This window comes from Coregonus clupeaformis, unplaced genomic scaffold (assembly GCF_020615455.1).
Source record: "Coregonus clupeaformis isolate EN_2021a unplaced genomic scaffold, ASM2061545v1 scaf1545, whole genome shotgun sequence".
In the NCBI taxonomy this organism is placed as follows: Eukaryota; Metazoa; Chordata; class Actinopteri; order Salmoniformes; family Salmonidae; genus Coregonus; species Coregonus clupeaformis.
In genome coordinates, this window is record NW_025534999.1 from 72217 (window position 1) to 129793 (window position 57577).

The 57577-nt window shown below is 41.4% G+C and overlaps 1 protein-coding gene across 1 annotated transcript; it reads left to right on the plus strand.

The window, feature by feature from the left end:
* The first annotated feature begins 9246 nt into the window (after window positions 1-9246).
* On the plus strand, window positions 9247-32193 carry LOC121548803 (chemokine-like protein TAFA-2). Its single transcript, XM_041860389.2, has 6 exons — window positions 9247-9305; window positions 13724-13827; window positions 17988-18140; window positions 27462-27586; window positions 28277-28333; window positions 30890-32193. The coding sequence occupies exons 1-5, from the start codon at window positions 9283-9285 to the stop codon at window positions 28304-28306; spliced, it is 435 nt and encodes a 144-aa protein (XP_041716323.1). The 5' UTR covers window positions 9247-9282; the 3' UTR covers window positions 28307-28333; window positions 30890-32193.
* Window positions 32194-57577: the final 25384 nt, after the last annotated feature.

Consider the following 57577-nt stretch of genomic DNA (forward strand, 5'->3'; position numbering starts at 1 on the left):
ATGTCGACTCAGACTACAGTATACTGCTTTTGCTTTCAACAAGCTCTGTGTTTTGAGTCGTACATACTGTGAACACAATAGAAGCTACAGCTGGCTGAGTAAAAAAAAATAAAAATGGTTAAAATATTTTATCATGTCGATAAATGTATTTAACGGTGCAAGGGAATTGTTTCATTTGCAGACGCTCGCTGTTACACGCCACACAAATGTCCATTATCATTCCCTCCCCTTGATAAATAATGCATTTAAATGACATGCATTTCCAGAATGCGGATATGGATTGTGTCTCTGGGTCACATGGCCTGAATTTTGAATAAGAGAAAATAAAATGTATTCCCCTTAAATGGCGGATTTAATATTTTAGCATTCTTTGTCACATATTACTTTTCTCTGCACAAAGAGAGCCCCGCCACCATGTTCCTAATCATTTAAATCCACATGCAATCTCGACTCAGCCATCTTAGCAACAGGCCTGGTCATCCATTAGCTACTTCTCATTTCAGGGAGAAGCTGCAGCCCCATTAGTTCTGCCATGCTCGGCTACATTTCCATATCGTTCCATTTCAGCGTTTTCAGCCCAGAAAATGGAAAAGTTGCGGATTAATTCCAACTAATCCTCAATTTTTCTATTGCCTTTAATTACTTGTTCTGGCCTCTGACACGCTGAATGGTCTCAGCAATAACTTGACTTGGACACGTCTCCCATTGTGACTTTAAGAAATGTTTGCTTATGTTTATACTTTATACTTTATCTCTCTCTCTCTCTCTCTCTCTCTCTCTCTCTCTCTCTCTCTCTCTCTCTCTCTCTCTCTCTCTCTCTCTCTCTCTCTCTCTCTCTCTCTCTCTCTCTCTCTCTCTCTCTCTCTCTCTCTCTCTCTCTCTCTCTCTCTCTCTCTCTCTCTCTCTCTATTCTCTCTCTCTCTCTCTCTCTCTTGCTCCCTTTCTCTCTCTCTCTTTCTCTGTGTGTGGTCTCCTATAGTTTGGTCATGAGTGACACCTTGTTCTGGTGGATCCTCATTTGAGATGACTAGTAAACTAGCTAGGCAGGTCATTTTTCATTTCTGGACCATTTTCATAAAGGTTTTAGACAGCTGATGTGGACCGTGAACGGATGCTTGTCCAAGTGGTCTACTTAATGATCCCTAAATGTAAGCTCTGTAAGAGTCTTCTGTCAATGTCTATGGTAACAGAACTGGTGGGAGCCACTTGCATTTTACTGGAATGCATTGTCAGACAACCGCTAAAAGGACACAATTATAATGTGCCACATCATCTGTGTAGAATCCATGTACACATTTTTTCATAGTGAGTCATCAGGGAGTTGGAACAAGGCGATTGGCAGGTGTGTGTGACTCCTCTGAGCCACCACGGTGTTATGATACCCCCCTTGACAGCCCTCCTGAACAGCACACTAGTTACCGTGGCCATCCAAGCAAAGCGGCCGTTTATGCCCCTTTGCATTCAAAGGAGGCCCCAACGAAACGCGCTGATGAAAGTAATCTAATACCACAAATTAGCCTGTCACTTAGGCCGGATTATAACCCCTGTGAGAGTACGAGCTCAAATAACTTCTGCTTCGTTGTTCCTGGATGTAAATGGGAGAAAGAGGGAGGAGGAGAGGGAGGGAGGAGGAGAGGGAGGGGGAGAGGGCGAGAGGGAGGGAGGAGGAGAGGGAGAGGAGAGGGAGGAGGAGGGAGGGGGAAAGAGGAGGGGGAAAGAGGGAGGGGGAGAGAGGGAGGGGGGAGAGAGAGAGGGGAGAGAGGAGGGGGAAAGAGGGAGGGGGAGAGAGGGAGGGGGGAAAGAGGGAGGGGGGAGAGAGGGAGGGGGAGAAAAGGAAGAAAAAGGGTACCTTTTCCTTTTAATCCGCTCAATCACTCTCTGTGTAATTAAATATATTTTCTTTGTCACCCCCCTCTCCTATCCATTTGAACACACCCCTTCTGGACTTCGAGGAGCCTCCCTCACTAATCTAACTCAATGCCTGCTTGGCCCCAAGCACCCACTCCACCCCTATGCCCATGTAGCTGTGCTGACATGTGAGAGAGGTTGGCAGAGTGAGAGAAAGAGAAAGAGATTGAGAGGTTTTGTTGATTCATGGTCTGCTCTGGCATAGCTTGTCAGATGCTGTGCATTCGTAATGGTCAGTGGCACTGACCTACAAATTATCACTGAAGAAAGGTGTTGAAACCTGGTTTTGGTAAACTGTCAGGGTCACACACACTCACATGCACACACACACACACACACACACACACACACACACACACACACACACACACACACACACTGAGGGAATGAACAGAAAAGCATTGAGGGTGACATTGGCTGAATTGGTCAGCCATTCTTAAGGTGGAGGGGCTTGCGTTTACACACATACACAGAGAAAACACACACACACACACATGGTTAAGTTCTATTCTTGGGATGGGCTGCTCACCTTGGCTCTCTCCCCTATCAGTCTTAGCTTGAACCTCTGAACAAATGGTGCCCCGCTTCAATGGAGGAAATAAGGAGCCTTTGAAATATTGCTCCACAAGGTCTCTCCACTTGCAGGCAGGCAAGGACAGTAGAACAGAAATCTACAGTCACTCTTTTGAATAGCATCTCCAACAGCTACAGTTACAATTACGCTACTGTATATAACATCAGATGAAGACAGCAACTCTTCCATAGAATCATGTCAGGCTAATCACCGGCTTGATCATACATATGATCTTGTTGAATGATAATGATATGATGACATTCGCTGCAAGGTGTTTCTATTTCAACTGACGTACTGTAAAATCACACCTCACGGTTCTTCGACGGCTTGACAATGTGGCAGGCAGGGTGCTTTACAACACCTTTTATAAGGTTAATCCCTCAACAAGGTAGTTGGTACAGATAGCATAATAAAGCCCTACCATTGTCTTAGTAATTCTTACATCTTGAATACATTAAATGAAAAACTTCAGAACCAACCAACATGCAGTACTACCAATTATTTGCTGTGCGTCAATTTCCCAACCCTAGCTACGGATTACTGCGCAATAAAGCAACAAATTCATTTCCAGGTTTTCTTGGAAGTGATATATTACAGCTTCAGTTACAAAGTTATTAAGAGTCGTTGCAGAGTGCTCAGACGATAATTGTCTAACAGGTAGAACAGTCAGTCTCTGTGGCTAATTAAAGGCATTAAATAATCACCTGTCACTTCTCGCCTGTCCTTGGTACAGAAATGAGAAGTTTCATCAGGCCTCCTAAAAATAGAGCGCTCCCTCGCTCTGAAGCCTCACTTTTCACCTTCTCTTTCTCATCAAAGAGGAGCTCAGCATGCCCAAGCACGGCTTAGACACTCTATTCATGTTTCCTCTCGCTTATTGGCTTCCATTAATCCGAGGTGGGAATTTTTTGGTTTCCGATCACATCAAGTTAGGCTAAGAAAATAAATTGAGCCTGTGACTTTGAATGCTGGATGCGACCCCCGGGGGGATAAATTGTGTCGTTATTTATGGTACAATATCTTAACTTTAAAGGTCCACACTATGAGGTTGAAATAATGTTGTGAAATTGTGAAAATTATGATAAAGGCCCTTTTAGTGTAATAGCTGTTTGAAAAGAGTTGCTGAAATTTCAGTCTGTTTTGGTGGGATGGAGTTTTGGCCTGCCTGGTGTCATCAAATTAGTTAATAGACCAATAAGAAAGAGTGTTCCAAACCATTCTGCCAATAACAGCTAGTTTCCAGTTTTCCCCTCCCCACTCAGACTACTCCCAGACAATCCTAGCAAAATTCTTGGCTTGAGAAACTGCTCTTGCTAAGCAATTTGTATTTCTTTTTGACCATTTTAATTGAAAACAATCACAGTAAGGTACTTAATTGTTACCCAGAAATGATTTGATATTGAGATAAAAACGTCTGCACTGGACCTTTAAAGGGAATGTCGTTTTAGTCACAACAGATGGAGTCTGAGGTAACAACGGTTTGGAGGGATGTTAAACAGCCAAGCCCATGAACACAACTCTACTTTGATATATAAACAAAGTCAGTGCATTAACACTGGTGAAACATGTCATCCCGAGGTGTCTGGAACTAAATTAGTTCTCAGCTCTCCTGTCCGATCGCATCAACAACTCCTTAAATGATGTGTAATATTAGGCTTGTTTAAACCAAATTACTGCTACAGGTGTGAATGTGCCTCAGCATCTGCATACCCGCCAGCTCTCCCAAGGGTCTCGATTGAAGGTCACTTCCCCTAGTGGGCAAAATTGGATGTGACGTTATCATGACAGTTCCTGGTTGCAATGATGTAATAACGACAGTTTTTAGTTGTAATGACGTCATGATCGAAAGACAGTCATTGCCCGCTGGGCCCTTGAACAAGAGGGGTGTTCAGGTCTCTAATTTGTCCCATATTACCGCCCTAGTTGCATCTACCACGTGGCTGCTACACAACGATGGTGGTGGATCAGGAACCGGTACCCTTTACTGTGTCCAGTATGAGCCCCATCTTGTAATAGCAGATAACAGGTCCCATTTTATTGTATTTTGTTCTAAGAAGAATCAATGAAACCCTTGTCTTGTGGTGATTCTGTTGGGCTGCGTTGATTCCCATTCAGTGGTTAAGTGTTTGTGAACAGCAGCCTACCTCAAAAGGTCAGACCACTTGGCACCCTCGGTTTGTTTTATATGTTGCTACTGCATCTCAAGCAAATACTGGGGGAAAACACCCCTAAACCTAGGTGGTTCTATACAAGGATAAATGACTGTGTTTTAGTGTCTAATGCTAGCACACAGCATGTGTACACATAGCCTACGTATACGCATGCACGCACAAACGCACACATATACACACCCACAGCCTCACACACCACAGGCATGCCCACACGTACACTCCCACACACACACCTTCCTTAACAATCTGCATCATTCACCATGATTTTGTTGTCAAGTGCCAGATCTTTGAAGTCATTTGTTCCCTGCTGAACAGCTAGGACCTATTCACCCTGCAGCACTAAGGCATAATGTGGTGCCACTTCTCTATGGCGCCACCCCAAATGGCACCCTAGTCCCTACATAGTGCACTACTTTTTACAAGAGCCCTATGTAATATATGCCTATAGGGGATAGGATGCCATTTGGGACTCATCCTATGTTGCCTACCCAATACACTGCTTTCTATGGTTCACTCAATTATAGTAGCATCATCTTGTGGGGTTAGGTTGTAAGGGGATGGAAATATTGATTTAAAAAATATTGCACATTAATATTTCAAAAGGCTGCCAAAGCATGTCAATAGCCATAATGAGTGTTGCACTTCTAAAGAGAGAATGGTAAAGAGTTAAGAGAGAGGAAATATGCTGTGTACAGTTAGGGAAGACATCACACATTATACCATCATCTATTGACATTCAAAGTAAATGTTATTGTAATAGCGTACTTCATACAGCTGTGCAGCCCAAAGGCCTTATCATAAATAAATGGCAAAAGCATAAATAAGCAAAAGATTAAACATAAAGGATGAAATAAATAAGAGAAAAATGCCAAATCAAACCAATACATTTTCTGACAGACACTGAACACCCTCATGTTCACAGTGGTGATATGTGGTTAGATAAAAGGACACAAATATTTCAAGGCTCTAAGTATTTGAGACTGGTGGAGACCAGTGTCTGAATAGCATAGGAAGTGACTATCTGGCGTGATAATCTATCTCCACAATTTGATTGTATTCTAACATGTCTGGGTGGTGGAGCGGATGCTGGATATAAATAACACAAACCTCATCAGGTCATTATTAGGACAGGCAGATGATGCACACTTCCTCTGCAGATGCGACAAAGGTCACCCACAACAATAATCATCACTTCATCATCAATATCGGCTGTGCACGTGAGAAATGCCCAGAGGAGGTAGGCCTAAGCTAAAACTGACGAGGACAATAAGCATCACTTCCAACTACACACACTGCTACACATACAAACATTTCTAAAAACATGTTTTCACTTTGTCATTATGGGGTATTGTGTGTAGATGGGTGAGAAAAAAAAACGATATTTCATCCATTTTGAATTCAGGCTGTAACACAACAAAATGTGGAATAAGTCAAGGGGTATGAATACTTTCTGAAAGTACTGTACCTCCAACTACACACAAGCTTCAAAAGTAATATTTCCATTGTTATCAAGTTAGACAAGAACAATATGCGTTAGAGAAAAATAGCTCTTGCTGGGTTCTTCACAGTTATTTCAGAGTTTAATCAATCAAGAAGACAAACTTAAAATAACCAAAACGTACAAAAGTGCATAACTACTGAATGTAAACGGCAAAACTCAAAGAGGTTATTTCATAGTTTTCCCCTATATTCATCTCTCTCTGATCAATCTTTTCATGTGCAAGTCATTATTGGGGCGGTTGCAGTAAAGGAGCCCATCCTGTATAACTACTTCCTGTACTACACTTTATTAAAGTAAACACTTACTACTAAAATGTTTGGACCACATTCATTCATAATTCATAAAGCCTTGGCTAAGAGAGCTCCAAAATAGACCATTGTACTATGACATCATAACTCATAAGAGGAGGAAGTGGGAAAAGAAGAGCAAGAGAGGCAGCCATCCAATCCACTGGTTTCTCCTGATTAGTAAAGGTGCCAGAGTGAACTTGATGGGAAATGGATTGAAATAACACACTGGCCCCCGTACGCCTGTCTGAGACGTACAGACTGAGAGCTTTGATAAAAGGGAGAAAAAACGGGGTTGAATGTTGCTACGTTTATGAGCTTGCCCTCTCAAATGGCTTCACATCTCCGAGTGTCATTACGGAAGGTCATTATGACGGTTACCACTCGGAAAGGGCACTCAGCATTGGTGTCGGGTAACGAATGAACACTTTGAAGTCAAAACTTTTTAAAGGGGTCAAACTCAAGTCAGGTCATGCATTTAGGGGTCCCTGCATTTTCATGTCAGTTACTTACAGTATATTGGGAGGCTTCTACATGTTGTTTGTGTTTTTCCTATCTGCCGGACATGCATAGCAATTTCCATTAGCCAGTGTGACCCGGTTAGCTCAAAATAGACATTGAACCAGATAATATTTTGTGACAAGGTTTGGTCATTTTGTTGTTAGTTTCGACCTAAAAATCACAGACTGTTATGACTGGGTGTCACGTCTCGTTTACGGTCACATTAAAGCAGGATCTGTGACGGAAGGGTCACGAAAAGTGTTTGGTGTGACAGAGGGAAAAAAGCGTTACTTTCGCTTCATACTGTCAGTGGAGAACATCTGTGTAGCAGAGATGCTTGTTCTGTGACCGTGCAATCGGCCCACTGCAGCTGTCCGAGGTGACAGTCCCTGTCATGGTTGAAGAAAAGAGAGAAAGAGAGGGGGGGGACTGAGACCAGAGAGAGATAATCCCTGTATCAAATCCAGCTCCAGAGACAGGGAGAGGAAGGTCCAGGTTTTTGCAGTTGAATGATTTAACTCGCTCGCCTGCCAATCTCTCCATCCACATCTTTGTCTTGTCTCCCCCGCCACCCTCTCCCTCACTTTATTACACTGAGGCTTTTTTCATATGTTGAGCCATGTCTATAGGAATAAAAGCCCATGTTTGTTCGCCGAATATGTCAGAGCTCTTTGAGATTTTGTTATGGCCTCACAAATCCCTCTGTGGGTTACTGTGTGTCGTCTCAAAGAGGTTTGCACAGTACAGTGGCGTAGGAACAGCTCTCATCATGCATGGCTTAACTGTGTAATAGCTTTGCAACTTCAGCAGCTCTTATTTACTATAATGGCTCCACCATTATAGTACCATCAGTCTCCTCTCCTGTATGGCCTCTGTCTTTGCTAATAGGGCCCTTACTTTTTCCCATTATGTAAATACAGATGTAGGATCTTAATTTGATCTCCCTGTTACAGGATAACTGTCCTGCAATACAGGAAATGTAAAACTTGTAGTGTATTTGAGGTATAGAAAGGCTTCTGAAGTTTGTAATTTCCACTTTGAAATGTATCAACCCCTACAAAAATGTCCATTAATTATAATCCACATAATAATTCACATTTCCTGTTGCTGCAGGATTATTTTCCTGCTGTAGCAAACTGGCTCAAATTAAGAGCCTACATCTGTAAGTCTTGATGAATACATGTCTTCCCTTCCTGAGTTCTTTCCACTTTTCAAGCAAGATTGAGGTCTGTATGGAACAAAATGTACATGACGATGTGTATGTAGGCCAAGGTCGAGTCTTTTGTCCACATAATGAAAACTATTATAGATTGGTCCTTCAAGGCTGGGATATGAGTGACATATGTGTTACGCGGCAAAATATTTTTAGGTTTAACAAATAGGACAGAATGATTTGACATGTATCCCGTTGATACAGTCTGTCTTCACAAGGGAATTCAGCTTTTTCCACTATCTGTTCCCCTTGGCCGACGTGGTCTTAGATTTCAGCCCCACTCTTAAATGATTGAAATCTCAAGTTTCTGACAAAGTAACCTAGTTATGCTATCCATCCCTGGCAAAAGTTTTAAAACTTGCAGCAGCTTGACCCGTTGGCTGTGAGAACACTTCACTGCTCGTCTTTGAATACATTTACTGATGCAAACACTCACTCTGGGTCGAAAGAGATCTTGGTATGTTGCCCTGTCTGTAGAGTGCCAGCATCTCGCTTTTACCTCAGGTCAGAATCCAGCACTGTCTATCCATGGGGAAGGCTGCCCTAAGACCTTCTCCTCACCACAACGGCACAGGGGGAACTTATCAAAGTATGTGAACACGATCTCGCTCTCCACAGATCAACCAAGGAGCTCGGCAGAATCTAGTAATGATTTTGGGGTATAGGCTAACATTCAGTGGAAGGCTGACCATAACCACATGCTGACCTAATGACCTGTTGGAACCACAGTGAGGACCAGCCTCATAAGCAGTCCATCATAGCTTGTGGATAGGAAGGAATCAAATGTTCTTCATACAATCCAAGTTGGCCTATTTAGTAATACTATTCAGTCTAACCAATAATAGCACATTATTTGGTGTTCAAGAACAGTTATGAGGCAAATTCTCAGTTCACTGCTAGCAGTGGCAATGTTCTCATACCTAAACCATGCATTATGACACAGTTTCAAATATTTATGTAGAATATAGTAATTAACATGAATATATGCAAAAACAACAGAAATACATAATGATGTAGTATTTGCATTAGTAATTGTTGGTGCTCAGTGAAGAGAAGTGTAATTGCTGGTCATTTAACAGTAACAGCATTTAACATTCAACACCTGACTTGATGAAAACCTGCTAAATATGGATATTATTACATTAAAAAGGTAATAACGCATATTTACATCTTATTAATGCAACATAATATAGCTTTTTATACCTTTATATTATAATTTAATTAAATCAAAATACTATAGTAAATTCCCTTATTTTTCATTGCACTCACTTCAGCAAATGTTACATATAGATCAGCTGTGGGTCTTTTGTGTGTGTGCATGTTTTTTGTGTGCGGGAAAACTCTTTGTGAAGTGGACCTTCCATAGCCAATGCAACCGACCCACTCTGCAAGGTCAAGTTGAGTCTTTTGAAAGCCTGTTCATTGGTCTGTAACTATTCAATTTGTTTCAGAGAGAGAAGAAGTCAATGGAATAGGAAGGGGCATATGGGACAACGATTAGAGTTCACAGGAACGTAAAAAGATGTATTGCTTCATTCAGCTTTAAACTAATGCACTTTGTACTCTTGAAAGAAAATCAAATCTACACTCCATAGGCCATATAGCGAACAACAGACCTTACTGCTACAGAGATATAAAGGGATAAAAGTCCAATTCCAGATGAATTTGAACACAGATTTCAATTAAGGGAAACCACTGAATAGACCCAGAGGAAATATGCATAATGTATGCCGTTGATTGCTGCAGGCACAAAACACGAATATCACACATAAAGGTTTAGAGGAGAGCAAAAACAAACGAATGAAAACAACAATACTATGTTCTTTAAATTAGCAATTTTAATAGAGGTATTGTATCATTAAGATCAGCACACATCCATAGATAAGAGGCAAAAGAAGAAGAAACTCATCCTCACAAACCATATTTTAATTATACAGTACATTTCTCTGTGGTTTATTACGGTTTGGTTTGTATTTGCTCTCCTATAAACTTTTATGTGTGATATTCGTGTTTTGTGCCTGCAGCAATCAACGGCATACATTATGCATATTTCCTCCGGGTCTATTTTTTTGACAAAAATTCATGCATTAAACATGAAGTTGTATTTGAATAAAACACACAAATTAGAACTTCATGCTTGCACTTTGACACTATCTTAACTAGAAAATAAGTGTGAGTCTCCTCCTTTCTGACTAAAACTTCATTACAATTAAAAATAGTAATTTCACACAATGGCGATGTGGAATATACAGGTAACTCAAATCCCACTGCTTGAAGCCCAGCGCAACAAAAAAAAAAACTATTATTATCTGCAACCTTACTTTGATAGTTTCCCTTGAAATCAAAAGGCTTTGCAAGAATACTAACAATGCACAAAATGGCTATTTACTCCACAGGCTTTCTCAGAGAAACCCCTCATGTGAGGTAGTGGTGAATGTGAGTGTTCAGGGAGGAGTGAAGACTTAGGAAGGGGATGAATAGTTTGCTAAATCAACACTTTCTCTGATCCCTCATGATTATCAGAACAAGGTGAAAAATGGGATTGTTGACTAGAAAGAGGCTGATAATGTGTTTGTTTGTACTATGCATGGCTGACTGTATGATATACTGGCACAGCTACAGTGGGGATAAAAAGTATTTAGTCAGCCACCAATTGTGCAAGTTCTCCCACTTAAAAAGATGAGAGAGGCCTGTAATTTTCATCATAGGTACACGTCAACTATGACAGACAAATTGAGAAAAAAAATTCCAGAAAATCACATTGTAGGATTTTTAATGAATTTATTTGCAAATTATGGTGGAAAATAAGTATTTGGTCACCTATAAACAAGCAAGATTTCTGGCTCTCACAGACCTGTAACTTCTTCTTTAAGAGGCTCCTCTGTCCTCCACTCGTTACCTGTATTAATGGCACCTGTTTGAACTTGTTATCAGTATAAAAGACACCTGTCCACAACCTCAAACAGTCACACTCCAAACTCCACTATGGCCAAGACCAAAGAGCTGTCAAAGGACACCAGAAACAAAATTGTAGACCTGCACCAGGCTGGGAAGACTGAATCTGCAATAGGTAAGCAGCTTGGTTTGAAGAAATCAACTGTGGTAGCAATTATTAGGAAATGGAAGACATACAAGACCACTGATAATCTCCCTCGATCTGGGGCTCCACGCAAGATCTCACCCCGTGGGGTCAAAATGATCACAAGAACGGTGAGCAAAAATTCCAGAACCACACGGGAGGACCTAGTGAATGACCTGCAGAGAGCTGGGACCAAAGTAACAAAGCCTACCATCAGTAACACACTACGCCGCCAGGGACTCAAATCCTGCAGTGCGAGACGTGTCCCCCTGCTTAAACCAGTACATGTCCAGGCCCGTCTGAAGTTTGCTAGAGTGCATTTGGATGATCCAGAAGAGGATTGGGAGAATGTCATATGGTCAGATGAAACCAAAATAGAACTTTTTGGTAAAAACTCAACTCGTCGTGTTTGAAGGACAAAGAATGCTGAGTTGCATCCAAAGAACACCATACCTACTGTGAAGCATGGGGGTGGAAACATCATGCTTTGGGGCTGTTTTTCTGCAAAGGGACCAGGACAACTGATCCGTGTAAAGGAAAGAATGAATGGGGCCATGTATCGTGAGATTTTGAGTGAAAACCTCCTTCCATCAGCAAGGGCATTGAAGATGAAACGTGGCTGGGTCTTTCAGCATGACAATGATCCCAAACACACCGCCCGGCAATGAAGGAGTGGCTTCGTAAGAAGCATTTCAAGGTCCTGGAGTGGCCTAGCCAGTCTCCAGATCTCAACCCCATAGAGAATCTTTGGAGGGAGTTGAAAGTCCGTGTTGCCCAGCGACAGCCCCAAAACATCACTGCTCTAGAGGAGATCTGCATGGAGGAATGGGCCAAAATACCAGCAACAGTGTGTGAAAAACTTGTGAAGACTTACAGAAAACGTTTGACCTGTGTCATTGCCAACAAAGGGTATATAACAAAGTATTGAGAAACTTTTGTTATTGACCAAATACTTATTTTCCACCATAATTTGCAAATAAATTCATAAAAAATCCTACAATGTGATTTTCTGGATTTTTTTCCCTCATTTTGTCTGTCATAGTTGACGTGTACCTATGATGAAAATTACAGGCCTCTCTCATCTTTTTAAGTGGGAGAACTTGCACAATTGGTGGCTGACTAAAAACTTTTTTTCCCCACTGTATGCAGCGTCATAGTAACATCCACTTATTATGGGAGATGTGGAATGAACAGTACATTTGATAAATCTTGTATTGAAAAATGTAATCCTGTGCAGGGCCACCATGGCAGCTCAGTGCCATATTAGAATGGTCAGTATTTTATCTGTTTTATCGATCAGCCATCTTTTAATCACTATTTCCGCACTCAAAGGCTGGCTCCCGTTTAATTAATGCAAGAATAATCGGATAATCCCTGTGAGAGATACACAATATATATGTCAATGATCGAGGCGGAGAAAGACAGGGGATGGTGAAATAAAAGGGGCAAACGAAACATGTAACTGTCTCTGCCTTATGGCATCTGATACCTCGCCTCTTCCAGTAATTACTGCACCACTTGTGTCTTGTGTTCGAATTGTGATCATTTCCTGTCAAGGATAGCAAGCAATACCAAATGGTTTATGTATTCTGTCCCCATCTCAACCACACTTCATTAGGGAGAAAAGAGTGCAGGGCCCAGGGTAAGGCAGAAGGAATGGATTAATTCTGAGTAGAAGAACCCAGGCTCCTCTCTCATCTCCTCCCTGTGTGGAGCCACAGCCCACGGGCCTGTCAAGGCCTCTGCCCTGCTGAAATGGTGAGGGCCTGTGTGTGGGTGGCAGAGGGCCTCACCTGCTTTGAGTGGCCCTTTGGCTCCTGTCAAAGAGAGAGAGAGAGAGAGAGAGAGAGAGAGAGAGAGAGGTAATTAGGAAATATGGTAGAGACGGAGGTAAAACAAGTGAATGAAACTGGAGATGAGGGGATGGGCAGAAAAAGATAGAGAGGGAGAGAGGGATAGAGAGGGGGATAATGACGGAGAAGGTGGAGATGAGTAGTTGGCTAGTGTGTAGGCTTCCGGTCAGCAGAGGTTGGCCTGATGCCTGATGCAATTTAAAGCAAATCTCCTACAACACTGGAGAAGACACTACTAGATGGATGCTTGTTGTACCTTTCTTGGAAGTGGATTTGAAAAGGCAGGAGCGGAATGAATGTGAACCACAGGACCTCGATAAACAAATGTCTTCCTCTTTTCGCACTGATCCAAATAGACAGGATTGGTGAAAGTAATATGGCAGAACCCAACTAGATGATTTGCTTTCACCTGTCCAGTTGTTACATGTCAACGTTGATGAATAATAGCTATGTGGATAGAGGAAGTCGCTTAACACCACTGAGATGCAACTGCCATGTTTTGGATGACTTAAATGCCTAATGTGCGAGATGCTGAAGTAGACAATGGGATGCTTGTGTATAAGTGTATAACCATTGTTAAAACAAACTAACTGTAGTCGTGTATCTCTCTTCCCCCTCTCTGTTTGTCTCTCCCAGGATGAGTGAGAGACACACACAGCAAGGAAGTAAAGGGGTTCTACTTCTGATGGTCTGCATGGTGACTCTGCTGGAGATGGCCAGACCAACAGAAGGTCACAGAGGTAAGGGCAGTACAGTACACCTGCCTAAGAGCAGCATGCTCATTGCCTTTCTTTACATTCATTTTGGTACTGAGTGTACAAAACATTATGAACACCTGCTTTTTCCATGACATAGACTGACCAGGTGAATCCAGCTATGATCCCTTATTTATGTCACTTGTTAAATCCACTTCAATCAGTGTAGATGAAGGGGAGAAGACAGGTTAAAGAATGATTTTTAAGCCTTGAGACAATTGAGACATGGATTGTGTATGTGTGCCATTCAGAGGGTGAATGGGCAAGACAGAATATGTGTCTTTGAACGGGGAATGGTAGCAGGTGCCAGGCGCACCGATGGAACGCTTTCGACACCTTGTAGAGTCCATGCCCCAACGAATTTAGGCTGTTCTGAGGGCAAAAGGTTGGGTGCAACTCAATAAGGAAGGTGCTCCTAATGTTTTGTACATTCATCCTGTTAGTTTAAATGATGTCTGATCTCTGAGCTCTCACATTATAAGAACATAATTTTTTATAGCCTATAGTATGTCTAGATGTTTTATCTACAATGTCATAGATGATTAAATGCACCTGATGTTCCAATGGTAAATAATTGTGTGACAGGGCTTAAATGTGTGAAAGAGGTGTAATTCAAAATACTTCCCTTGTCTTGTTAAGACTGTTGACAAGCTGGGACATCACTAGAACATGACTAGAACCCGGCGAGATCAATTATAGCATCTCAGTAACATTACAAGTGTGGGGCAACTCACATGTTTCAACCTCATTGGTTTGAACACTGGGAGCCTCACTGACAATCCACTGTCGCAGATAATTGGCAAGGTGATTCCATAGACATGCAGGATGGCCATTCGTGGACATGACAGAAAATGTTTAGCTTTCTTCTGTCTGTCGACCAATTAAAGTAGGGCATGGGCCTCCAGCATGTGGCTTTTGATTGGCAGCGATCCTTACTCAAGGCGCTCATCATTTCTGCAGGAATTGGATCAGAATAATCTCGCACACGTTCAATTTCTATCTGATAGCTTCAGCAGCCCCCTAATTTCCCTAGGGTGTTATTTCTGTTGCTGTAAACCTGTTATCATTCCAGGGATGAAATCAACCCAGAACACGTTCAAAGTCGAGAAAATAAATTATTCCCAGAGAACACAAGAAAAAAAGAAATTATACCATTGAAAAAAATAACCAACCTAAGTAAACATTGTTGGTTTCGGCAAGCAAAGAAATTGATTTTCTAATGCACTTTGTGTCCTATTTGAGTGCTCGCAATACTTTTTTATATTTGTGGCTTCTGTCAGCAAAAGGCTGCATAAATTTGTATATCTTCAAAACTCTTTTCGCTTTGACGTGTCGGCTTTAATTTGCTGAGATGTGCTGGAAGAGTGATCTGCCTCACCTTCTGAGTTGCTTTCTCTAGTTCACCTTGTATTTACCATTGTATTGAGTTGTTTACATGGCCAAGGTGCAATACTGGAGAGGCACAACAAGAGCACTTGACCCTATGGGCACTCCTACCGGATACACATCCTTGGAATAAGATGTCCAAAGACCTTTACAATCATTATCATTACAATGATCCACTGTCCTTGTAAACTCAGTGGAGGAATGTTCCTGATAATCAATCTTTTTCCTAGTATTCCAAGTATTGATCCAATGGGAAAACACTGGACACATACAATAAGCACTGAGACTTAACATATTGCTTTAGTTTGTCCGATGGTTTGTCCAATTACTGTCATAGACCATTAGCGCATTGCAATAAAATGTACAATGAAGCATGGTCTCACTCCAAAGGTTTACGACGTATTCAGCCTACTTAGAAACATTGTGAGAATGTCCTTATCCCCCCATTATATGGGAGCGAGTATCCTATTATGTCTGTAAGTGCATTTTATCTTCTTTGTCGATTTACAGTGTTTGTTGGGAAATCAGTTGGCTGGTAACAGTGCAAATGGATTGCCAAAAAATAAACATTGTTCTTTTCCTCAAGAGCACAGTTCCCAACCATTTGGGAGTCCTATCTTTTTCTTTTTTTTCTGAAATAGCACAATCAATACTTCTTGGTTGGGAATAGATCCGCAATTGCATTGCCCTCGGAAAATACATTTTATTTCACTTCTTAATCTGATTTGTAGTGTGCCTTGAGGATTTCACTACATAGACTGTCCGCTTCAGTGGAGCCCTGCAATATCAAGAGTTTGAGTAAAAGGTATCTTATGAAAGAGAGAGGATGTGTTCACAACCAATTTACATGATCAAAATGATAAGAAACTTGATGACAAAACAGTTTTCTATCTATGGACCAAGCTTTACGGACGTCAGGTGCAGAACAGCATAAGAACCATGAAAAGCTATTGTGCCGCTGGCTGTCTTCACTTGCATACTATTGCTAGAATTACATATTCAGAATTGATTGAAGGTAAAAAAAAATCTAGACATTCTGTACTGTACATCTGTGACTGGCTCGGCCAAAAGCCTCTCAAACAGAGAGAAATAATGGTTATATAAAAAATATAAAGTGAATATAATCATGAACTGTAGTGTTGGTACCACTTTCCTAACAGGGACCCAGAGAATAAATTTGTAGTCAGTGCATAGCAATTACATAGGTCACCAGTTCTTCATCACCTTGGAATATGCTTTTCACCAATGTATAAAGCCACTCACTCCTTTCCCTTGCACCAGCCCAGCAGGGAAAGGCGCTTCTCTGGGACTCTGGGACAAGAATCATTCCCAAGTACATAAAAAACCTCTGTTTCATAGCAGGACAGCACAGTGGTCATACGGCTAGAGCTCCAAATCTACTCAGAAAACCTCTTCCTCTCTGTGTGAAGCGTGGCGCTACTTTTACATAGATCTAAGCAACGCCGGCAGAAACATATTTGTCTTTCATATCTTTTTTTATATGAGTAGAGTGTGAGTCAGCCTCCCGCTACGTTCAAGCGATTGCTCCTCAGTTATTTTTATGTATGAGCAGGGACCGGGGGGACGGCGATAGCAGAAGCGCTATCAAAACTTGTGTATTATCAAAAAAGAACTCCGCCTCCCTCCTTTTCACTTCCTGCATGTCTTTTGGTCTATACCTAACACCTCTCTATAACATGGTACGACTACTCATCTGCTTGAACTCCTAACAGTTAGTGTGAGGAATCTCACCTGAGCAATGGTACTCAACCACTGCATTCAGTTTGATTTGAAACATTTGGGTACAAATGATAGATCGAAGCTATTGTAAACATTCAAATATTATTGATTGAGGTGTGATTCTTCCACGTTGTGTCCCAGTGATGGTGGCGTTCAGGATGTTAGTTTAGGTGTTGATGCAGCTGCAATACAGTCGACTCAATACCCTACCTCCTCCTACGACATTTCTGCCTAAGTGATAAAAAAAAAACATGCCTGAAGATTCCACAATAACAAGGCATGCAAATGCAATTTAATTAAATAAGCTTGGCTGGCTTCACTGGTATAGAGTACAGCAATCAGTGGGCAGGTTCCACAGCACTTTTCGTTTGTTGTTTACCAAATGAGCAATAACTGCCTCTGCAGAAGGACGGACTCCTCGTGAAAATGTCACATGTAATTAATAGAGCAGGGAGCAGCACAGTCCCTAAATAAATAATAGCGTGAGCTGGAAATTGGCTCAAAATACTGCAACAACTGCACCTTCTTTTCTGGGGAACTTGTAAGAAGCTCCTGAGATAGGGATTTTTCAATTGTTTTTTGAATGGCAAAATAGCCTACTAATTCCTTGGCTGATGCTTGAAGTTACAAACTGTTTTAAAGCTTAATCATAGTTATTCTGTACCTTCAGGGTTGTGGGTACCGCAGAAGTATTAGGTAGCCCCCCTTAACAGGAGCATGCCTCCAGTGTTCTGAATATGTGAACAGGCTGTTAGTTAACCTAATACAAAGTTAACTCAACAATGGCCATATAGTAGGCCTACATCATTGCCTGTTAAAAATGAACCCTTGATTCCAACTTTTTTTGCAGTCCCACAGCATAAGTAATACATTAGGTTTTGCGTTACGGCTCTTTTTTGTGCTGCACTATGATAATAAACTGAGCTATTAGGCTACTTAGAAGTAGTGTTGCATATTTTAGTTCTGACAAGTTTGTACTGAGTTATTAAGTGGCTAATTCTGTTCTGTGTTTTTTACAGTGCATCAAGTCAGAACCGGCACTTGTGAGGTTGTGGCTTTGCATCGATGCTGCAACAAGAACAAAATAGAAGAACGCTCCCAAACTGTTAAATGCTCCTGCTTCCCTGGACAAGTGGCCGGGACGACCAGAGCTGCTCCGTCCTGTGTAGATGGTACGTTCCAGCTGAATATTTAATGTACTATCGATGTGTCATTTTTTGCTGATGTTCTTTATATTGTGAGCTCGCACTGTCTTCCTTGAAGTGAAACTGCTCTTAAGAATAGTTGTTAATTTTGTAACGCTTCAGACCACAAGGTGCTTAGTCATTGCCATCCACAGAGGCCTCATTTATACTTCGTTTTATACTTAAACTTTACAATACACTTTACAAGTGTTAAACTGTAATTAAATGTGTTAAAACGTTTACCAGAAGTGCTCCTGTGCCATATAGTCGTATCCTCAGGGGAAATTTGTTTGGTCTCCTGTTTTTCAACCAACAATTCCTTACATTTAGTGGAGTCTGGTGCTTTATGACAACTCAGTACTGTCTCTGCCTTTTACAGTAATGGTCTTGCTGAATTGTACTCCTCCTCTAACTCCCTATAGTGCTGTAAAACTAAGTGAGCCAATTAGGATGAGCTGAACATGCACATGCCAACTACACTGCCTTCAGAAAGTATTCACACCCCTTGACTTTTTCCACATTTTGTTGTGTTACAGCCTGAATTTAAAATTGATTAAATTGAGATATTTTTTGGCACTGGCCTACACACAATACCCCATAATGTCAAAGTGGAATTATGTTTTTCATAATTTTTACAAATTAATAACACATTAAAAGCTGAAATGTCTTGAGTCAATAAGTATTCAACCCCTTTGTTATGGCACGCCTAAATACGTTCAGGAGTAAAAATGTGCTTAACAAGTCACACAATAAGTTGCAAGGACTGTGTGCAATAATAGTGTTTAACATGAACTTTGAATGACTACCTCATCTCTGTACCCCACACATACAATTATCTGTAAGGTCCCTCAGTCGAGCAGTGAATTTCAAACACAGATTTAACCACAAAGACCAGGGAGGTTTTCCAATGCGTCGCAAAGAAGGGCACCTATTGGTAGATGGGTAAAAATTAAAAAATGCAGACATTGAATATCCCTTTGAGCATGGTGAAGTTATTAAGTTATTAATTTCACTTTGTATGGTGTATCAATACACCCAGTCACTACAAAGATACAGGCATCCTTCCTAACTCAGTTGCCAGAGAGGAAGGAAACCACTCAGGGATTTCACCATGAGGCCAATGTTGACTTTAAAACAGTTAGAGTTTAATGGCTGTGATAGGAGAACTGAGGATGGATCAACAACATTGTAGTTACTCCACAATACTAACCTAATTGACAGAGTGAAAAGGAATCCTGTACAGAATAAAAATATTCCAAAACATGCAATAAGGCACTAAAGTAAAACTGCTAAAAATGTGGCAAAGAATGGAACTTTATGACCTGAATACAAAGCGTTTTGTTTGGGGAAATCCAACACAACACATCACTGAGTACCACACTTCAAGCATGGTGGTGGCTGCATCATGTTATGGGTATGCTTGTCATCAGCAAGGGAGTTTTTTATGATAAAAAGAAATGGAATAGAGCTAAGCACAAGCAAAATCCTAGAGGAAAACCTTGTTCAGTCTGCTTTCCTACAGACACTGGGAGACAAATTCAACTTTCAGCAGGATAATAACCTAAAACACAAGGCCAAATATACACTGGAGTATTGCACAGTGAACGTAGACGACATGGAATGTTCCTGAGTGGCCTAGTTACAGTTTTGACTTAAATTGGCTTGAAGATCTATGGCAAGACTTGAAAATGGCTGTCTAGCAATTATCAACAACCAACTTGACAGAACATGAAGAATTTTTAAAAGAATAATGTGCAAATATTGTACAATCCAGGTGTGCAAAGCTCTTAGAGACTTACCCAGAAAGAGTCACAGCTGTAATCGCTGCCTAAGGTGATTCTAACATGTATTGACTCAAGGGGTGTGAATCACAGGAGTTTGGTGGCAACTTAATTGGGGAGAACGGGCTTGTGGTAAGGACTGGAGCGGAATCAGTGGAATGGTATCAAATACATCAAACACATGGTTTCCAGGTGTTTGGTGCCATTCCATTTGCTCTGTTCCGGCCATTATTATGAGCTGTTCTCCCCTCGGCAGCCTCCACTGGTGTGAATACTTTCTGAAGGCACTGTACCTATAGGACGTGAAGGTAGATGTTGTGAATCTCAGCACCGTTTCAATGAGTGTTATCTTCAGGCACCCAGAAATGTGTTGTCTTTTCCCATCAGAACCCAATTTTACGCCTTCAATGCAACGTCGGGCCCAAGCCGGATTCACCTCACGTTGATACCGTACGACTTAATCCTCAAATTACTGACAGATCAGGGGTATAAGTGACTGCTCCTTGTTTTGGAGCAAATCTCATTTGCGGCAAGCAGGGAAGGTGTTACCATGAAATAAGTGTGAAATATACATTTGATTCATATGTGGTGAGCGAAGTATGTCAAGAGTACTGTCTTCCTTAAATCTCTTCTATTCTCTAAACTGTTTTCTGGATTCATAAGAGGTTTTCAATGTATAGGATAAGAATTTCAATACTGACCATCATTATATAGGCCTAATGCTGTATCAATTATGATATCAATGTATGTTTGCATGTGAACTGTAGATTTGAGTGCTTCAAAGTTGCCAGTAGAAAGAAATGTACTTGATATATATAATCTTTATACATGGTAAATGTGCTTCTTCTGAATCATAAAGCTGACTGCTGCATCATGTTTCCTTTAATTGCATTATATCATACATCCACTCTGACTTCCACACTCAAGGTTTAGCTACACTTCAACAGGCCTCACTGCAAAGTCAACTCAGCTTTACATATCCACAAAACCGCTTTATAATTCCACAAGGCTGAAGTTATGACCGCAGAACCGTGAATTCATAATCCTTCCAGTTTTGCTTAGCTCACATTATATTTGCTGCATTCCTTGTGCACCTAGTATCATATTCAGAAGCTCTCAGATTAATTTGCAAGGCTCCAAACCTGTTCCCTTGTATTGCACAGTGAACGTAGGTGATTAACAGTGCTGTGTATCAGAATGTTAAGACTGATGTATCATCATCCCATAAAGCTTTCTATCCATGTACAGTATTATGCTATTTAGGTCTACAGGAGGTGAGATAGGCGGCAGGTAGCTTAGTGGTTAAGAGCGTAGTGCCAGTAACCGAAAGGTTGCTGGTTCTAATCCCCGAGCCGACTAGGTGAAAAATCTGTCGATGTGCACTTGAGCAAGGCACTTAACCCTAATTGCTCCTGTAAGTCGCTCTGGATAAGAGCGTCTGATAAATGACTAAAATGTAATGTAATGTGAGAAGGAAATATGTTTCTGCTTTGAAATCAGTAGAAAGTGCACAGCAATCACTATGCTTTCTAAGGGAAGGGGACGATTTGAAACCCTCACATTTTCGAAAAATGCACTTGAAGTTGACTTACATCTATGCCATGTCAGTACCAGAACATCACTTACCCACACTAATGTGGCAGTCAGACCACCAACTGACATATCATATCATTTATAACTTCCATATCATTTTCTGTACATAATGCCCTGAATCTATTCTACAACGCCCGGAAGCCTGCCCCTTTTTTTCTCTGTACCCAACGCACTAGAAGACCAGTACTTAAAGCCTTTAGCCATATCCTTATTCTACTCCTCCTCTGTTCCTCTGGTGATGTAGAGGTTAACCCAGGCCCTGTAGCCCCCAGTATCACTCCTACTCCCCAGGCGTTATCATTTGTTGACTTCTGTAATCGTAAAAGCCTTGGTTTCTTGCACGTTAATATCCGAAGCCTCCTCCCTAAGTTTGAGTTATTCACTGCGTTAGCACACTCCGCCAACCCTGATGTTCTAGCAGTGTCTGAATCCTGGCATAGGAAGGCCACCAAAAATTCAGAAATGTCCATCCCCAACTACAACATTTTCAGTCTCGATAGAACTGCCAAAGGGGGTGGGGTTGCAATCTACTGTAGAGATAGCCTGCAGAGCTCTATCTACTATCCAGGTCTGTGCCCAAACAGTTTGAGCTTCTACTTCTAAAAATCCACCTTTCCAGAAATAAGTCTCTCACTGTTGCCGCTTGCTACAGACCCCCCTCAGCCCCGAGCTGTGCCCTGGACACCATATGTGAACTGATTGCCCCCCATCTATCCTCAGAATTCGTACTGCTTGGTGACCTAAACTGGGATATGCTTAACACCCCGGCCAACCTACAATCTAAACTAGATGCCCTCAATCTCACACAAATTATCAACGAACCTACCAGGTACAACCCTAAATCTGTAAACATGGGCACCCTCATAGATATCATCCTGACAAATTTACCCTCTAAATACACCTCCGCAGTCTTCAACCAGGATCTCAGCGATCACTGCCTAATTGCCTGTGTCCGTAATGGGTCCGCGATCAAACGACCACCCCTCATCACTGTCAAACGCTCCCTAAAACATTTTAGCGAGCAGGCCTTTCTAATTGACCTGGCCCGGGTATCCTGGATGGATATTGACCTCATTCCGTCAGTAGAGGATGCCTGGTTGTTCTTTAAAAGTGCTTTCCTCTCAATCTTAAATAAGCATGCCCCATTCAAAAAATTCAGAACTAAGAACAGATATAGCCCCTGGTTCTCCTCAGACTTGACTGCCCTTGACCAGCACAAAAACATCCTGTGGCATACTGCATTAGCATCGAACAGCCCCCGCGATATGCAACTTTTTAGGGAAGTCAGGAACCAATATACACAATCAGTTAGGAAAGCAAAGGCTAGCTTTTTCAAACAGAAATTTGCATCCTGTAGCACTAACTCCAAAAAGTTTTGGGACACTGTAAAGTCCATGGAAAATAAGAGCACCTCCTCCCAACTGCCCACTGCACTGAGGCTAGGAAACACTGTCACCACCGATAAATCTACAATAATCGAGAATTTCAACAAGCATTTTGCTACGGCTGGCCATGCTTTCCACCTGGCTACCACTACCCCGGCCACCAGCTCTGCACCCTCCGCTGCAACTTGCCCACGCCACCCCTGCTTCTCCTTCACACAAATTCAGACAGCTGATGCTCCGAAAGAGCTGAAAAATCTGGACCCCTACAAATCAGCTGGATTAGACAATCTGGACCCTTTCTTTCTAAAATTAGCCGCCGAAATTGTCGCAACCCCTATTACTAGCCTGTTCAACCTCTCTTTCGTAATGTCTGAGATCCCCAGAGATTGGAAAGCTGCTGCGGTCATCCCCCTCTTCAAAGGGGTTGACACTCTAGATCCAAACTGTTATAGACCTATATCCATCCTGCCCTGCCTTTCGAAAGTGGGGAAAAAAAGTATTTAGTCAGCCACCAATTGTGCAAGTTCTCCCACTTAAAAAGATGAGAGAGGCCTGTAATGTTCATCATAGGTACACGTCAACTATGACAGACAAAATGAGGAAAAAAATTCCAGAAAATCACATTGTAGGATTTTTAATGAATTTATTTGCAAATTATGGTGGAAAATAAGTATTTGGTCAATAACAAAAGTTTCTCAATACTTTGTTATATACCCTTTGTTGGCAATGACACAGGTCAAACGTTTTCTGTAAGTAACAAACCTCCAAACGAGCTTCAACGCCATACAACACTCCTTCCGTAGCCTCCAACTGCTCTTAAACACTAGTAAAACTAAATGCATGCTCTTCAACCGAACGCTGCTTGCACCCGCCCACCCGACTAGAATCACTACTCTCGGCGGGTCTGACCTAGAGTATGTGGACAACTACAAATACCTAGGTGTCTGGTTAGACTGTAAACTCTCCTTCCAGACTCACATTAAGCATCTCCAATCAAAAGTTAGATCTAGAATCGGCTTCCTATTTCGCAACAAAGCCTCATTCACTCATGCTGCCAAACATGCCCTCGTAAAACTGACTATCCTACCGATCCTTGACTTTGGCGATGTCATTTACAAAATAGCCTCCAACACTCTACTCAGCAAATTGGATGTAGTCTATCACAGTGCCATCCGTTTTGTCACCAAAGCCCAATATAATACTACCATTGTGACCTGTACGCTCTTGTTGGCTGGCCCTCACTACATATTCGTCGCCAAACCCACTGGCTCCAGGTCATCTATAAATCACTGCTAGGCAAATCCCTGTCTTATCTTAGCTCACTGGTCACCATAGCAACACCCACCCATAGTCTGCGCTCCAGCAGGTATATCTCACTGGTCATCCCCAAAGCCAACACCTCCTTTGGCCGCCATTCCTTCCAGTTCTCTGCTGCCAATGACTGGAACGAACTGCAAAAATCTCTGAAGCTGGAGAGTCTTATCTCCCTCACTAACTTTAAGCGTCAGTTGTCAGAGCAGCTTACCGATCACTGCACCTGTACACAGCCTTTCTGAAATTAGCCCACCCAACTACCTCATCCCAATATTGTTATTTATTTTGCTAATTTGCACCCCAGTATCTCTATTTGCACATCATCTTTTGCACATCTATCATTCCAGTGTTATACGAAATTGTAACTATTTTGCACTATGGCCTATTTATTGCCTTACCTCCATAACTTACTACAGTCGCACACACTGTATACAGTGAGGGAAAAAAGTATTTGATCCCCTGCTGATTTTGTACGTTTGCCCACTTACAAAGACATGATCAGTCTATAATTTTAATGGTAGGTTTATTTGAACAGTGAGAGACAGAATAACGCATATCAAAAATGTTATAAATTGATTTGCATTTTAATGAGGGAAATAAGTATTTGACCCCCTCTCAATCAGAAAGATTTCTGGCTCCCATGTGTCTTTTATACAGGTAACGAGCTGAGATTAGGAGCACACTCTTAAAGGGAGTGCTCCTAATCTCAGTTTGTTACCTGTATAAAAGACACCTGTCCACAGAAGCAATCAATCAATCAGATTCCAAACTCTCCACCATGGCCAATACCAAAGAGCTCTCCAAGGATGTCAGGGACAAGATTGTAGACCTACACAAGGCTGGAATGGGCTACAAAACCATCGCCAAGCAGCTTGGTGAGAAGGTGACAACAGTTGGCACGATTATTTGCAAATGGAAGAAACAAAAGAACTGTCAATCTCCCTCGGCCTGGGGCTCCATGCAAGATCTCACCTCGTGGAGTTGCAATGATCACGAGAACGGTGAGGAATCAGCCCAGAACTACACGGGAGGATCTTGTCAATGATCTCAAGGCAGCTGGGACCATAGTCACCAAGAAAACAATTGGTTACACACTATGCCGTGAAGGACTGAAATCCTGCAGCGCCCGCAAGGTCCCCCTGCTCAAGAAAGCACATATACAGGGCCGTCTGAAGTTTGCCAATGAACATCTGAATGATTCAGAGGAGAACTGGGTGAAAGTGTTGTGTTCAGATGAGACAAAAATCGAGCTCTTTGGCATCAACTCAACTCGCCGTGTTTGGAGGAGGAGGAATGCTGCCTATGACCCCAAGAACACCATCCCCACCGTCAAACATGGAGGTGGAAACATTATGCTTTGGGGGTGTTTTTCTGCTAAGGGGACAGGACAACTTCACTGCATCAAAGGGACGATGGACGGGGCCATGTACCGTCAAATCTTGGGTGAGAACCTCCTTCCCTCAGCCAGGGCATTGAAAATGGGTCGTGGATGGGTATTCCAGAATGACAATTACCCAAAACACACGGCCAAGGCAACAAAGGAGTGGCTCAAGAAGAAGCACATTAAGGTCCTGGAGTGGCCTAGCCAGTCTCCAGATCTTAATCCCATAGAAAATCTGTGGAGGGAGCTGGAGGTTCGAGTTGCCAAACGTCAGCCTCGAAACCTTAATGACTTGGAGAAGATATGCAAAGATGAGTGGAACAAAAACCCTCCTGAGATGTGTGCAAACCTGGTGGCCAACTACAAGAAACGTCTGACCTCTGTGATTGCCAACAAGGGTTTTGCCACCAAGTACTAAGTCATGTTTTGCAGAGGGGTCAAATACTTATTTCCCTCATTAAAATGCAAATCAATTTATAACATTTTTGACATGCGTTTTTCTGTATTTTTTTTGTTGCTATTCTGTCTCTCACTGTTCAAATAAACCTACCATTAAAATTATAGACTGATCATTTCTTTGTCAGTGGGCAAACGTACAAAATCAGCAGGGGATCAAATACTTTTTTCCCTCACTGTATATATTTTCTGTTGTATTTTTGACTTTATGTTTTGTTTATCCCATATGTAACTCTGTGTTGTTGTTTTTATCGCACTGCTTTGCTTTATCTTGGCCAGGTCGCAGTTGTAAATGAGAACTTGTTCTCAACTGGCTTACCTGGTTAAATAAAGGTGAAATAAAAAAATACAAAATAAAAACCAACCAGACAGAAGGAGCTGCCTCAATTTGGGCTTGAAAAGCAGTTCACACCTAAAGTCTGGCACCAGATGCGTTTGACCTTTTCGATGACATTTGAGTATTGACATTCTCAGCAAATTAAAGCGCTGTGCCAATGGCGCACAGTTTAAAGTGCTCCACGGGTGATCTCTGAAAAATGATCAGCACTTAACCTTTTAATTATTCTTTTGTATTCGTCCAGGGGTTACCTGAGCTCTCATCTCAGTTTGAGCCTGATCGCCTCCTCAAAACCTTGTTAAGTGTTTGAAATGTAGCCTGTTCCAACAGTTTGGTTGGACATCAAACATGCAACCCTCAATATTATACAGCCAACGTTGTACAATTACTTTCACTTCTAAAGGTGCTTTACACAATATTGCTGTTATAATCATGCCTGTGGAACACAAATAAGTTTATCTTAATATATCCACCCTCGGTGCATGATGGTTCTCATTAAATACAATACAACTACCTCATGGTGTTTTGTAGTGATGGGGGGGGGGAAATCGATACAGTTACATATCGCAATATTATTTTTGGCCAAAATTATATCAATATTTGACTCCAAGTATCGATTAGTAAAAAAATAAAATGTAGGTAGGGTAAGCATTAGCTAGATGTAGTCGGCTGTACCTGCGCCAAAACTCCGGTATTTTTCATCCTATAGCTTGTTCTCCATCTTCTTTTTAAATAGTGGGCCAACATGTTTTCAGCACTTTTATTTCCCTGACTTATCAAAACTCGTTTTCTCATGGCTCTCTCTTGTCTCTCTGCAGCAGACATATAGTGAGCAATACTGTATGTCTGGAACATCAAATCGCAATAAAATCGCAGTATTGATTCGCAAATACATATAGAATCGCAATACATATCGTATCGGCACCTAAGTATCGTGATAATATTGTATCGTGAGGTCCCTGGCAATTCCCAGCCCTAGTGTTTTGTAAAACAAGGAAAATGTCTGTCTCCCTAGTAACTCTCAAAGCTGCTCATTATAACGATGCCTCTGTTCTCCTCTAGCCTCTATAGTGGAGCAGAAGTGGTGGTGTCAGATGCATCCATGTCTGGATGGGGAGGAGTGTAAAGTCCTCCCAGATCTAAAGGGATGGAGCTGCGCCACGGGGAACAAGATAAAGACTACCAAGGTAAGGGTCATCGCAATCAACACATTACACTTTAGACAAGCCATCGAATTCAATTTCAGCTGTACAGAGTACCAACATGGTAGGGGTCATAGTAGTCCTCAAGTCCTCATAGTAGCCAAGTACAGTCAACTTCAGTTTAAGAAGACAGACCTATATGTTTCTCAACCTATTGACCTTGCCTACTTGTATTATTGGTCAAGGTCAAAATGTTTTGTCTGAAATTACAGCACTCTAAAACAGTCTAATGTTTGCAGTCACTACTGGGACCCTGGGGGCCTATATCTGAGGGGCCGACATGTCTCCTTAGCACTATCAGAGCCATTTTGAGGACCGAAACTTGCAAATTACTCACTCCAATTACTTGCTTTTAACGCGGTAACCCGATGCCCGTATCCTTCCGTGGGTTATGACGACCCCTAGACTTGAGTTCTGCCTCCTTCCATGTACTTAATTATTTAAACTGGCCACACCACACCTGTATGGAGCCTGTAATTATTGATCCGGGGATTAGTCGGGACCTCAAAATGGAATGGGGCCTTTTTGGTGGCCGGTGTTGCTGCAGCAGTATTGATGGATTGTTCAACCATAATAACCTCACGCACGTGTTAATTTCGCCTGGTATGAAATCTAAAACTCATCTCTACCCTTCCTCTTTTTCCCCTGTTTTTGTTAACACGGAACGCCGGAAAGATCTCATCGGACCGGGATCAGCTCTGGTAACCCTTGGTGCCACGGAACCAAATCAAGGTGATGCAATCTTGTTAGATTAATTTGATTGAATTGGACCAATATCAATGTTAATGTTCATTGTTTTTCTGAATTCAGACTATAGCCTTTAATGCAAATATTGAATATTACAGTTGAAACATTATCTGTATCAGACTATGTCAAGTGCTGGTGAGAAACAGCAAACAAAACATTTCTATTAGTTTGAACATTTACTTAATGAGGAAATATGATTTATACCAGGCTCCTTAATTGTACTTATTAGGACACAAGTAATGCATAATTTATGGTTTAAATTTATAAATTCAACAAAACAGCTGGAGAGTGTGTTCTAATTGCTTTACCTCCCATCCAATTGATACTTCAACATCTTTTGGAAGATGGAAAATACATTGCTTCCCCATAATGTGATTATGCCATCTCAATAGAATTGCCTTACATTAAAATGGAAGCATATTTCCATCAATCCGCTAATGTGCTTCCCTGCCACGGGCAAAACCTATTAGAATGCAGGAGAATGAACAGGATAATGATTATCTAGCATAACATGTCCAAATAACCCATTTAGCCATTATAGATTGGAAAATAATAATTGTACAATGAATAATGAGCCGAGCCAGGTTAGGTATCTTTCTGTTACGGATTTCATGAGTCACCCGCTGATCCATGCAGCTATAGGCCTGTTTCGCTCATTGTTTTCACTCAGCCTTAGGTTTAACACAATGTATGCAATTGAATGTGATTCAGAAAGAGATTATGAGTTAAATGTTTTTAAAGCAGCCTGAAACACCTTCAGAAGGTGCCATATTCCTATTTAATTCCTCCTGTCTTCTGTTGGTGATGATGATCTCAGTCGATGAATTCATTTCCCCCTTCTGCGACAACTCCACTGAGATGCCGTTAGATCTGTCTCGTGTAGGCTCCTTTCTCTGCTGACAAAAGCCTGTGCCTGCTCTTTGTCTTTTTAGCATGGAATTATTCTTAAATTAGTACCACATTAATCACAATGACAGCTAGGAAATGTAAATGGCTCATTGAGGGGGAGAATTTATTGCAATCTGCACGACAAGAAGACACTCTCTCCTTACACACATGCAAAGTGGCGTAGTGCTAACCTAAATATCTGTGGAATTTACAGAGAGTGTGTTTGATATCATTATGAGGGATTTTTTAATAAGAAGTTAGGCGATGCCTGGGGGTTGTCACTGAATTTTTCACACACTATATTTTAAGCTACTTTATTCATAGACAGAGAATACAGTGTATTAGGACAAATGAATAATGGGCCTGTCCACAGTCAAATAACTGATTGGTGAATTAGCAAAATGAGTCTGTCAAAGGTGCCTGTTTTCTTTGCAAAGTTCAGCAGTAAAAATGTAGCTTGACAACTCCCGTGGCAGCTTCCGTCAGCTGTCAGACTGGCCTAGGCGGTAGACAGTCTGCTGGAATCGATAGTGGAACGTCGTTACGAAGGTGTTATGGGTGTTCCTCGCAAGGCACGTTTCTTAAGCCCTTTCCGGAATGTACTTTTGCCCGAGCCGAGGAGCTGTCAGTCAGAGCCGGAGCTTCATGACGGGCAATTTAATCTTGTGAAGGGTCCGAAGCGCTGAGAGTATCTGACAGCATTAAACTAGGGGAGGGAGAAAACCTCAGTCTGTAGGATAAGGCTAATTCTATCCAGACAAGTCCTTTATCAAGATAAAAACACCACCCCTGGCAGAATAGGCCAGAATCTGATATGGAAGGTGGAACAGGGAAAATTTGAGAGACAACTTGGCCTAAACTGCAAAAACATATTCAATTTTCTTCAAGGAATTTCCTCCCCCTGAGCGTAGCCTACCACTACAAATCATTTCCCAGCATGGATGGGGAAAGGCATTTAGTTGGAAAAAGCACATTTTTATCCAGGGGAAAGCACTTGTGCATTTCAAATCTTGATTTAGTATTATGCTTATCATCATTGTTTTGCCCCTATCTGGGAAAAGAAGTGGACAGAATCATGTGTGACTTGTGCAGTCAGTGTGACAGAGGTAATTTCAGTGGCTGGCAACGCTAATGAGTTTGTTTTGTTTGTTGACCACTGTGAGCGGAGACGCTAATATCTCCTGATAGCTTTTCTTTGCTCACTTTATTGCCCTTTCTCATTAAAACTAGCAAAGAAAACCAACCACCTAATTCATACAAGATTAGGTCATGAGATTAAGAATTGTAAACTTTTCAAAAAAGGTCATTTCATAATGCGGGCACATGAACCGTAAACTTTAGATGCAAAAGGCCTTGTGTTAGACTTGTGATTACTTTGCACCAAATTACTTTCTTCTGGGAAAAGTACAAGATAGAAACTGACTCTGTAGTCACTAGGGACTGAATGTGAGAACACAGTTCTTTCCTGAAGAAACAATGAATTTTTAATTAATCTGTTCATTAACCTATATGTCTACACTTCATAGCCACTCTTTAGAATCCTTTTATAACTCAACAACTTGGTGGTGAAAACAGTGACGTTGGTTGTACTGCATTAATTGTGAGATGAAATCAGGATGGCCTGATGTTCATGGAAATGTGTTTGTGTTACAGGTGGATCAATAAATGTAACTGGGTCTTTACCTGTGGAATACCATCAAGGACTCAAGAACATTGCAGAAACCCTTTTTGTAAATAGAGACTCCCTCTATTGGAGACTATACTATGAATCTTCTGGAAGACTTTGAAGCAGCACGGGGTAACAAAGGACATGAGAAGACTGGACACTACTAAATGATGGCTCAGTAGAGGGGACCTTTATTTTGAAAAGCACAGACATGACTATCACCACATTGGACATCAGGATGTCTTTTTATTCTCTAACATTGTTCTGCTTATAGTGGAATACAATGGGGAATTTTGCCTAAACATTATTTGTAAAGTGGTAGTTTTTCTTAGGGAAATTGTATTTTTTCCTCGGAATGCATTGTGCATCATTACTGTAACAGGGTGAGAAAACTGGAGTATCATCAATATCAAGAATATCCCCCATGGATATTAGGGACGAGTCGAATTCGATCCAGTTTTTAACAATCAAATGATGGTCAGACAATGGTAAGAAGAAGGAATATAACATTGGTGGACCTTATTGTATTGAGCCAATCATTGAACATGCAGGGTGATTTTCAAAGGAGCACAAAAAAGGGACAGGTATTGGAATTGGTGTATGTACACCTCCATCATTTCATTATGGGTGGCCATCATTATGGGTGGCCATTCTCAATGGTGCTGCGCGCAGGGAACATGGCTTATTCCAATGAGAGTTGCAGCCAATGGCCAATGGTCAATGGCCAATGGCAGTTGAGAGAATGTGATGAATCCAAGGACAAATACATGTAGACTACTGATGTATAGGGCATACTACAATGTAGGATTTCTAGCACCAAAACTGAAAACCGAAGGTCATGTTTGATTTGCATGTTTTATTCCAAGGGCATCATCTTTCATTTCATCTAGAGCAGATTGGGGCACTAGGTACACACTTTTGAAAATGTACACGTTAATGAAAGTGGTGCGCAAATTGTGAGTTACCCCTAATGTGCTTAACGTTTGCTTATGTTCTTTTGAAAATCACCCTGTCAACTGCCAGCTGATCCAGTTAGTTTGTCTATGTTGCACAATGCTGAGGCTCAGATTCGAATGTCCATGTAAAGTTTATGTAAATGTATGCAAGCTAAAATGCATTCATTCTCTAATACTGGCTATAGTCCATGGGGTTGGTAGGGGCCGGTTAAGTGTTAAGTGATTTTTTACAATTCATTTCTGATTCGCTTTTCAACAGGTATCGCTGACGCTTCCTTCGTCTGTGCAAATGATAACATCTTCGAATAATAAACTGTGGTTGTGTCTTAACTTAACGCTTGTCATGTGACACTTAAGAAACCAGAGATTTACTTTGTTTAGCTATGCTTCACACAGTGTACCACATTCACACAGTGTAGGCTACAGTATGAAGCTGATAAGGCTTGATAATGACTATGCATCAGCCCTTAGATTGAGTATCTCTGTTGTGGAATGAAACATTGATTCCTTTCAGAGTCCTCTTTATGGGCTATGCCACAACATAGTGTACAAAGCACAAATACGTGTATGCACACACACACACACACACACACACACACACACACTCACACACACACACACACACTCATACACACACACACTTTGAAAATGTACATCCAGAATATCAAAGAAATTGATAAAAGATAAAAACATAGCAAACTACAAATCCTAAATGGGTACTGTACGGGGCATTTTCAACCATTATGAAAGCAAAGCCCACAAAGTCAATGTCACCACCACTCAACTAGAACCTACCTTTTCAAACGTTTCCCCCTCAGGAATACCATTGTTTGCCTTTCATGGGCAGACAAACATTGATGCCACCAGAGTAAATACATCACACCGAGAGAGGAGCTAATGAAATCTAGGGGTTATTGAGTTCCAAGAACATGACAGCCAGGAGAGAAAATACCTTCATAAAATCACAACTGAGAAGGCATAGAACTGCGAGAATAATACCAGTAAATGAATGGCGTATAATGTCAACATAATAATAATGATTTTCTTGAAGCTATTAAAATGTGTATTTCCAGTACAGTAATTATATGGGCGTACAGTTGCTTTGAGGCAACATAATATAGATAAACAGCATGTTCACTTAGATTGTCAGTTGTATGGAAAGGACTAGGCTCAAAACAGTAGGCTACTTATTTTGTTATCTTAGGTCATGGCAAAATTGATTCATTACTGCACTCTAGTCTACTTGACAAAGGTACAATGTACAGTAGGGTTCAAGGAGGTGCCTCATATTTATATAGTGCATTTCCCTCCTCTTTAGATTTTCATGGACACGTTTTATTCTTGTACAATCCTTGTACGATTGACTCATCTCATCTCCCAGCATCCTCATTGCCCTCCCTTACTGTACCACTGAGGTTTCTTTGCAATGCATCGCTTCCGACGATGTCAAACACCACCGTCTTCAATGACATGACTTCCCATGCCTGCTAACGCGCTCCCACCCTTAAGTCTGTGAAATGTGTTGAGGCGGCAGCAGAAGACAAGCGCTGCTGCCCCGAGCGTCTCAGTTTGTCATGTTTTGCGGAGTCCTCTTAGACGAGCAAGTGCTTCCTTCAAACACAGAGCTTCACCTTCGATTACAAAGGGCGCCCCATTCAGAACAACACATGCTCTCCACCATCAGAAGTCCATGACACCCCACAAGCCTTAGAGCGTTAAAACCTGTTGACATTTTAACAACCCTCACAGATTCTCAGCCGCTTTCTGACACATCTGAATGCTGTGATGGGAAAGGTGAGGGATGTGGTGGAGTTAGGAATAAAAGAGCACTGTGAGCAGAATTTAGAAGCTCTCTCTCTCTCTGATGCTTCTTGATTCAAATGAGGTAAAGGCATTTGTCTCTTTCTTTTTTTCCACTGCTGCCATTACAAGAGTACATCAAAGGAAACCCGTTCCTCTCACCATATGCTGTATAGTTTCATAATCTTATGTGGGTTTTGTAATTAAACGCTCCGCCAGGGGAATGGAGCTTGTCGATTCTCTGGGAAAGGAACATTTCATTAAAGAAGCTCAGTGTAAAACATTGGTGATGCTATCGCCGGCTTTGTACTTTAATTTCATTTTATAGTTTTGCATAACAAAAGGACTTGTCAGGCTTACGTGTTGGAAAAAATTATAGATATGGAATGAATCGTTCTATTCATTTTAAGACAGGGAGTGTTGATAGCCTATAGGTTTTTTTCCCAAAACTTTCCTCAGTCTTGGAGATATAATGTGTTTGAGCATATGGGGAGATTACTCTGCCGATAATGAACTTTTCAGATAACACATTTAGCCAGACAATTTCTTATTTCCTTCACTAGACAATTCATAGTATGTAATTTGACAGTAGGCGTAGTGACTAACCAACAGCATGTGTGGAGGACCAGCAAAAGGACACCATTTCCTGTTCCTAATAATTACTGGCCGAGGGCAGTTTCTCTGGAACCCCCGCAAAGTTGTAGTCGCCGCTGAGAGATAGGATAATTAGATGCATGACAAATATATTGTCTGTCTGTCTCACCTACTACCCACGTAGATTGGACAACACAAACAATTCACTCGCTACATGTGGAAATAAAAATTCTGGGTTACTGTCATTTTTTAAATGAAATAAAATGTAGACGTAGGTGTGAGATGACGGGTGCATGGGCCCCCAGACTTAGTGTCTTGTGGGGGCTGCAGGGGTTTCCGCTACGCCAGGGCTAATAATAAGCGCTCCCAGGTAGAGGTTGCTTCTAAGCACAGCTCTAGGATCAGCAGTGCACCTGCACTTTAAGCACACAAACCTGCTTTTATATTGATGCATTCTGTAGAACCAGGCCCTAACAAACTATTTGTTAATGGTCTCTACAACCTGCATGTTGGACAACCTTCTGCCAGTAGAACGGTTTGTCCTACTCATCAATTTCACTGTTGCAGCCTGGGCCCACCAAGATGCACAAAGACATTTTACCAAGCCAAACTTCAAATTGCCCTCCTCTGACCTGTTGTATTGAAGCAGCTGCCTGACGGACTGAACGAGCCCCACCCTGTGATTCATTCTGCTTCTCAGCTACTAATGATCATCACCTGTTTGCCCCCCTTTCCTTCTCAAATGCTTTAAAATGAACTGCTATTAGCAGGTAATGGGAATCATAAATAAATCAATTACACTGATTACATGGTGTCCTCCAATAAGAAACATTTAAAGCCCGAACACAAAGCCCTAAACAATCACATTGTGGTAGGACTGGTGGCCGATAATTGAATAATTTTCATGTTCTCTACGTCAGTTTCTTTTGCACAGCCAGCAGCCAGAGCCATCATTAAATCTTAATCACGCACAGGCACGCACACAGGCACACACACACATACAAATATACCTGTACACACAAATGTGTGGTATTGCAGCAGCTCGGTGGTGGGTTGTAACACACCTTACTCTCACACTTTGTAGTGAAACCACAGTTGTAGTGAAACCACAGTTGTAATGAAACCACAGTTGCGTTCAGGAGTACCGTTTGACAATGACGGATGCCTCTTGTTGATCTTTGATCTCACCATCATCAGTAGAAAATGAGCTTAGACAGAGAAATCATGGGTTGTGTGTGTTTGTGTATGTGTTTTTGTGTGTATATCGTTTGTGTGTGTGTGTACAAATGTAGGATCTTAATTTGATCTCTCTTTTGTTGCTGATAATTTTCCTGTGCTGCAGGAAATGCAGATGAGCTTCATGATTTACATAAATTCACTGAAAACCCGCACTAAAACACTTTTAAATTAACATTATTGCACTTTTTATGTAGCCATATTTTGTCCAGCTAATAGCCTAACCACCGATCAAGCAACATTATGGACTAAACGTTCAAATCCTGCTGCAACAATCCTGCTGCAACAATACTGGTCAAATTAAGATCCAACATCTGTATGAATGTGTGTGTGTTCTTGTTTTGCTGACCCTATGGGGGCATTGAACTGTTTGCACACCTTCCGTATGGGGACATCTTGACAAACTGGGGACAAAATGATGGTCCCCACAAGGCAGACCATTGGAACTGATAGAAAATGGCATGCTAACATGCCTAGTGTGAATATCTCATTATTTGGGTTTAGTCCCCAGAAGGTGGTTTTTTCGGTCACGGTGTGTGTGAGTGTTTATCCGGAGAGCGCCCCCTGTACCCTAAACCTTAACCTAACCCTAAACATTTACATTACAACATTTTAGTCATTTAGCAGACGCTCTTATCCAGAGCGACTTACAGTTAGTGAACTAACCCCTAACCCTAATCCCTAACTTAACCTAAAACCTAACTAACCCCTAACCTAACCCCTAACCCTAATTCTAACCCTAAACCCCCTAGAAATATCCTTTTTCTTTTTGGGGGGGCGGCAAAATGTCCCCAGTTGGTCGAATTTCAATTAGTTTACTATTCTTGCGGGGACTTTTGGTCCCAACAAGTATAGTTAAACATGTGCACTCTATCACACACAATCTACACACATATTACTCATTAGTTGTATTGTTTGTATATTGTTGTACTTTAGAGACTAAATTTATCAAATCTTGTTTCAAAAACTGACATCACTAGAGTCATCTGTACTGATGGTGATTGGATATAGTTACGTACTGTAGGGAAATGGAAAATGTTTTGGGGGCTCAAATCAGAGGAGAAAATAAAATGTATTTTGAAAAGCAATACATTTTTCAAGCATGCCAATAACTGTTTTATCCCTTCCCTGTAGTCCCAAATTAAGTCCATACAAGTGATTTTAAAATGTCACTCAAAAAACAAACCTCAGCTACAAACACCTCATCAAGCATTTTCACTAGTGTTGGGGTTCTTGTGGCAGCAATCGTGGAGAAAAGCAACCATCTCCTCCCTAATCTCACATACTCTCCTGAGAGCTTTAGGCCTACCCTTACTTAGCTACATCATTATGTAAAAGTAGGCCATGATGCTCAGCAGACTATGAAACAAGCCATGTTGAAGGATAAATGTTGATTGGATAACTTTTTTGATAGCCATAACTGAGTCCATTGTTGAACTAACTGCTGAGTTTAGCCAAAGCACGCTCAGGCAGTGTAGTCTTATCTGTGGCGAAAGAGCCAATAGGCAGGCAGAGAGACTCTGTACCCCTGTTAGCAGCTCTGATTGACTGTAACTGGTATGTTACTGATATTGATTGACAGCACTTAACAGGACTATAGGAAAACAGATTCTCCCATTGGAGAATATTGAACAAGGACTAATCTTTGCACTAAACATCAAATTTCTGCGAGGATTTTTATTTTGTTTCTATTTTATCAGCAAAATTACCTTTAAAACATTGATAAAACCACATCTCATGGCACAATAGGGACTGTGAAATGACACACACACTAACACCCAGCATACACACAGTCTTGTTTTACTAACCTTGTGGGGACACGCAATTGATTCCAATTCAAAATAATCCTATTTTCCCTAAACCATAACCATAACCTCAAAACCTAACCTTAACCCTAAACCTGAACCTAACTCTAAACCTAACCTTTAAACCCTAACCCTGATTCTAACTCTAATTCTAACCCTATCCCTAAACCCCCTAGAAAATGCCTTTTTCCTTGTGGGGACCGGCAAATGTCCCCAGTTGGTCGAATTTCTGTTTGTTTACTATTATTTTGGGGACTTTTGGTCCCCACAAGTATAGTTAAACATGTCCACTCTATCACATACAATCTACACACAGATTATGACACAGTCTCTTTGGCCAGGGAGACCTTGCCAAGAAGGCAGCAGTAGACAAAACATACAATACAAACAGCAAAACAACATATTATCAAGAGCTGGTCCTGTCTACAAGAAACATTTACACTCCTCCTGGGTAGACCCATTTCATGGAGTGCCGAAGGTAGCCTACAGCATGATTTTGATCCAACTAGGCAACACACCTGACCAACTGACCTAATTGATCAGTTCATGATTGCATAAATTCAACACACCTGTTATTCCAGGTTGATGAAATCAAAAACATGAATTGCCTGCGCCACTCCAGGATAGGCTATATAGGTTGTCTAACTATTCAACATTTCCATATTTCTTTTGGACGCTGATATCTGGCTGCTTTCTAAATTACATGGCCTATCATAAGGCCAATCGTTTGGCTGCATTGTGGAAAAGGAAAGTTCCAATTTCACAGCACACCATGCCAAAACCACCTAAATGAATTATTTTCATTTTGTTTTCATTCAACAGTTTAATATTATAATGAAGCATATGGTTTATAAATCATCAAAAATTCTCCCAAAACTTGAAAGCAGTCACCGCGCAACATAGCCCAACCCACCCCTGGAGAGGACAAGAGACTTGTGCATAATGCACACCAACGCATCCCTTGCCTGATGACTCAAACTTAATTCTTTCTGATACTGTATAGACATCAAAACGGTTTACCTGCTTGTAAATCTGTAGGAGAATTTGGAAAAGTCACTTTTTGTGCTCCATTTCATTTCCCTGCCTCTGTATCAATTCCAAGCTGTGCACCTCATCAGTTCTTCATGCAATTTAACAATTGATACTATTCTCACCCGTCAGACTATTGTCAATTTAATCTTTAGGCTACATTTTATTATCTGTGTGAAATTAGTTTTGATATACAGTAGCAGTCAAAAGTTTGGACACACGTACTCATTCCAATGTTTTTCTTTATTTTTACTATTTTCTACATTGTAGAATAATAGTGAAGACCAAAACTATGAAATAACACATATGGAATCATGTAGTGACCAAAAAAGTGTTAAACAAATCAAAATACAATTTATATTTGAGATTCTTCAAAGTAGCCACCCTTTGCCTTGATGACAGTTTTGCACACTCTTGGCATTCTCTCAACCAGCATCAATATATGGGGTATATGATGTTGGGAACAGTGGCATAGGAGAGTCTGACATGAATTAAACACCCCAACCCTAAGCTATGTTCAATGTCAGCAGCATTTTCCATTGTGAAATGCTCAGTCTGAAGCCATTCAGCTATGGGTTTCACAGCCCTATAATAATGATACAAGTTATATCAGCTTAAAAAGGGTTTATTTACAACCTATGGGTAGTGTGTGTGTGTGTGTGTGTGTGTGGACATGTTTAACCAGAAGTCCCCACAAGAATAGTAAACAAACAAATATTTGACCAACCTATTTCTAGGGGGCTTAGGGTTAAGGTTTGAATTAGTGTTAGGGTTAGAATTACGTTAAGGGTTAGGGTTAGGAGCTACAGTTAGGTTTAATGTTAGGGTTAAGGTTAGGTTTTTAGGTTAATGTTAGGGTTAGGGTTAGGGTTAGGGTTAGGGTTAGGGTTAGGGTAAGGGTAAGAGTACAGGTTAGGGTTAGGGTTAGGTTTAGGGTTAGGGGTTAGGGAAAATAGGATTTTGAATGGTACTGTATTGTGTGTCCCCACAAGGTTAGCTGTACAAGACTGTGTGTGTGTGTGTGTGTGTGTGTGTGTGTGTGTGTGTGTGTGTGTGTGTGTGTGTGTGTGTGTGTGTGTGTGTGTGTGTGTGTGTGTGTGTGTGTGTGTGCATTCTCTTAAAGGTGCTACACATAGGATTTCTTAGAATTTTTGCATTTTAATTTGACCATAATACACAAAGTGTACAAAACATTAGGAACGCTTTCCATGACATAGACTGACCAGGTGAATCCAGGTGAAAGCTATGATCCCTTATTGATGTCACTTGATAAATTAACTTCAAGCAGTGTAGATGAATGGGAGCACAGGTTAAAGAAGGATTTTTAAGCCTTGAGGCAATTGAGACATGGATTGTGTATGTGTCCCATGTATGCCGTTCAGAGGGTGAATGGGCAAGACAAAATATTTAACTGCCTTTGAACTGAATGCTGCTGGGTTTTTCACGCTCAACCGTTTCTCATGTGTATCAAGAATGGTCCACCACCCAAAGGACATCCAGCCAACTTGACACAACTGTAGCAAGCATTGGAGTCAACTTGGGCCAGCATCCCTGTGGAACGCTTTCGACACCTTGTAGATCCATGCCCCGAAGAATTGAGGCTGTTCTGAGGTCAAAAGGGGGTGCAACTCAATATTAGGAAGGTGTTCCTAATGTTTTGTACACTCAGTGTATATCTGCAGTAATAGTGGCATGATAGTGTTCCACAGTATTACTTACCCGCCAGTGTTGTGATTGGCTGTGATATTCGCCTATTGATTTCTCACGCCGGAGTGGCATCTGTTGTCAAAATGGGAAATCTGTTTTGACTTTGTGGCTGTGTTATCTAGTGGAAATCGGGTCAAACTGGTTGCTACAACTCTACACTGTTTGCTCAATTTCAGTTTATGTGAGAAACAATCATTGTACCATCTAAATCGCTGAGAAATATATTTTCAACAACAAAAAATATAGTTTTACAGCTGTTTCGCGCTGGTGGACGAAGGTAAAAGGCTCAAGCGCGAGTCTCCGCCATGTTACAGGGAAATGGAATGCGGGGGAGAGGGGAGATTTGCTTTGAATGCAGCCTAGAGCTGTTGCAATTCACCTAGCTTCCACATAGTGCACCTTTAACAGTGAGCAATGGGGTAAAACATCTGGCAATGTTAACAAAATATTAGCTCTTTGAGGATGGGGGTGGGAGGTAGCCTATACAATACACATGGATAATAGATCTAATAAAGCCATGCAGGATAGTAAACTAGATGCATAAGCTACTAAATACAAAATGGTTATAAGGCGACAATGTTATTGTCAGCAGTCAGAAAATGTCTCCAGTTCAGCTTTTTTCCACATACCAAGCTATTTGTAAATCTAGAGTTTTTCAGCGTGGCCCATCTCATTTAGCCCGTGGGTACTACTGTACTCTAGTGCTTGCAATTATTTGAAAGAAGGTTACTTTCCGACTTCATTATGTACATGAGGATAAGGCCACTAGATCTGCCTTTGACACAGTTTAATATTCAAGGAGAGTGTGGCTAAAAATCTCCCTGTTAGAACAATAGCCCATGTATGGTAGTGTTACTGCAAAGTACTGTTGAATTGAGACAAGCCAGTCTAGCATAGGCAATAGGAGTTGAGGGAACTTCCAAACGAGTAAGCTTTCTGAGTCAATTAGCACAGGTTGTTTTCCAGTTCATAGCTCACTACTCATTTCACTTGACAATAATTTAAATATATGAGTCTGACAATCATACCATATGATACTGCATTGCCAATTCAAAAAGAGTGACTAGATTGAAACTTTTCAGTCCTTATGTCTTAGCTTTTCAAGAATGATTGTTGTTTCAAAAAGTAGTTAAGCCAACATGTATTTTTTGGCTAACCCCCTAAAAGGTCACAAGAAGTCATCGATCTCTGATACATTGCACTGACAGAGGTGATAAATCATTAAGAGGATTTTTTTTTAAACCTATTTTACTTTGCACATCTGTCAGCATAACGTTACTTCTGTGGTCTTTTATTGGGAAAATACAGTATCCACACAACTAAAGAATGTAGCTAAAGAAGTGTATAGACTGGTGTATAGGTGGATACATAGATAAATAGAACAATAAATTGGAAGTTGGCAGTCTGTATGAAAACTCAGGGCCGTTTCCAGGCATAAGCTGTCTCAATTTACTGTTGAGAGTTAGAATAGTAGAATATACATGGTGCAATTAAAAAAATTGGTTCTGCATCAGCAATTTTTCTCTTGTTATGTCAGTCACTGACAGTCACTCAATTAGCCCAGGGCAGCTAACAATTATTTTTTAGTCTAGCCAGCTATCTAAACTTTTAGTAATCATGGTCGAATTACCGACCGGGCACGCAGGGCACGTGCCCAGGAGCTCTGACCTGAGGGGGCCATCATTGATTTTGTTAGTCACTCTCACTCAGATAGCATAAGTTATGCCAAATTGTGTAGAATTGCAGAAAATTTGCTTCAAAACTAAAAATGTTTCTCGCTGCCCCATGTCAAGATGAGTAGATTTGCATGACATGAGTTAGAAAACTCTTCTCTCTGCCTCATGGCAAATGTGTAGAATTCCAGCAAACTTGATTTATAAGTGCAAACATTTTTCTACGCCCCATGTCAAAATTGCAGGAAATTAAATAAATAAAATAAGACGTAAAGAGGGGGGCCACTAAAATGTTTTGCCCACAGGGTGGGGGGGTCTACATTTCACGTAGGGCCTCCAAAAGGCTAGAGCCGGCCCTGTGAAAGCTACATTCTGAATTGGAATAGGGGGATCGGGGAGGATCAGGAATTGACTGAGCAGAAATTTGGGATAATGTTACAACATAGTGAAATGTGTCCTGTCCATCTCAGCCCAATTTCAACAGTGAGAGCGAGAGACACTAATTAAGACCATGACGGATCATGCTGGGCCGGCGCACTCCCCCAAGCTCACCGGAACATCCTTCATATAGCACAGTGAGGGAACACACTGGTAAAACACAGGAAGCTGAGGAGATTCATCCCAGTGATAGATTAAATACTTTTCCCCCCTCTTTCTCATATGCCTTGCCTCTGTGTCAGGGTACAGGCTTGGCTGTGCTCTCCATTTCATCAGTGCACTCTCTAATCAAACGCCTGGGGAGGTCTGCAAAGATATCATCCGCTCGGCTGATACCACTGTACTTCCATAACCGTAAGTGGATATGGTTAGTGAACATGAGAACGTGTTATGGTTAAATTGGAGGCTCTCTCTCCAGTTGTCATGGCAAGATGTGTTGCCCTTGCCATATTTGTAGGCCTATGTTGGAATTTTGATCCCACTGGGCACAGACGTCAGTTCAACGTCTAGTTTTGGTTTACGTTTGGTGGAGTTGTCAACTAACGTGAATTCAACGTGAAATCAACAAAGACATTCACCCTGTCATTGGATTTAGGTTAAAAGTTGGCTGAAAAAAAGACATGGCCTTAAGTTGATGACTTTTTGCAAATCCAATCAGTTTTCAACATTTATTCAACATCATCACATATATTTTGGGGGTTGAAATGACGTGGACACAACGTTGATTCAACCAGTTTTTGCCCAGTGGGATGTTGAGAGTTCAACTGACTGGAATTCAAAGATTTGTATTTAGTCTACTTTAGTTTCTATTCAAATCAGGTCAATGGAATCATGAAGTGAAGGACAGCCATCAAGAATTCTTGCTTTCAGAGTTGCATCACATCCACCCTAATTATTAATCATAGCAGTTCAATTTATGATAATTTTTCTGGACACAGGACCTTGTAGTTACATCAAAAGAAACCTGCGTAGGTGGTAACTTCCTAAGCCAAAATAAATGTATTAAATGTATTTAAAAAAGCATTATTCTGCTGTGAGCACGAGAAAAAAAAAAATACAGTAGAAATCTGGCCATCTGGCATAGGATAATGTTTTGGAGAGAAAATACATTTAACAAAACCATCTTTGCATTGTCTGTCATGCGCCGGACATTCCCCGCTTAATAATGTGTTGAAAATGGATTTATTCCCTGTGAAAGGGGTGGTAAATTAGGTGTTGGCTCGCAGTTCAACCAATTGTAAATAAAGAAAGCAAACAAATGATGTTTTGGACGAATCGGTGACCCTCCCTATCACTGTCATCAAGCATAAGATATACCTGTCAAACAACACATCCAATGGAGGAGAAGCAGACACGACAACAGCTGCCACAGTGACTTGCACTGCTATTGTATCGACCATTGTTGTGTTATGAATGTATCATTTGCGAGAACCCTGCGTTGAATACCAGGCTTGCAACAACAATGGTGAAAGGAGATTGACAATAACCAATTTATAAATGAGTAAAATAGCAAGGTTTTCAATGAAAGCAGGCCATTTCAATAACTGTCACATTTCTGGTGGAACATCAGAAAAAGCGGGAAGTGTCTTTGTTGGGTTTGTCAGGTTCTTTGTTTTCTGGCCTGTTTCTTTATCTGCATGATGAAAGCACGATATGAAGGCATGCCGTTCAATTTATGATCAAGGCCTGGTGGCCAAGTTGTTTTGTGGTATTGTTAGATGAGTCTGTCGTTAAAGAATTATGGTGAATCATAATCAAATAATTCTTATATGACTGCCCTTTCTTTTTTGTTTTACCAGTTCAGTTCTTTATTATAACCTCTAATACTATAATTCTTAATAATAATAACTTTTATGGGTGGGTTTTTGAGGGAATTTGAATTTGTGATACAGTATAATTAGTAAAATACCGTACTGACCTCTTTTTCCTCTCAAGAATGTTTCAACTCACTTATGAAGTATTTGACAATACTGAACTACCTGCCCTCATCTGTGTACATCAGTCTCTTGACAACATCCTAGGTCATGACCCGGACTTTACACTAAGGAATTTGAAAGAAGAAAAGCATGATCCTTTAGATTGTGATGGAAGCCTGGCCTCTGACAACCTCATTTTTAGGGCTGTCTCATCTTTATTGAGATAAACCCTCCGATGGCAGTGACCTGAGATGAAAGCAGGAGACGCAAAGCCGACACAAGTTCAGATAAAGTTCTCTGCGGGTCCGCATCTGAATCACCCCACCCACTCACCCCCGCCTAAACCTCTCCTCACCTCCACACCAATGCAGTGAATTGGATGGGGAGGGAAGGAGGTTGTGGGGAGGGAGTGAGAGAAAAGTTCCTGCGCTTTCATTACAACTTTCTGGTTGATCCCACAAGGGGGCCTTGGATGGTGCAAAAGACGCTGGGATTGAAGTCTCTAATCTCTCTGGCTCCCTTGAACTCTACCTCTCCTTTTGTTCTTTAAGCCTGGCCTTCGCTTATTTCTACAACTCTATTTGGGCTCAGGTCTTGGTTCGAGGAAGGGCAATGGGAGGGTTGGGCTGGGGCTGGGGGAGAACATGGAGGAACCATGGAAGCGGAACAGCAATTGGCGTCATGGCTGGAGCACTCGGTTCAGCGTCCTCTGGAGGGATGAGCTGGTAAGATGTATTCTGTCTGACTGAGGAGAAAAATTGGACTTGGCTGGCTGAGGTGACCCTATCACAGAGGCTTCAGAGAATTCAGAGGAGAAGACTTTGATCAGCTGTTTTCTATTGATCTGCAGCGGACTGCAACCAGGCATATCACTTTTATGTCCCAATAAGTTTAATGGGTTCTCTTCCTCCTTTGCTACACTCCAAATCTGTAAAGTGTGGAAAGGCGAAAGCAACATGGCAGCAATATGACCTAGTCTTATCTATGTTTAACTATCTAGATCAGATCAGTGGTGGTTACAAAGGAAAGGAGTACTCTTTATTGGGAAACTCTTTATTGGGAACACAAGAGTACTGGAACACAAAACTTAAAATGTAGATGTATAGGACTACCTCCTAGAAGGAATCCCCTTCTTTCTCCGTCCACTATTGTATAATAAGAGAGTGAGTCATTAACATTCTTTGGGAAGTTACAGACTCTATGTTACCCTTGCGACATTCATCACCAAATGGGGGATCCACACACACACACAATGAATCTCGACCTCCTCCTCCTAATCTTGTCTCTTTCTCTACTTTCCATGATGAGTGGATGCAGCCTACTGATTTATTGTGAGCTCTGCTACTCGATTACAGATGCCCTCATTACAGTACAGGCCCATGTTTGTTTTGCAGACAGGAGGCTTAGTGAGAGGCTGAGCTGTAGTGGGTACTGGGACACCTGTATGAATACATTAGACCCTCTCATTTCCATGGCTCGCACCTGGTGCCTCCACGCCGTACCGGGCGCCACACCGGCCCTTTCTCCAAGAGCCCGGCGTTGTGAGCGCCTAAAAGTAATCAGCCACACGGCAGGCTAGCTAGCTTCCCCCTCCCTTATGCACCCTGTGATGCACACAGAGGCTGTAAACCAAACACTATTTGTGTTCAAGGCACAACTGTTTCCCTCATTTGCTTTTTAATCATTTTGATGTGAGACATGTTTATGGGGAATCCAACATTTCCATTTGTAACACTTTAATTAGTTGTTCAGTGTTTTACTAATCTTATTTTGATTTAACTTTAAGGCGTAGCCTATGAATAGACATCGCATGCATTGCAAATAAGTCCTTGTACACAAATTACAGTAAGCCTACATGGTCAAAACAAAAGCATCTTATTTCCACATAGGATGAAGGACTAAGATACTGTAGGTCAAGGGGAGCTGTATAAACAGGCTTAGCTCAGAACAAATCCTTTACATTCTTTAGCCTATATAGAATGGATATGCCTGTTTAAGTTTGGAATGTCCACAACATTTTTATTTGATTCACAAATATATTTTCATTCCTACTGTAAACTGGGGGGATTGTTTTTTTCCCTCCAGAATGTACTCCCTGCCAATCATTCAGCCTTACAACTACACTACAAGTCTTGTTCAGATGTGGTAAGAGGAAACCACTATTTCAAATCCACTCACTTGAAAACATGACACTACAACAATTGCCTAAAGTCTATTCAAAGTGTTCTGGGCATCTCCAAGACAAGAGGATGAAGACTGGAACACTGTGTGCTGGTTTGCAGGCATGCAGCAGTTGAATGATCCTATCTTGAGGATGAGGTGCCATAGCAAATTTGACAGCCTCTCTCATCTCTGCATCCTCCTCTGCGAAAACATGAGGCTTGCCCGGTCTTCCCCTCCCTAACGCTTGAGAGGAAGCTGGAGAGAGGAAGTGCTGCAGTCAGATCTTGGCTCCGGGCAAAGAGAAGCCCTTCTCTCCGCTGAGAGAGGCGTCAGATCTCAACAGGAAGTGTTGATAGAGCGGAGCTTGCATGTGATCTCGGCTGATCGCGCTAGGCAAGGGAACTGTCTGGCCGAAGTCGCAGATGGTGTTCGGTGCCTTTGGCAGTTTATAGTCTCAGAGCCTCCATTAGCTTTCAGTGCTAACGGTGCTTGTGTTGTAATTAAAACTGGGAGTAGACACCGGCAGCTTGACATGACAATATTGAGCCATTTCAGTTTGTGCACTTCCAGGAAGCCTTCGAGGAATATTTTCCTGCAAGAGTTTACCTCTAGCGTGGAGTAAAGTAGATAGATGTTGAGTGCTCAATAAATTATGTCGTTCCAGACAATATTACACACATGACATAGGCCTATCATATAGCCTAGTAACTTTTTACCAAATAATGATGGAGGCACTGCATGGTAAAACAGTTGCTGCATGGCCTGGAGGCACAGGTTCCATTGTATTTCATTTTTTTCTCAATAAAAAAAGATAAGGATGATTATGATGGCATGAAATATGCTATGATGGATAGGAATGCTATATCGTGACTATTCTATTCTCTATGGTCCTGAAGAGCTGCACGCCTTCAGGGTTCCCAGTCCCTTTAATCATTAACACCTTCAGTTCCAGGGTTCTGGAAAACGGTTCCCTCTCATTCAAAAGCCTTCACTGCTAAAGAAGACAGAGTTTAAATGGTCCTGATGAATTAGCAACACCCAAGTCATTTTCAATGCAAAAGAGAAAGGGTATCCAGGGAGAGGGAGGAATGCTCTGCTCTGCACAAACTCCCCCGGGGCTCTGTCAGTGTGGAGGGGGACTGGAGAATTGGTGGGATGGGGAGGGAGTCGGTTTTTCCAACGAGCATATCTCTGCTCCTCCACCCACACACTCTTTTCTTTTACAGAAGAACGAAATCCCAGCAGAGGAGTTCCTTCATCTTCCCAGAATATGTATGTTATTTTGTGGCAAAGCAGCTCCTCTTAATTAAACAATGCCAAGAATCTGCTGTGTGACAGGGAGAGAGGAAATGATCAGTAGTCTGGCCCAGTTCATTAGCAACGTAAAGTTAGAGCGAAAAATATATATTTTAGGAAGAAGAGAGATTTAGAATTATATCTATGGTACGTGGGCCTGGTCTGGAACATACTGAATCCTTGTCACAGAGATTCCAGTGGTGCTGATCGCCAAATGTATACAGTATGTGAGAATGGGAGAGAATTTAATTGAGAGTTTGTGGGATGTCCTCCTCCACTAAACATTATTTATTGGAGACATTGCTTTGCCTCTGTTGCCTTAGGCTTTCCCATTATGGAGTAGATGATACATTTCATTCTTCATGTTCTTTGTGAAATGGCCTTGTACAAAGCAACTTATAAATAAATGGATGATGATGACTTATGAGAAGGTTACCATCTTCAACAACTGCCAAAACCTACATACCATAATGAGTGTACCTACAGTACGTGCATCTTTTACAAATGCGTAGTACAGTATAACCCAGCATTTTTTCTACACATCTCATTCAGTGCTGCTGCCCACTTAATGAATCAACACATAGGCTACAAGCCTGTCAGTGATCGAATATTGCTGTTCAAACTGTTGAAGTGAATGGGCTAATCAACTGGAATGAAGACTGTGCTATTTACTTCCCTTGTTCCTGAACTATAGCTAATTCTACTATGCTGCTAAACAATTAAGTCAAATAGAGAAAACACACACAGGTTGGCGGCGGCCGGAGAGGTAAAGTGCATCGCAGATTCCCGCCGACACCTTTGCAAATGTGATTTATGCTCATCGCCACAGCATGGGCCCCCAATCTTTAATTACCGTGCAAATTACTCGCCGCTGTAATTCATCAGTACGCAACCACCCTTACCTCGTTTCCACACTTGTTTAATGAATAATTGCTTTCCTGGAAAACCGGCTTCTCCCCTTGTAACGGTGGAGGCCTCTGAGGGTATTGGCCACTAATGTCGAGCGTGGGTTCGCAAATTTGACTAGAGCACAGATTGCTACCTGCACTAATGAAATGTACGGCAATGAGGATTAATTGTCTTTAATTGCACAGACCTATACATCTTCATGTCGCAGAGAATCACGTATCGTAAAAGGCAGTCTGCATCCTTTAATCGTCTACGCAGGGAGGCAATCAAGGCCGGTTAGCATCTTCTTTTTCAATTCAAACAGTGGAGGATTACAGGGGACTCGTTGACTGGCTGGGTCGGTCCCCAGCTAAACAGGAGCCATTGACCATAGCCTCCTCAGTGTTTGTGCGATTAAGCCCACTAAATGAATGATGAGAGGCCTCGTAAAACACGAAGACATTTTACCGCATGATGGGCATTACGATACCCTTGAGTCCTCTGAGTAATATTTTTTTCCCCCACATACTTTAGAAACAACCTATTTGAGTCTTCTTGTTTGAACTGTTATAAAATGTAACCAATGTTATTATTGAATAACTTTCAAGGTAAATGAATGGTCTAAAAAATTGGTCTATTGCAGTTTCAAACTTTTATGTCTCACTGACGTGAACCACCCCCACCAGAATAATCTAGTCCTCATTATACTGTACAAGACCAAAATAGTTTACAAAAGACAAATGCCACTATCACTGTTTATTACACAAACAGTAGCCTGCAGTTTTGTTCTCAATGGCCCCTGCCATTGCACCCCGGGAGCCACTGGGTCTGCTGGTTGTGGAAATGGCCTTTTGTCCAATCAATTACCAATCAATTACCCAACAGCTAAATTGATTCTCAGCAGTAATCATTTGGGCAGAAATCCAAATCAGTAGGGTATTTAATGTGTTAATAAGTGGGTTTACAGCAAGACTGGACAGATCAATTTTCTATCACTAGGACCTTGGTCACAGTCTATAGCCCTTCAATTCAAATCTGGACTTCGAAGCCAGTCACTGCTTTTTTTCATTCTTCCTATCTAAACAAGGACTGAATTAGATCTGGAACACCAGGTGGGTGCAATTAATTATCAGGTAGAATAGAAAACCAGCAGTAGTCAGGACCTCGTAGGGTAAGATTAGAATACCCCTGGTATATATGGTGAAAAGAAAATATAGATTCACATGACTAAGCTTGGATTGGTTGGATCATTTTTGCATTGGAACTACAAGTAGAAAGTGTATGTACACTGTAGAAGGAAATCAAAGTATTCACTCTACTATAAACCCTGAGAGATCATTTGCAGAACACTGATTCTTCAATGCAAGGCTAGTAGCTACACTGCCAATATTTCATCACTTCAAAGTGAAGTGAGAAATCGACACACCAACACACTGGACAAAACAGGTACCGTATATGGTCGTAAAAATAGTGAATCATGAGTGGGTCTTTAATAGCTCTTCCAAGGCCACTATTCATTCACTATGGCACTGTGCTGAACTTATAAAACCAATCAACAAAGAGCTAACAGCTACACATCAAAGACCTATTTTACTACCATTGATGAGGCCTATTATTTGAGATGCACACGGTAACTCAACAACACTTCTTACAAAAAGTATACAAGCCAAAACTCAGATGAGAACTCCAACTCGTTCCCTTTAGAAGCCAAGCTTCTTACCAGCAGAATAATCAAAACAAAGTATCCCAGACAAGCCGGTGGGTAGCCTAGCCTCTGGGAGAGGGTTTTGAAGTGTAACATTTTCCAGGGTTAACCGGTCAAAAGGCTGTCCGCCAGCTATTTTTAATTGCCTCCAGGGGCCGTTAGCTTGGGTCATTCGTCACGGTGGCTTACTGCTGTGTCTGCACACCTCGTTCCAAGTCCACACTAGGCCTGGGGACCATGCAGACGACGCTGGCCCCACTCAACTCATCCAATCTGGATTGGCGGCCAAGGGAGGGAGGCAGCATCCACAGTAGGATCTGATTATACCTGCCCTCGCATCAGCAACATTTATGGGTGCTTGAACTCAAGCGAATCATCTAGGCTGGGAAAGGGAGGTGGTGGCCTATAAAAGTTTTGGGTTGTTCGTATTCTTATAGAACAGTTCTTGAGGCCCTCGGTTACATACTGTAATGCCAATGAGTAGTGTGTTCTTAGCCAAGACTGTGGTGGAGAGATTTTAATTACTGCTTTGTCCTGGGCAAATACGGAGAGCGTGAATGTGGACTGTGGAGGTCCGGGTTTTTGAATAGAACATGATTGTGCCCATTGTGATTGTGAGCTTAGTCTTCTTCAATTTTAAATTTTTTGCATATTCTTGGACGGGTCATCTGTTTTGCATTTCCTTAAAGTAAATCGTACTTTATTAAATGTCCTTTGTCCAAGAAAAAGTAACTTCTTTAAATGTACTTAACATTATAGTTCAACAGTGCTATAACCTAGCAAATACATGTAGGACTACAATAACCCAATTGTGTTTTGTTTGTGCAGACAATCATGAGAGTTGAGTTGAGGGAAGACCAAACAATGAATCATTTGTAAAAAATAAAATAATAAAAAATAAAAAGTACAAAGCATAACAAGTTGGCTATGCGGAATAAGAATACAACATTATCAAGTGTGGGTAATGCTAAAACATATATCCTGTATGTGCAGCAGGCACAAACACTCCTACAGTGGGGAAAAAAAGTATTTAGTCAGCCACCAATTGTGCAAGTTCTCCCACTTAAAAATATGAGAGAGGCCTGTAATTTTCATCATAGGTACACGTCAACTATTACAGACAAAATGAGGGAAAAAAATCCAGAAAATCACATTGTAGGATTTTTAATGAATTTATAGGCAAATTATGGTGTAAAATAAGTATTTGGTCAATAACAAAAGTTTCTCAATACTTTGTTATATACCCTTTGTTGGCAATGACACAGGTCAAACGTTTTCTGTAAGTCTTCACAAGGTTTTCACACACTGTTGCTGGTATTTTGGCCCATTCCTCCATGCAGATCTCCTCTAGAGCAGTGATGTTTTGGGGCTGTCGCTGGGCAACACGGACTTTCAACTCCCTCCAAAGATTTTCTATGGGGTTGAGATCTGGAGACTGGCTAGGCCACTCCAGGACCTTGAAATGCTTCTTACGAAGCCACTCCTACGTTGCCCGGGCGGTGTGTTTGGGATCATTGTCATGCTGAAAGACCCAGCCACGTTTCATCTTCAATGCCCTTGCTGATGGAAGGAGGTTTTCACTCAAAATCTCACGATACATAGCCCCATTCATTCTTTCCTTTACACGGATCAGTCGTCCTGGTCCCTTTGCAGAAAAACAGCCCCAAAGCATGATGTTTCCACCCCCATGCTTCACAGTAGGTATGGTGTTCTTTGGATGCAACTCAGCATTCTTTGTCCTCCAAACACAACGAGTTGAGTTTTTACCAAAAAGTTATATTTTGGTTTCATCTGACCATATTACATTCTCCCAATCCTCTTCTGGATCATCCAAATGCACTCTAGCAAACTTCAGACGGGCCTGGACATGTACTGGCTTAAGCAGGGGGACACGTCTGGCACTGCAGGATTTGAGTCCCTGGTGGCGTAGTGTGTTACTGATGGTAGGCTTTGTTACTTTGGTCCCAGCTCTCTGCAGGTCATTCACTAGGTCCCCCCGTGTGGTTCTGGGATTTTGCTCACCGTTCTTGTGATCATTTTGACCCCCGGGGTGAGATCTTGCGTGGAGCCCCAGATCGAGGGAGATTATCAGTGGTCTTGTATGTATTCCATTTCCTAATAATTGCTCCCACAGTTGATTTCTTCAAACCAAGCTGCTTACCTATTGCAGATTCAGTCTTCCCAGCCTGGTGCAGGTCTACAATTTTGTTTCTGGTGTCCTTTGACAGCTCTTTGGTCTTGGCCATAGTGGAGTTTGGAGTGTGACTGTTTGAGGTTGTGGACAGGTGTCTTTTATACTGATAACAAGTTCAAACACGTGCCATTAATACAGGTAACGAGTGGAGGACAGAGGAGCCTCTTAAAGAAGAAGTTACAGGTCTGTGAGAGACAGAAATCTTGCTTGTTTGTAGGTGACCAAATACTTATTTTCCACCATAATTTGCAAATAAATTCATAAAAAATTCTACAATGTGATTCTCTGGATTTTTTTTTCTCATTTTGTCTGTCATAGTTGACGTGTACCTATGATGAAAATTACAGGCCTCTCTCATCTTTTTAAGTGGGAGAACTTGCACAATTGGTGGCTGACTAAATACTTTTTTTCCCCACTGTATATGCCTAAGGTATATTATCATGACTAATTTCAAATCATAGATCAGTTTGAATCTTTCAACATAGATCTTCTAAAACAGGAACACAAGATGGGGAACACAACAAAGATAATATACTGGAGGGATACCTAACCATACCTGACTGAAGGTAAAGAGTCATTTTGAAAAGAGAATGTGGTGTATTGTCCCATCGCTCCCTGTTCAGCCAAGCCCTGGGCTGGGCATGGCCCTCAGAGAGACCCAATCTCCTGATTATATTTTCACCTTGTTTACGGTTGCCCACCTCCGCAGCGCTCCCTCCATCCCTCGCTCCATCTCTCTCTCTGCATGGGCCTGTCTCATTACGTCCATCTCAAGGAGTCAGTCAGCGGAAAGAGAGAGCGAGGGAGGAGAGTGAGCGAGGGGGTGGCAGGGAGGGGACAGGTAATACAGGGACAGGTAGAGAAAGCACCAGAGAAGAGATAGGAAGAGTAAAAGTCGATAGTTGAGAGTTTGAGAGTAGAGGTTGTTGGATGAGAAAGTGAGAATGTTTGCTGTTCAAACGGCATGACAGGTGAGAATGTTTACTGTTTTCAAACTGCTATCAGTGATATATTGAAATAACCCATCTAACCCACAAGCAGATTGGATTGGATTTGACAAAAGACAATTTGTAACACTAAAACCCCAATATAAGTGTAGCAGTGATTACATTCTGAGCCTACTGTACTGTGGGAGGTTTAGAAGCTGATGGGTTGTCTTATACAAGTCTGCTATGACAACCAGGCCAGGGATTGACTAGCCTACATTCCCTCAAAGAACAAGGTGCATTTGGAAGTCAGCATACTCTGACTTCCAAATCAATATTTGAAAGGAAAATGGATGAGTTGAATCAATAGGCCTATCCACCTTACACAGCCTGACAACAAGGGAGCAGCCAATTTGTTGCGGTTGTTTTCCAACTTCTGCCGTGTTGACACACAGTTGGTGATTAAATATAAATTACATTTGTCAAACCTATTAAATAACGTGCACAGAATTAGAAAGATATGGTAATTCTCTGGTGAGGAAAATTATAGTTTTCACCTAGCATAAGCACTCAGTAGCCGACGTTAGCGTGATAAGTATTCTCACAGAGATGAAATGGTGGGTTAGCTAGTTAGCTTTATCGCACATTAGATTGCACATATCCAAACGTTATTGACATAAAACATTTTGGCACAGTTTCTGTATTTTGTCATTGATATTCTGTGTCTAACAACATTGCCTTTCAAGCATTGATCTTTGATTGAAAAGGGATACAGCCTTTATGGCTAACGACCATTAGTTACAGTCAAATAAGCTAACTAGCTAACCTGCTATGTTATATATGGAAATGCTAATTATGCTAACGTTGGCTTCCGAGTGCTTATACAACGTGAAAACAAACATTATTATTATTAATATTTTAAAAACATTTTATGTCCTCAACAGAGAATTAACATATCTTTCTAATTCTGTGCACTTTATTTAATAGTTTTGACAAATGTAATTCATATTTAACAATGGTTTTGCTTGTTTGTCAATGAGCCAGCCAGAAGTAGAAAAACATTTGCGTTCGATCAGGAACTGGGTCGAGTGGGCAGGACTACATGAGGTGAATAGTTTGGACTGATTCGATCATAACCTCAGTAAAAGTGAAAAGAAGACTATTGTGACTGCGCTATGATCTGTTACTGAAGGGACTAAGGATTCTGCTCAACACAAGGGATTGTTTTGCCATGTCCTCTGGGTATAGGATGCTCTCCCGGTGGCACACAATGCAGTGCCAATGCGTTCTGGGTTTGGTATTTTGGTATTTTATTAGGATCCCCCTTGGCTGTTGCAAAAGCAGCAGCTACTCTTCCTGGGGTCCACACAAAACATGAAACATGACATAATACAGAACATTAATAGACAAGAACAGCTCAAGGACAGAACAACATACAGGTTTTGAGAAGCTGTGTGGTGTTGTGACATGAATGGGTTTACAAACTGTTCTGTGTGGGCTGGAAACCATAAAAGATAGCAGTGCTGCTGTATGTAGCCCATTAAAACATACATCTGAAGTTAAACATATACACAGTATGGAGCAATTATTTCTGTAATGATAATAAAGAATACAGAGTGCTACCAAACCAAGCTGATTGGTCATTTTTCTTCCTGTTAAACTATCGTTCAACACACCGTACAGCACTAGTCTATTACTGTACACAGGGGGTGTCTGACTGTGTGAAACAATGTGCTGGGAGGGAGATAGAATACAGGGAAATAATAGCAATCTGTCCCCTGTGCTGTCTGCCTAACACCTGCGTGTCAAAATGAGAGGGATCCATTTTTCCACATTACTAGCTTGCATGGCAGCTGAAACATTACCATGGCACATGTGCAGAATAGATAAACCTCAAAACTAGGAAAAAGCCTGGTTTTAGGGGAACAATACCGATCTGAGACAATGATGACATGTCCGTGTGTTGTTAGATACATCTTACTAAACTATTGTGGAGATTCTCCCACAAATTCAAATCATACAGTGAAACACCAGGTGTATGGTGCAAATATAACAAATTGTGACCGACAGGGGCAATTTAACTTGGCGGTTCAAAGATACAACACATGCTTTTGATGTGACACACTCAACACAACACAATTACAGTGGGGTAGCTGTTCTGCAGTCAGTACAGTACATAGATTAAATTGGCCTTACTGTATTCTTTATGTAGCATATGCTTTACGTTGTCACTCTTTCTGTACAACACAGCTAATGCCACTGTGCCACAGCATAACCCTCTGCCCCACCAGAGAACCAGTGTCCCAGAGAAACGTTTTTCCCACCACAGTTAGGACGATTAGCTTGCCACTTTCCCTTTTTCTGGAGCAGAACTAATTAAAGCTGAAAAAGAGAGTTCCCTCCCTCTCTATCCATGCACGACGTGTCTTAGCGAATGTATGCAAAGATATGAAAAGGTTTCTGCTGGAATGTGACAATTTCCTAAACTTGTCCATCATGCTAGCTTGTTCTATTCAGAAACTTCTGGAATTGTGTTGTTGTTGTTGTTTCTGTTTTGGAGTATCTGGGTTACTACTGGATGTTGTGATTGAATCATTTACTTGCTTGTCTTTTTTTTTTTTTTGTCATTTAGCAGACGCTCTTATCCAGAGCGACTTACAGTTAGTGAGTGCATACATTTTCATACTGTGGTTACACTTTATTTTACAGTATTGCTTATTGCTTATTTTTAAGCACCACTAAGCATCACTTGGTAACAGGAAGTTGCAATAATGCTTAACTGAATCTTTGTTAATAGTTTTTAGTATTTTTTACTACCGTGACTCTGGGTATCACCATTTAAAACCAAGTAATGAAATAGTAGGCTTCTTGTTGAATGTTTAGCATTGGAAAATTCATGACTCCCTGGGTTTATTTCTACCCCTGGATAATTCCAGTCTGTCTAAACACGGAGATGAGAAGGTGATCAAGCTGAGGGTAAACATATCTGCAGGAGCACCAGATGTTTTTACCCATGATTCATTGAGTCATGTTGGTTTCATCTCACGCAAGTGGAGACACCTGCGATGCACTGCGGTTCTGAACATTTGAGAATCCCAATATTGTACTCTTGGGCAAAACCTCCTCTGCTACATTTTTGGCAGGTTGGCATTCATTGTCATGAATCTTAACCTGGAGGCAGCTCTGCAGTGGTCACTAGCTAGCACAGCCAAAAAGTCATACAATCTGATTTTAAACCTAACCCTAACCTCAGCCTGGTCTCATAGACTAGACGTATCATAGTAAAAGTAGATCTGGGACACTCAAATTTGTATGATATATTACATTTGGTATGGTTACATAAGACAGATGGTTATTTAAGGCAAAACGAAAGTAGGGCGGTTGGTCGGGGTGGATGGGTCAGAGTATAATGCGAATGTCTAGCAACCCAAAGGTTGAGAATTCAAATCTCATCACGGACAACTTTTGCATTTGATCTAATTAGCAACTTTTCAACTACTTACTACTTTTTAGCTACTTGGCAACTACTTAGCATGTTAGCTAACCCTTCCCCTAACCCTAACCTTAACCCCTTTAGCCAAAACTTCCCATAACCCTAACCCTTTAAGCTAACCCCCTTTCCCTAACCCTATCCTTAACCATTTAACCTAACTCCTAAACTTAACCCTAACCTTAACCCTAACCCCTAGCCTAGCTAACGTTAGCCAGCTAAATAACGTTAGCCACCTAGCCATCTAGCTAGAATTCGTAACATATCATACTTTTTGCCAATTCGTAACATATTGTACGTTTTGTACTGAAAAAGACTCAAATTCCTTTCAATCTTTTACCCATATTTTAGCAGAGATGCAGAGAAACATTTTAGTTTCTTTTTAAAAAAGACCCACCAGTCAGGAGGATACAGACAGCTCAAGAGGTATGCTTAGATATGCAGACAAATACTTGGTTTAAATGTAATCTGGCACCTTATGAGAATATCATGATATGTGTATTAATGATGATGCCATGATGTGCCTTTATGGATGTCACGAACGTTGAAGGAATGGACCAAGGTGCAGCATGGTATGCGTACATATTCATTTATTCAAGAAACACCGACAACAGAACGTGAAGTTCTACAGGCTACACAGCAACAAGCCAAACCCACAAACAAAGGTAGGAACATGGCTACCTAAGTATGATCCCCAATCACAGACAACGATCGACAGCTGCCTCTGATTGGGAACCACACCCAGCCAACATAGAAATAGACAACCTAGACAGTACACCCCAAATCACACCCTGACCTAACCAACTAGAGAATAAACGTATCTCCAAGGTCAGGGCGTGACAATGGATGATGTGTGTCA

Coding starts and splice junctions, on each gene's coding strand:
- LOC121548803 (XM_041860389.2), top strand. CDS start 9,283: ATGGATATTATTACATTAAAAAG. Junction 9,306..13,723: donor GATATTATTACATTAAAAAG/GTAATAACGCAT, acceptor TGTCTCTCCCAG/GATGAGTGAGAGACACACAC. Junction 27,587..28,276: donor ACAAGATAAAGACTACCAAG/GTAAGGGTCATC, acceptor AACGCCGGAAAG/ATCTCATCGGACCGGGATCA.